General features: G+C 42.4%; 5 protein-coding genes across 8 annotated transcripts; 2 read left to right on the forward strand and 3 right to left on the reverse strand.

The window, feature by feature from the left end:
* The first annotated feature begins 6,147 nt into the window (after positions 1–6,147).
* Positions 6,148–8,897, forward strand: marcksl1b (MARCKS-like 1b). Its single transcript, XM_069176283.1, has 2 exons — positions 6,148–6,459; positions 7,469–8,897. Exons 1-2 carry the CDS (start codon positions 6,373–6,375, stop codon positions 8,045–8,047), a joined length of 666 nt encoding a protein of 221 aa, XP_069032384.1. The 5' UTR covers positions 6,148–6,372; the 3' UTR covers positions 8,048–8,897.
* A 3,663-nt stretch (positions 8,898–12,560) lies between these two features.
* Positions 12,561–19,868, forward strand: LOC138214619 (probable histone deacetylase 1-B). The gene is made up of 12 exons (XM_069176372.1): positions 12,561–12,660; positions 13,567–13,679; positions 14,685–14,802; positions 14,888–14,962; positions 15,838–15,976; positions 16,358–16,499; positions 16,590–16,682; positions 16,803–16,911; positions 17,024–17,404; positions 17,512–17,667; positions 17,756–17,801; positions 18,936–19,868. The coding sequence occupies exons 1-12, from the start codon at positions 12,612–12,614 to the stop codon at positions 18,961–18,963; spliced, it is 1,449 nt and encodes a 482-aa protein (XP_069032473.1). The 5' UTR covers positions 12,561–12,611; the 3' UTR covers positions 18,964–19,868.
* A 655-nt stretch (positions 19,869–20,523) lies between these two features.
* Positions 20,524–25,424, reverse strand: eif3i (eukaryotic translation initiation factor 3, subunit I). Its single transcript, XM_069176658.1, has 11 exons — positions 25,310–25,424; positions 24,649–24,741; positions 24,458–24,545; positions 24,272–24,337; positions 23,727–23,876; positions 22,764–22,891; positions 22,562–22,672; positions 21,573–21,662; positions 21,396–21,469; positions 21,151–21,243; positions 20,524–21,043 (listed from the first exon to the last, which is right to left on the reverse strand). Exons 1-11 carry the CDS (start codon positions 25,310–25,312, stop codon positions 20,962–20,964), a joined length of 978 nt encoding a protein of 325 aa, XP_069032759.1. The 5' UTR covers positions 25,313–25,424; the 3' UTR covers positions 20,524–20,961.
* A 472-nt stretch (positions 25,425–25,896) lies between these two features.
* Positions 25,897–35,423, reverse strand: txlna (taxilin alpha). 4 transcript variants are annotated; one of them, XM_069176351.1, is made up of 11 exons: positions 35,314–35,423; positions 34,409–34,579; positions 33,634–33,882; positions 33,069–33,160; positions 30,798–30,968; positions 29,956–30,150; positions 29,735–29,854; positions 29,576–29,650; positions 29,390–29,482; positions 29,180–29,275; positions 25,897–28,389 (listed from the first exon to the last, which is right to left on the reverse strand). In XM_069176351.1, exons 2-11 carry the CDS (start codon positions 34,575–34,577, stop codon positions 28,072–28,074), a joined length of 1,578 nt encoding a protein of 525 aa, XP_069032452.1. In that variant the 5' UTR covers positions 34,578–34,579; positions 35,314–35,423; the 3' UTR covers positions 25,897–28,071. The 4 variants fall into 4 exon arrangements, with proteins under 4 accessions (XP_069032452.1, XP_069032453.1, XP_069032451.1 ...); XM_069176352.1 differs by having other exon boundaries at positions 34,409–34,628; XM_069176350.1 differs by lacking the exon at positions 35,314–35,423 and adding an exon at positions 34,754–35,294.
* A 572-nt stretch (positions 35,424–35,995) lies between these two features.
* On the reverse strand, positions 35,996–52,814 carry kpna6 (karyopherin alpha 6 (importin alpha 7)). The gene is made up of 14 exons (XM_069175986.1): positions 52,703–52,814; positions 50,335–50,468; positions 50,128–50,220; positions 49,869–49,968; positions 49,639–49,733; positions 48,800–48,931; positions 48,583–48,671; positions 48,363–48,462; positions 46,529–46,692; positions 46,369–46,447; positions 45,502–45,627; positions 43,649–43,776; positions 41,784–41,968; positions 35,996–41,015 (listed from the first exon to the last, which is right to left on the reverse strand). Exons 1-14 carry the CDS (start codon positions 52,704–52,706, stop codon positions 40,828–40,830), a joined length of 1,617 nt encoding a protein of 538 aa, XP_069032087.1. The 5' UTR covers positions 52,707–52,814; the 3' UTR covers positions 35,996–40,827.
* Between the last annotated feature and the right edge of the window lie 17,767 nt (positions 52,815–70,581).

The following is a 70,581-nucleotide window of genomic DNA, read 5'->3' on the forward strand; positions in this document are numbered from 1 at the left end:
GAGCCTTTTGGAGACAGAACTCACCCACAGCTCCACATCCAGGAATACATACACAAAGCTTCATTGACTGCAGCCCGACAAAAAGAGAGAGTGTGTGTGTGTGTGGGGGGGGGGGGGGGGGGGGGTGTTCAGGAGCATACATGACTTCAAAGACGTAGCTGAGGCGCAAATAAATTACCACTACCATGGGACAAAACAAACAAAAAAAAGAACTGTAAGTCGGCATCCTTACTCCAGATGTAAAGCTGCATGAAGAGCTTGAGGCGACGACCTCCAGTCATGCAATCAAAGGGGAGGGAGGAGGCCGGGTCAAAGGTCAGAAACAACTCGGACTATCCCCAGAGGCCTGAGCTGCTCAGCTCGGTGTGACGAGGTGACAGCAACAAAATAGAGAAAGTTAAAGGGTATGATTGGCTCGATTAGACTTTTAGTGAGGTTGCTAATATCACCTTCAGTTTGGGGTGGTGAGGTGACATCTGCCCTTTAAAGCTTTAATAGAGTTATTGACAAGTCTTTAATCCTGAAATACACACAGAGACTTAATCTATAAACTCAACCTGCATTTCGTTTGATTGCACAACACAATTACTTCATCATTGACTGTAACTCTGGACAATCAATTATAAAGTTCTATGTTATGACAAATAAATAGTAACAAACTGGATAAGCTGGTTTCATACTAGGAGGTGTTTATTTTGTGATTATGACTTCATACTTTCAGTTTCTCCTCCTTGTTGGTTACTACAGTGCTGCTACCTGGCTGGAAAGTACCTCACAATACACAATAAAAAAAAATTAAAAAAATACCAGCAAGAAAAAGTTAGGTGACTTCCTTTGTAAGAGGTTGAATGCCCCTGATTATTTTCCTGAATGTATCCATGATTTATGCAGCTATTCTCACTGTTGCATTAGTAAAAAAAAAAAAAAAAAAAAAAAAAAAAAAAACTGCACTCATTATAAAGTAAAATCAGGTTCATGTCAGTCTCATTTCTTATTTCAGCCACATCGGCAGTTGTGATTCTTCCTTTCCTTCATTTTAATGTGCTCATCTTTGGTTCCATTAACCTTTGAGCCAGGCAGGCCTGCTGATGTTACCTGCTGGATTGGTTACTCATCTCTTCTGACTCTTGTTTGTTAAAAGCTGGATCAAAGTTCAGGGACTGTGTCTGTTGCGCCTTAATGGAGCACAGCATTGTGACATGCATAGAGCAAGAGGGAGCTATAAACTTCTGAAAGAAAGTCTTCCATGTTTCGTCACATGATCAAAATCAGCACCTGAGTTGCACATGTTTTTGTGACCACTGACACAGGTGGACTCAAGCAGAGAGTGCCTTCAAATTTTGTGTCAAGCTCAAGATATCAGGAAATGGGAACCATGAAATGCTCCAGAAAGTCCACAACAATCAAGCAACGAGTGTGAAATATTTTGAGAGGCGTTTCATGTTTCATGAGAGAACATCACAGTCCAAGACCGAAGAAGTTGCGTCTGGTCCTGAGCGCAACCAGGTGGTGGGGCTGTGCCCCATGAATGACCTTAACTGTTACACAATCGTCCTTTGGTTGTCCAACATGACAACGCGCTCCATCACATTTTTCATCACCTGCAACACCACAATTATCACTTCACGTCACCCCTAACTCACTGGTTTAAGCTCCTTGTGACTTTTTTCTGTTCCCCAAAAATGTGTCAAAATTGTAAGTGCGCGCCCTACAATCCCAAATGCACTCGTACCTGTGATCATAGAAATGGCTGTAATTCTGGTACTGATTTTGATCAAGTAACGTACTCATGGACGTTCCAGCTTCTGCCTGCTTGGTGCACATCACGGTGCTGCACTCCGCTCATGTACAACAGGAGTAGTATCATACATAATTCGAAACACTACAGTGACTTCTTGCTCAAAAAGGTCCAATTCAGTTTAATAAATCACTATTTGGAGACCAGTCAGTATACCAAGAACTTTGGAAAGACTAAACTCCAAATTTAGTTATTTAGACTTTTCATTGAGGGAAAATCTACTGTATAAGCAACAATACTGAGACCAACATTATTGTATTTTTACACAAACTTGCAGTTCACATAGTATGACAGTATAAATACTGGCACAAAAAACTAATCTATACAAGTAGACTCAAAAATATCTTTCTTTAACCATGATTCTTTCATTCACAGCTTGCTCCACTGCCTCCTCCCTTTGTCATGACCAATTTGTTTCCCAATCTTCCCAGAATCCATCCCTCCTGGAGCTTTATAAATGTGGCGGTGGGTTGATGGGGCAGGTTAACGGGTGTCTGATGACCTCTTATCATTTCCCCATTATTACCCAGCTATCAGCCCGTCAAACAGGTGATGTGACTGCCTCTACCTCCGACTGTCCTCTTTCTTTCTTTCCCTCCTTCCCTTTTCTCTTTCCGTCGACGGCCTCGACGCTATCACACAGATCAGAAAACCTTCCTCCTCATTCCCCTCCTCTCTGCATTCCAACCCTCAGCACATCTATATGACCTCTGTCACAGCTGATGCCCTGATGCTTTGTGTGTGTGTGTGTGTGTGTGTGTGTGTGTGTGTGTGTGTGTGTGTGTGTGTGTGTGTGTGTGTGTGTGTGTGTGTGTGTGTGTGTGTGTGTGCGTGTGTGTACGGGTGAATAATGTGTGTCTATATGCGAAGGAGTGCTTCTTTGTGCCTTTCACCCCCTGATGCTCACTGGTCCCATGACAATGCTTCCCTTATATGCACATAACACACAGACGCACATGTGCAAACACACAGGCGCACATTGCACAGAGCGAAGTGTCAAGTGCGATGACGGGGAGATGAGGAGACGAGGAGACAAGGAGACGAGGAGACGAGGAGACAAGGAGACGAGGAGACGAGGAGACGAGGAGCCTGCGCCTCGTCAATGCCCTTAGCACCGTCGTCAGTACCGTCACACGGACCCTGGGATTTCATGGAAGAAGAAGAAGAAAGGAGCACTTGATGCTGCTCCATCTGCAAAAGTTAACCATGATGCCGTCTCACTCGCTGCCTCTCCTTCGCAGGCCCCGAGTTACCTCAGGCAGGGTGAAGAAGCCCATTCACCGGAGAAGATGGCTTGAGGAGATGGGAGGGCTCTGCGTGCCAGGCATTCCACAGCACACAGTGGACACATTATTATGACATTTACAAGGCCAGCTAGATAGATACAGCGTGATATGTGAGTGAGAAAAGGTTGTCCTCTCAGTGGTACTGCGGGACAGCGAGGGAAAACCACAAACTAACACAGAGTGAAGGGAACAAGAAAGGCCTGATTTAGTGACAACAGAGCTTAAAACACACCACATTGATGTTTTACCCTATTTGGATGCCTACAAAAGTCGAATCCTGCAAATAAAGCAATTGACAACTCCCCATTATCTTCCTGTTTACATGAGAGAATCCTCAGCAAATGAGCAAATGTAAGAGTGACATTGTTCAACATAGGTTTTCTGTCCTGCCGCTATATGATTCCTATCAGCTGTTCATCCGATATTGCTTTGCCCCAACATGTGTACACCCCATATTTTTAAGCACTTCTGGTTTGGGCTACAGGGAAGTCTTGTTCAGCTGTGGCTCAGAGTGGGTTTTCCACTGATCATAACGTTAGTGGTTCAATTCCCGGGTCCAACTATCAGCATGTTGAAGTGTCCTTGGGCAAGACACTGAACCCGATGGTAGCCGCCATTGTTGTGGGTGAATGGGACGTAAACTGCTTTGAGATTGCCATGGTGATAAAGCTATATATAAGTGAAGGCCATCTACCATTTGTTGCTTCAGTGTGTAATGGTATTTCAGACAGTAGTCTGCTTCCAGTTTTGTGACTACACTTTGGAGAAGACCCTTTCCATGACAATGCCTTCATGTCCCAAGAATACTCCTCAAATGATAACACAAGACATGTTTCATATATATCCTACAGACATGAGAGTGATATCAGTCCCTTCATCTAACTCTCAGCAAGAAAGCAAAAAAAAATACATCAAACTATTCCTTTCATGTCCATACTTCTGCTACGATATGTTCAATAATCATATATATGTTTGGGTGTAATATTGTGACATTCCCCATTTGTTGCTCATATGTGTACATACTGGTGGAAATATAAAGTATATCCATGTCTTCACTCACCTACCCAAAGAGAACTCTGCATGTTACAGAGAAACACTTCACCTTTTAACGTAATCCATTAAAGCAGTCACATTTATCACACAGCATTTGCAGTTTTATATAATTTGGTATTTACCATATTGATATCATGTTTGCATGGACTGTGACAGACTTACATCATACAGTCTTAACCGCATCATCAACGCATTTTTATAATTATATAACACAGAATACAAGAGTAACTTCTGTAATGAATAAGGGAGCTTTAACTTACAAGCAAACTGGAGAAGTGAAGGGTCTGGCATCAAGACGGGCTGCATGACACGCATTTCTGTGTTCCCAAGTCTTGCAAAATCAATTAGGCTGATTGGCTGCAGTAAAGATCAATTTGTAACATCGAACACTGAAGTCCTTTCCTCCCATAACTGAGATTTTTAGCTTTAACAGCTGTTGCAAGGAATGTGTGTGGAGTTAAATAATCAGGTGGAATGTGCATGATCATCACATTGACATATTTTGTTGCTGGTATGTTGTTGACAAGCGGAAGTGAACAACAGATGTAGTCATGGAGACATGAGGAGACAGCGTGACACGCCATCGGCCCCGACACAGATCCTGCTCTCCAGTCAGAACACCACGACCAAAAAAAAAAAAAAAAAAAAAGGTGTCCCCATAGTCACAATGAGCACTCACAACACTGAACTTTAGATTCAATTCTCATTCACCGTTGTATCGAACGACTAAAGTAGGTCCATGTTAGAGTGTGCCTGCAGAGAAAATACAATTTTTTTTTTAACTTTTCACCTAAACATTTTGTCAAAAATAAAGTCCTGTATCATGTCATCTATCACACTGATGTCTGACAAAGCATCACCTTGATCTCACGATTATCATAATTCACCTATTTTGAATGATTACCATACAAACTGGGTAGCTGCATTGTATGGCAGAAATAGATGTACTTGTAGAGCACAGAACACCAGCATGTTGAAATTGTCAAAGTTTCCTTTATGACACTGACAGTTACTGCATGCCCACATGATCAGCTACACTCTGGCCCTATTAGGACACAACATGACCCTGAATCACGGCTTTCTGGCAGACACAGCTTTTGGAAACATCTGTTGCGTTATATTTTACTGAATCTCTGACTAAGTGCTGAATCAGAATGTAATTTGATATGTGCATCTGCAGGCATCTTCGGTGATACTAAAACCAAAATAGAAACACTCGCAAACTTCCCCACTTGCTAAAGTAAGACTCAAAAGTGAAACTATTACAGCTGAGTGCAGTTACGTAACATCTCCAGTGAAATAAGGTTATTATTGTAAAATAGAACTGAAACAAAAATTTATCTTGATTAATGATTTATCTTGTCTGTCATTTTAAGTAAGTCAGAAGGTTGTATGGTAGTATATTCAATATTTTGGGGTTTGATTGTCTAAAACAAATAATGTAAATACATTATATTGAGTTCAGACAAGTTAGTTAACAGATCCAGTTTTTAAAAAGGTGTTTATTCATTCTGATGGCAGGTTTCTTGATTAACTTACCTTGAAGTTGTATTAATACTCAGTGTGAGTGAAGCAGGTCCACAATTATTAAGGCTGGCACTCACACTATTATCAATACCTCATTCTTATCTTACAGTCACTGTGTCACTTTCTTAGTAGCAAGATGTCCCAAGTTTGGTCAATATTCCTCATTATATTTTCTATACAGGTAAATGAACACACTCAAATAATATAAGACACGACAATACAAGGAGAGAACATTATTGTATTTATTTCTTTTATCCATTTCAGCCTTATTTTTTTTAAGTTTCATGCCTATAAAACACAGAATTTAATATAACTGAATTGATTTTGTTCTCCGGAGGGGCGTGAACAATTAGGGACTCCGCGGTGATTGGCCACAATTGGCTAGACATGCCCCTAGACTAGACGGTGATTGGTCCGGACCGAGCAGGCCCCGCCCACGGGTGACGCCTTGAACCTGCTGTATGTTGAAGCACCGCGTTCAGCGAGCGTAGTTTAGAGGGTCTCTCTCTGTAGGGGTGACAACAAGTCAGACTGCGGGGAACAAGCAAGGGGAAGTAGCGGCCGTTTGAAGAAAATTTTAAATCACACTTTTCATCGTTTCACCCGCTGGATACATAACTCGCCCTGGGGTTGGATTAACTTAAAGCCACTCTTTTTTAGTTTTTCTTTTTAATTTGCTTTAGAAGACACCGCGACTCGCCGAAGACAATGGGATCCCAGTCATCCAAGGGAGAGGTGGCCGCGGAGGCAAACGCTGCAGCCGCTGATGCAGCTGCTGTCAAAACCAACGGACAGGTAAGCACACTGCACTGTTTTGTTGGGGTTTTTTTAAAAGGGGGGAGACAAGTACAAATTATTTAAAGTTGAATTTCTCTCATGAAAACTGATGTTTTGCTCATTTTGTCGACGTTAAATCGATGAAACTTGACTGTGAGGACGTTTTGGGCAAGTCAGGTGGGGCTCGGAGCATCGCCTGTCTCCTGCTCATGGGTTGGTCACAGTGCACCCTCTCCAAAAAAAAAACAAAAAAAAAAAAACGTATCAATTAGCCTGCAGGGTGCTGATATTTATGTGTAAGTTTACAATGAGTATGTGTATATTTGTGACTGAGGTCGAACCCAAAGTCCGCACAACGTGTTGGATAGTGGCAGGCAGGAAGGGGGAGGGGGGCGGCTGGAGCGCACGTAGGCAGTCTACTACTCCTCCCTTGTTAAAAAACCGAGCCTGGCTGTCGTCTGGGCTTATTGTATGAAAACTGGGACTTTCCAATATTTAATATGAGTAAGGTGAGTCATATTTAGTCATCAATATGACACTTTAAACCAAGATTAAATCATTATGAAGGTTAATTACTCACACACACTTGACACGTAATTAAAAAAAATTAACTTGATTAGAAATTAATTATTGTGATTTTGATTTTTGTTATATTCAGGGTTTTTTTTAGGGACAAAATTAAACCATCAATTCTAGTTGTTTTTTTTCCAGTGATGAGCTCCAGTCTCCTCTTTGTTGAGCCGATGTCTGTCTGGTACCTTAGGCGGTCTGTGAGACGCTGCTGCCGCCTATCGCCTGGTTCCGGTACTGCAAGGCGTCGCCTCTGAGCCAGGCGACACGGTGGTTAATTGATGAGCACAACGATGCTCTGAAAAAAAGAAATGAGAGATGCACAACAGAGATCTTTGTGTTTTTGCAGAGATGTTTTGATTTTAAAAAAAAAAATAAAAAAAAAAAATAATAAAAAAAAAAGATTTACAAACAGATGATTTATTTTGTGACATTTCTTTCATTTTTTTTTTTCCAGGAGAATGGACATGTGAAAACCAACGGTGATGTCTCTGCAAAGCCTGACGGAGATGCTGCTGCTACCAATGGCTCCGCAGAGGCAGCCAAGGAGCCCGAAGCCGGCGCAGGAGGCGACGCCATCGAGCCGGCGCCCGCTGGAGACGGGGAGGCGGCCAAACCAGAGGGCGAGGCTGCAACCAAGGAAACCCCCAAGAAGAAGAAGAAGAAGTTCTCCCTGAAGAAGTCCTTCAACTTCAAACTGAACCTGAAGAAGAGCAAGAAGAGCGAGGCCGTGAAAGAGGAACCTGCGGCGGCGGCGGCGGCGGCTGCCGCCACCCCCTCTGAGGAGAAGCCCGCCGAGAACGGAGCTGCCGCTCCTGCGGAGGAGAAGAAGGAGGAGGTGAAGGAGGAGGCTGCTGCCCCTGCTGCCCCTGCTGCTGCTGCTGCTCCGGCCGAGGCTCCAAAAGCGGAGGAGGGGGCGGCTAAAGAGGAGGCCCCCAAGGAGGAGGCCAAGGAGGCAGCTGCCCCGGCCCCTGAGGCCACGAAACCAACAGAGGAGAGCAGCTCGACCCCCGCTCCCTCTGAAAAGAAAGAGTGATTGTACGTTTAGCTCACAATGAACTGGGTGAACTGTTTTTCAAGAGAGAGAGAGAAAATTTAAGAGTATATATATATATATATATTTATATATATATGTGTATATGTATACATATGTATATGGATATATGTATATGTAAATATATACACATGTATGTGAGAGACTCCTTCGACGTGCCACTTTTCGTCATGATAACAAGACGACAGACTAGATTCACTAGATCACTTCCCTGGTTACTGCTCGACATCTGGACCTGGACTGAGTTTGAGGTTGTGAGTTGGTTGCTGTGTGGAAAAATTGGATTTTAACGGCTCGGACGCCAGCTAACGACACCACGAAGTAATGAAGGATGGAGTTGAAGCATCTGACCCTGCTGATCAAGATGCCTCCTTGTTGAGAGAATGACCTGAGATGAGATACGAGGACACCACCACCACCTGAAATGACTTAAATAGAGAGAGAGAAAAAAAAAAAAAAAAAAATCAGAAAATTAAAGAGACTTGCCAACTTTTTACATTCCTATATTTTAACCCAAATTTGAAGTATTTTGTGGTGTATTATAGAGAACCATCTTAAAGATTCAGAGAAGCTATGTCTTGTTTGTTTAAAGAAAAAAAAAATAGACAATTTTGATTTTTACCTTACTATGAAAAAAACACTTAAGCTTGCTATGTTCACTGTTGCGGTTTGATATGAAGCAGAGTTGTTTATCTGTCGTGTGTGAGCCTGAATCTGCTTTGTCTCTGTAAATACATTGGATTGATTTCTGTTCTTTATTTTGCTAATGTTGACAGATGTTACTGGTTTTATTGTAAAGTTGATAATGGTAAATAAATGTTGGTTACCTGCCTGTTGATGTGTCTTTACGGTTATTTTCATCATGCATCACATTTGTTGTTACACACTATTACACTTAAATGAGTGGTGGTGGTGGTGGTGGGAGGGGGGAGGGGAGGGTATGTTTGTCATATTACAGTTTTATATCTTAGACAGCAGCAACAAACTAAAGAGATAAACAGTTCAAATGCACACATTGAAACTGAAGAGACACTATAAAGGCTGCTCTGCTGACCCTCACATTTACATTGGTTTTACATTTATATCTGCATATTAAACAAATGAGAGCACACAAAATAAGCAGTTGGAGCAGCTGTGCGGCCCATGACTACATTTGACCTCAAAATCCAACTTAAAGTGAAACTATGAAACTTATGAAAGATGAAATAAAACAATCTTCCTTTTATAAATTAGTTGAACTCATAATCAAAAAATACACTTACATTCCAGCTCATTTACTGCTCCAGTCTGATAGGAACAGTATTTTAGTAAACTAATAACAAACTTCATGTAGATTTTGCTCTGCATCTGGTGGTTTCTGCTTCTGCTACGTTTACTATGAACACACAACAGTCCCAGTGGCTACACGTGCTGTTAGTCAGCATAGTATGACAGACATTTTCACAAGGACGGAGATGAGGCAGCAGATGATTTAAACCCAGGTGGTTACAGTTTCATGGTAATAAACTTAAACATTTCATTGGGGGGGGGGGTCATAAGGTTTATTATAGTTATATTTATGTCAGCTGCAACCCAGTAAATCTGAATAGGCCTAACTTCAAAATCAATGAAGTTTTATTCTGCTCGTCCATGTAATTATTGCCCATTATGGGACTGGAACTGACATCCAGCTTTAACTCTCCACAGTTCACTACTGTCATAAATCTCTTCAATAAAAACTATAGATTCAATAATGTAATACAAGGTAGCTGATACTGTTTTTTTTTTTTAGCACAACCTGTGCCCCTGTAACACCACATGATATTATAACTACCCATCCATCCATTATCTATACCCATTTGATCCTGAACAGGGTCTCTTGGCTGCTGGAGCCTATCCCAGCTGACTTTGGGTGAAGGTAGGGTACACGTGGACAGGTCGCCGGTCTATCACAGGGCCAACACAGAAAGACAGACGTGCGTGCTCACATCCACACCTACGGGTAATTCAGAGTCATCAATTAACCTGACATGCATGTTTTTGGACGGTGGGAGAAAGCCGGAGTACCTGGATAGAAATTAAGAGTTACTTTTAGGTAAAATGCATTTTGAATTTACAACATTTTATTCATTTTTTAGTAGCCGGAAGAAACTGCCGGTGTGTTTGGTTTGTTCAAACTTGGTAAACTCGGCCTTAAGTATCAAACAACAGTAGCAACTGTATGCTCCTCCCGTCATAGTAAAATATTAGGGGGACCCAAGAGGTTGAAACAAACTAAAAAAAAAAAGACAATATATTCACCACAGTGTGTCACTATAAAATAAATGCAGAGTATTTCATTTGGTATTGAATTACATTATTACATATAACACTCACTGGACGTGTCATAATAAAACCCACAGGTTTTAGACTGATTGTTTTAGAGGATACTGGACACTTTAACACTGTATTGCTAGTTCCACTGACCCCTGACCCCTCCATCAGTCCCAGGGCCCTGAAATCAGCCATTACCTCGGCCCCCTCCACTTTCACATCTCCAGTATTCCTTCCATTTGAAGGAAAGCGGCCTGCTGAACATGGCTAACACACAGCCGCCGTGCTCAGGGTGAACTGACCTAGTTCACATGGTGAAATGATGAGTTGAGATCTGAGCTACATTTGGATCCAGCCTTCAAACAATTGTGAATTATTGAAACAAAGCTGGAGCTCCCACTTGATACAGTTCTTTGCTTCTTGTATCAGATGCATTTGTTAAACCTCCAACAGTATTTTTTTTTTTTTTTTTTTTTTGTGATCAGATTTTACATTTAGGGACAACTAATCGCAAACCTAAATTGTGTAAACCATCCACATCCCTGTTGAACTGCACACGAGCAGAAGATGGTGTACATTATTAAAGGCCGCTCCAATAGGAGTTCACATTTGCAGTGATTTGTTTATTGTGTTGGTTGTTGTTTTGTTTGCCCCGCATGATGTAGATGAGATTCTGTGACAGATCCCTCCAGAGGTGTTGCATTTCTCATTCAGCAGTGACAGCGTCTGCAGAGATTTGGAAGTTAGTCAGACATATATGAGCTCACACTGCCGCCTGGTGGTCATTATCTGGAACAACACCACACTGATCCCCTTTTGTCTCGTCTCTTAATCTGTTCCAGTGCTGATGAAGAGGCTGGAATTACTGCTAGGCCTGTGATCAGTATCATTGCAATGTAAAACAGGACAAAGATCAAAAATAGACTTTACTTTTCATACATTACTGATGGGAAAAAAGCATTTGTCTTTTCCTCTTGTTTGCATTGTGGCTCCGAAAAGTTTCCTTTGTTTTCTGTCTTATTTGCAAGTGATTCTTTCTTTTTAATTGACAAATCCCCTGTGTCTTTATCTTGTGACCTACAACCAACTCAGTATTATCATACGAAAGCAGATACAAAGGGAATAGGGGTGACTGTCAGCTGTTTGTCAACTGTATAAAAGCTGCCCTAAGGAAAGCCCTGCTGAAGAGGACTGCGGAGGAGAGGACTGCTGGGGGGAACCAGGCTGGGTAGAGCCCGGCTGGGGCGAGGACTGTTGGGGAGGACTGCTGGAGAGCCATGGTGGAGAACTGCTGGAGCCCTGCTAGAGGACTGCTGGGGGGAGCCCTGCTGGACACCTCTCTTTGAGGGTGCATGTAGTTGCTCCTTCTTGCAAGAATAAATGTCCGATGTGTTTGATTTTGAACTAAGCCTCTGAGTAAGTTATATTTATAGCTTTATTTTGAAAAGTACAGCAATACAAGAGGATATTTCCGCCACGCATGATTTCCAGCATTTTTATGGACAGAATACATGACCTACACTAGACACATGTACTTATAAAATGTTGTTTTATCTTATTTTTAAGGACAAGGACAGCTGCTGAAAATTGGCCTGCCTTATTCACTTTTTAAAAAAAAATTTTTTATATTGATCAATGAGGGCTGTCCTTGTCAAATAAACACATTCAGTAAAATATATGTAGAAACATGATGGGCATCATAGCATTTAAAGTACAAATTCAATTTCAAAAGTTTGAGGTCTTAGGCGTGCATGGACAAGATCACCAAACCACCAGTAAAAGGAGAGGTAACCAGCACCGTGTAAACCTTTATGACATAAATATAAGGAATGGCAAATAACTTTAAACAAAGGAAGTTAAATACGATATAGATCCAGGTCCTCATAGATCACTGTTTCCACTGAAGTGTCCTGGTTGGGAACATTAATGTGGGCGTGATGACACTTCCCTGCTTAGAGGAAGAAGACTAAAGAGCTTGTGTCTGTCATCAACTGATTGATTGATTTGATTTAATTTAATTTAATTGCGGGACATTAAATAAGCTTTACTCATCTCTATGTAACTGAATTCATCTTTACACCACCGCATTGTGGCTGCAGCCTCGGCGGTCCTCGGTTTGTACACCGGCGCCTCCCACGTCGGGCGGCTGCGCCTCTCTGATTGGCTGACAGGATCTCCGCTCGAGCTCAACTCGAGCTCTCCGGTGCGCGAGAGAGCAAACGGCGAGCACGAGCAGCGGGCTAATTGGTGTAAAATGGCGCTGTCTCAAGGAACAAAGAAAAAAGTTTGCTACTACTATGACGGTAAATATCGATCCGTCGCGCCCCCGTCTCTCCGGTTATTGAACGCGTGTAAACGTTCAGGACGTTTTATTTGTGTTTATTTTTAAAAAAAAGAAAAAGAAAAGCGTGCAACACGACCGCAGCTAGCCAGCCGGTGCAGCGAGCTAACGTTAGCTCGCTCGTCGGGCTAACCCAGCACGGTGCAGCACGGCTCCGGTAAACGGAGAGCTTTCGTTGGTTCCGAGTTCATTTAACGCCCGGACCGATTATCTGCGTGTATTTAAGCATTTAATAGGACTACGGCTTGTGCGTGTGGGGGGTAAAATGTCCCATTTTGTGGGGGCGCAGAGGTGCCGTGGAGCTAGCCTGCGCTAATCCCGTCACCGGTCCTCTGAAAGTGGAGAAGAAGTTCCTCGAAGTGAAGCTCCGGTCTGATCGATTCATCCGAGGAGTCGTTTCACCAAACGGTGCAAATAAATGTCGTGAAGTTATGTTGCGTTTCCCCTTTTTTTTTTTTTTTTTTTTTTTTTTTTTTTCCTCTAACGCGCATGTGCAGTGAACAGAAGAGCTGAAACATCGGGCCACTACTTCCCCGTCCTCTGAATAACTGATCTTAAAGAGGACAGATGAGGATCAGATGATCATCTGAGGATCAAATGATCATCTGAGGATGTAACATCGGCTCGTGAAAGGGTCCACGTGGTTTTCTTGTATTTAAAGTTTTCCCCCCACTACACTACGTCTTGCAAGCTGCTGCAAAGCTGCTGTGGTTTGGATGAAGGACAAGTTCATGTTGACGTGATCCAACACTTTTAAAATATAAAGGGCACTTTTTATTTAAAAAAAACAAAACTCAAAAAGAGACAAAATGCATCATATTAATGTGCCTTTAAAATACTAAATAAAGATGATGGTGTTTTCTTCCAGGGGACGTGGGGAACTACTACTACGGCCAGGGCCATCCCATGAAACCACACAGGATCCGCATGACGCACAACCTCCTCCTCAACTACGGCCTGTACAGGAAGATGGAGATCTATGTGAGTCATGTCGCGTGAAGCCGCACAAACCTCGGACGGCTTCAGATGCACGTCAAACGTTATCTTTAATGTCAAGTCCACTTTACTTGAGCAGAGAGGAAACCTTTCTGTTATAAGATCACATGCTGCGTCAGATCACTGTATTTTTACTAGTTTGAAGGGTTAGATTTATAAAACAAAATCAGAATTGGTCAAATTTATAGGGGAAAAAAGCAACGCAACTAGTGTTGACATGTAAATAATCATACGTTGGGGTACTTTTAACTCTATTTGACGTCTATAAATTCCATATTTTTTTAATAATCCACCTATTTCATTGACATGAATGGGGTAGATGATTGACCTCCCACTGCTTTTGAACCTTTACTGAGTCACAAATGTGAAAATAGGAGTCGCCGTGAGACTTGCCACTTCAGATCAGGGTGTTATTTGTCCATATTTGTTATTTAGATTTTTAGTTTCCTTACTTTACATAACCATTGAAATTTAAAAATAAAAGACTCCTGTTTTCATTTTCTTTGTGACCAGAGCGTACGTGTCTCGTGACATTAGGTCACTCTGTGTTCGGTCAGCATTATTTTAGTCATGCTGGATTTAGCACAAGACGCCAGAATAAAACGGTGAAAACAAACATTTCAACACTGTTGAATTATAACAAGGTTTTTGTGAAGTTACGATCATTTGCTAATGATGAGTCCCATTGATAAAGGTTTGTGCATCATGAGTCATCTGGCAGTTTTTGAAAGATATAAATTCAAAGTTATGAGTTAGAAACCTTTTGACATTTAGTTTTAGATACAGTATTTGTATCAGCTGGAGCTGGTTTGTGGCTGCGCTCGTTTCATCTGAAAATCAATACAAACACTTAAACAACAGGGCGTGAGAAGGTTGGGTTAACCCTGCACCTTGGTTAATTAATAGAGACTTGCATCGCAACCAAAACTTTGATCACACCTGATCAAACAGACACGTCGGCTCTTCTTCATCACCTCTCCGTGTTTCCAGAGACCGCACAAAGCCAGCGGTGAAGAGATGACCAAATACCACAGTGACGACTACATTAAGTTCCTGAGGTCCATCCGGCCGGACAACATGTCCGAGTACAGCAAACAGATGCAGAGATGTGAGTGTCCGGCTTCATTCTCACCCGCAGTACGCTCGAGTGTTCTTCACGTCCAGTCAGATTAAACGCGTCTTTTGTCTCGCAGTCAACGTCGGGGAGGACTGTCCAGTGTTTGATGGGCTCTTTGAGTTTTGCCAGCTGTCAACAGGCGGCTCCGTGGGTACGTTCTTCCAACACACTTCACATCATCCTCCTGTCCTTGTACCGGAGGGACGCACATGACGCACTGTGCACAGCGTGTTTGTTTCTCAGAACATATCTTTTAAAACACGCAAGCATTTTGAGTATTGTATTGTATTGTTTGTATGAAGTGAAAAACAATATTGTCAACCACGCAGTGTGAGAGTCAGTGGACACGGCAGCAGCCACAGGATGCAATAAGTCCCTCATTTTAATAATACCGCAAGCTTCAAACCATCTGAAAGCAGAGAAAGGAAGAGTCCAATCTAACAATAACAAATAGTGTTCTCACACATTCGGTGTAGTGTTGTTTAAAACCACACGCTGTCGTTCTGCACTGACCGGAAATATCCGCAGCATGTGAACACATCACCTGCAAAATATCTGCAGCTTTCATTATTTTACCCAGAAATCAACGTGTTCTCTGTTTAACACGCTCAATAGACACACTGATTCTTCTGTCCAGCAGCAGCAGTGACAAACAATCACTTTCTGTTCACGAACAGCTGCAGCTTCTTCAGAGACCTCCGTTTGAAAATCCTTTCCATCAGTGGCTCCGCCCCTTTCCTCCACTTAGCCAAGATGGCGACCGTTAAGTGTCCAATGTTTCAAACTTCTTCTTTGGACCGTTTAGAGCGCATCTCGTCCTGGTACTCGTAGTTCACGGCATGTTTCTCTACTTGACAGTGTGAACGCACTTCTGCACTCAGAAGAGTGTTGGTGCTCAAGAAGGACATTTTGAACACGGCATACGATCCCTATTCTCCTTAAGCTTGCAGCTTCAGAAGGACGAACGGACCCAAAGTCCGTCAAATCTGTCCGGTATTTTGAAGCTTTGTCTCTACTTTCCCTCAGCTGGAGCCGTGAAGCTGAACAAGCAGCAGACAGACATCGCCATCAACTGGGCCGGCGGACTCCATCACGCCAAGAAGTCCGAGGCGTCCGGTTTCTGCTACGTCAACGACATCGTCCTTGCCATCCTCGAGCTGCTCAAGTACGCTTTGTCTTTTTACTCGCGTATCCGACAGCTTTTTAGTGGACGTGATGTAGCTGGGTCACATCCTAACCCTACCTCATAGAGCTCCGTGTCTCCTGCTCGGTTCTTTTCGTCCCAGTCCCCAGGCGGCCTTTGTATTTATTTGGTTTTAGACTCTCAGTATTTTCATTTTGCTGTTTGGTTGAGCAGATGATGAGTTGTTGGTTTTTTTTCGCTCTTTTTTTTTTTTTAACCTGAATGAAGTGTTTTTACACCCAACACGTTATTAACCCCTTTGTTCCCGGAGGCTTTGTCGCCAGCTACCGTCTTTGGATTCATCTTATTTTCTAACAATCGAACTTGGATCTGACCGCTGACTGACTTGTGTGTCCTGGTCAGATACCACCAGAGGGTGTTGTACATAGATATTGACATCCACCACGGTGACGGAGTGGAGGAGGCGTTTTACACCACAGACAGGGTCATGACGGTCTCTTTCCACAAGTATGGAGAGTACTTCCCCGGCACCGGAGACCTGAGGGTTCGTTTCACTCTTCAAATAGTTTCCCCTGCAAAACATCATCAGTGTGTCTTGTGAGCATTACTTGAATAAGATGTGTAATGTGTGCAGGACATTGGAGCAGGAAAGGGCAAGTACTACGCAGTAAACTACCCTCTCCGAGACGGCATCGATGACGAGTCCTACGAAGCCATCTTCAAGCCTGTAAGTCATCTTTTATCATGACACTATGATATTTTTTAACCGACAAAGAAGTATTCAAATCGGCGTATTGGTCTCCGACTCTGACCAGAGTTCCTCACGTGTTTGTTTGTCGTGTGTCAGATCATGGCTAAAGTCATGGAGATGTACCAGCCGAGTGCCGTGGTTCTCCAGTGTGGAGCCGATTCTCTGTCTGGAGACCGGCTGGGCTGCTTCAACCTCACCATCAAAGGTACAAACACACCTCGGAACCACTTCTGTAATACTGGGAACCACTTCTGTAATACTGGGAACCACTTCTGTAATCCCGAGAGTGTAACGTGAGTGCGTGCCTCCTCTTCCAGGCCACGCCAAGTGCGTGGAGTACATCAAAAGCTTCAACCTGCCTCTGCTGATGCTCGGCGGCGGAGGCTACACCATCCGCAACGTGGCCCGCTGCTGGACCTACGAGACCGCCGTGGCCTTGGACTGCTCCATCCCCAACGAGCTGCCCTACAACGACTACTTTGAGTACTTCGGGCCCGATTTCAAGCTGCACATCAGCCCCTCCAACATGACCAACCAGAACACCAACGAGTACCTGGAGAAGATCAAACAGCGGCTGTTTGAAAACCTGCGCATGCTGCCTCACGCCCCCGGAGTCCAGATGCAGGCCATCCCCGAGGACGCTCCTCACCCGGACAGCGCGGACGAGGACGAGGAAGACCCCGACAAACGCATCTCGAGTAAGACGCTTCTAAAGGCGGCGGTATCTTTGATCGCGTCCCTCCGACATTTCCTTTCAAAGTGTTTACTGATGAAGAGATATTTATGAACTGTGTGCGCGTTTCAGTCCGGGCCCACGACAAGAGGATAGCCTGCGAGGAAGAGTTCTCCGACTCCGAGGACGAGGCGGAGGGACACGGGGGCGGCCGCAGGAACGCAGCCAATCACAAGAAGGTGAAACGAGTGAAGAAGGAGGAAGAGAAGGAGGGAGAGGAGAAGAAAGGTGAGAGCAGTCACGGGACAGGGAAAGATTTGAAGACGAATAAAAAACCGTCACTGGATAATAATCACCGTGTTAATTTGCTTTGCAGAAGTGAAAGAGGAAGAGAAGGAAGAAGAGAAGATGGACACAACCGGGTAAGGAACGCTGACATTGTGATGGAGGTGGTCAGAGTACGTCCTTCTGGATGGAAACAGTTTAAGACCGAATACACACGACTTCTATCATTGGAAGCTGAACGTTTTCAAGTTAAACATCTCGTCCACTGACTAAACAGCTGGATTTCTACGACCTATAATGAAGTGAAAAGCAGTCCATCCTTTCTGCTGATTAGACAAAAACCAGCCAGAATATTTTATTCTCTGCAGCTTTGGAGATTTATTAACCAGTTCAGTTGTTTTCAGTACAAAACTTCAATGTTTTTTTGTTTTTTTTAAATGCTTAAAAAAAAAAAAAATAAACAGAGCGAAATATTTCCTCTTAAATGGGAACAAAATGAATGAATTTGTTGGACTCAAGGTTCTCCTCCACCGGGCTGCATCAGAGATCAGAGCTGCGACGGAGGCAGCATGCTTCTTACTGAAGAGGTCAACGGCTGTTTTACAAACTTTCTATCTGGCTTGTCTGCGTTTTATCAACCCAATCTTTGCCGTCATTGTTTTTGGAGCCAAAGCTGCTGAAATCTCCCATTTCCCCGTCGCGTTTGCCTTCGTCAGCAGCTGCAGGAAAAAGCACATCTCTCCCGAAGTGATTGTTGACGAGCGGGAAGGAAAACCAAAGTCAAATCGCACCATACAGAAATATTTGTCGTGGAAAAATACGACGCGTAGATAAATGGCAACTAAAATTTGAACACGCTACAACCAAGAATCCACGATATTGTAGGACTTTGGCCCACGAACGATCAGTGGGAACCCTGAAGTTCAGAGTCACGGCCGCTGAGCCGACTAGTTTGGGATCCAGTGATCTGCACTTCACCACTGGAAATATCAACTGTCCAGTTAGTGAACGATGTTTACTCACAGATTTGACTTGACTGGGATTTAAAATGGGGCGGTAATAGTCAGGATTCTATTACCGTCTTAAACAAACGTAAACCCTTCGGTGTTGAATTGTTCTTTATATCCCGGGATATTAAAATAGAGCAGCGCCGCCGGTTGACCTCCAGACACCTTCGTTCTGCTGCGAAACCGAAGATCAACCTGTCGTTTCCCGAGTGAACAGTTTCTGCTATTTTGCTGCTTTAACTCGTTGCCCGTTTTGTGTTTCAGACCAAAAGAGGAGGTGAAGACGACTTGAAGCGCGGCTCGGGGACAAGTGGATGGTTTTCCTGTCGTCCTGCAGCCCCACTGATTCCTCAATTCTACTGCAGAAATAGGGCCTTTTTTTTGTTTTTTTTTCTATTCCTCTTTTATGGTGTTCCTCAGAGCAAACCTGGTTCACACTGGATCACGTGTTCGTTTCACGGGCGGGTGGCCACAGCCGAGTACCGGACCATTCACTTCCCCCTTGTTAGTGTAAACCCCACCCCACCCGGCACTCCCTGTAGTGTAAAACAAATGCCACCAGTTCCCTCAGCTGTTGTGTGAACCAGGTCTGTTTTAATAAAGAAGCCTCACAGCTCCTCCTGGTGTTTCACATTTCCACCTCTTTTTTGTTGGGCTGCATCTGAAAATCCCCGCAGAGACATTGGATGATTAAAAAAAAAAAAAGTGAAGTTCTCACATGCAGAAAGGTGCTTCTGTTCGTTTTTAAACATCTATTTATGATGCTGATGGAACAACCGGCAGCAGGGCAGCGTGTGCTGCTCTGCCGTGTTAACCCATCAGTGAACGCATGTCGCCTTCAGCATGTACATGTTCTCTCTGCCGGACAGCCCCGCTCTCTGCTCACTAACTTATTTTAAACCATGAGTCCAGTCAGTCCTTCAGCCCGTCTTCCTCTCAGTATCAGATCACTGTTTTTTACTTTCATTTTGTTTTTCTCCCGCGTCTTTCATGTATGAATGAGTGTGAACCTCTTTAGAGGCCTGTGATGGAAGTGAATGACTTAATTTAGATATTTTGTACCATTATACATTTTAAAAGTGGAGGCAGCCGGTGCGTGGCCCTCCACAACGTGGTTGTTTGGAGTTCTATCGTTGTGAAATGTGCATTATCATAACTTTGTTATAAAAAAAATTAAATAAAGAAAATTGATCCACATTTTGCCCGAGCTCATAATTTATATAAAAAAAAAAAAAAAGTGTTTGTAAACTACTGTTTACCTCTGAAGTTCTAGGTTTCATACTACAGTATCTCGTCCAAAATGTCACAACAAATTGACATGACTTTTTGGACGACATACTAAAATGACATTTTTATGATCTTTGGACGACATACTGCAGTATAGTGTCGTCCAAAAAGTTATGTTCTTGTATAGCATGAGATCCAAAATGTAAAAAAGTCATATATGTTGGCAAAAATATATGTTCTATTGATAATACTCCACTTGGGAAACTTACAAACCCAAACGATCAGTGATAAATATCACTGATAGACAGCAGTATGTCTATTATGTCGGTTATTATTGCCTCTTATAGCGGTAAAGTTGTCAGGTATCACTTACTTACTTTTTATCTTTAATACTATCAGTATTGGGGGGGGGGGACACAACCCCCCCAAAAATGCTGTAATTATAGGGAGCTGCAGTCTGTCACTCAGAAAAATAGTCAGCCAATCAGAGGAGATGCTCATTAATATAAATGAGCTTTAGGAACACGGACTAAAACCAGCCTGATCTCAGCTGAGAGGCTTTAGAGAGGAGGAGGTGTAAGATGGAACTGAAAATGTCAGGACTATAAATAAAGCACCAGAAACATTACAATATGGGACCTTTAATATCAAGTTCTTGTTATTCAACTTAAATACACTTCAAGATTATTATTGGTTTAAATCCAGTCAGAAAAACTTCCGGGGTACAAAAAAAAAAAGGGGAATCCAGATGCTTCTGATATCAACCAGGAGTTTCCAGGTAATGTTAGAAAAATTACCTTTAAAAAAACTCACCACTCTGTCACAACGATGCCGTCAGACACGCTCACATTTTTATTTTGAAATGATCTGTTAGAAGAATACCAGCTGAGGTCCGTCAGAGGCAGCTAACCTGTACCAGATCAGGTCAGATGAAGGGGGGGGGAGGGGGGGGGGGGGGTGGTCCGTCCGCTGGGGATGCTCTCTGTCTGTTCTTCCTGACTGGACTCTGATGTTAGGCGGAGCCGTCGGGTGGAGGAGCTGTCGGGTGGAGGAGGCCGACTCCTTATGCCTCCAGCTCAAAGTCAAAGTACTGCGGGTCGAAGTAATGAATCCTTACGTATCCGTCTTCTCCGCCGCTGCTGTAACTGCAGACGTGGACACAGAGGGAGACAAAAAGGGCAGCGGTGAGTCGTTGAAACCAGACTGCTGGACATCTTCGGGCCAGGACGCACAAAGCTCAATCGTTCTGTACCTTTTGCCGTCAGGGTGGAACGCCACGCAGTTGATTGGGCCGAAATGACCTTTGACCCTGCCGAACTCCTCTTCGTAGGCAGCGTGGAAGAACCTGAGTAAAACAGAGAAGCCGGGTTACGACGCTTTACCGGGCGATTCCACATTCAGAGACCTCAGCGCGGTTTGGTTCCCGGATAAAAAAATGAACCAATGAGCTTTGAGCGTTGGATGAATCCAGCCGATCGCTGCGGCGTTGGACCTCACCTGGCCTCAAACTTGCCGATCCTGGTGGAGGTGGTGGTGACCTCCATGGCTTCCTGTCCGCCTCCCATCACCACCTGCAGCAAACAACAAAAGGTCAGTGGAGAGATCCCGCGTTGATGCGCGCTGGATCAAAGTGCGCGTTGCAACGGGACACGCGCGCAGCGAGTCATTGCTTACGTGGTCCATGATGGGGGAGATGGCAGCAGAGTTGACGGGACGCTCCGTCTTGAATGTCTTGATGTGGTCCAGGGAAGCGGAGTCAAACAGCTGCGAGGAAACGAGGAGGACGACCCGCACTCAGTAACACAGTATGGTGTGAGTGGAGATAACCGACAACGAGCTTAACTCGTGCCGACTGTCAAATGTACAACCCGGTCGGTCCCTTCGGGAAATTTCATTCTCGCGATCACAATAATTGACGCAAATTCAAGCAACGTCAGCTTTCAATATTTTGTCATTTCTGTGATTTTTCGGCAAAAAAAATGTCATCAGCAGAAGCAGCACAAAGTAAGTCTTTTAAAACAAAACTTGTTTTATTCCCAATTTACGATCAGAAAGGGTTTGCTCCTGGGTTTTTTTTTTCATCGCAGAATAAAACTGGAACTGGCAGAAAAAACGGAAGTGACGGGATTTGCGGGAAACGCAGCCTTCACATTAAAATCATCGAATTAAATGCTTATTATCAATGGAAGTGATTCCATATTACTGTATGCTAAAATCATTGTATAAACACTCCAAGTAGACTGGACTTGGTTTCTGTGCATACAGTCGGCCTGCGTGTTGAATAAACATGAATTAACCAACGTCTGAAGCTCTTATTTTGACAGCTGATTTAATCGTTGTATTTTATGTTAGTTCAGTAAAGTTACTCACTTGTGATTTTTTTTCTTTACTTTTAGACACATGGTTTTCAATGTTAAAAAAATAACAAAAGGTTTAGAACCAAAATATTTCTGTAATGTGCAGTATGTATGTTATCAAAGGAAGTGATTGCATATTTATTCCTTCACCAGGAAGTGCTTCAAAAAAATTGCACTTATCTTTTTTTGCACAAAAACCCAATTTAAAACTCCACAAATTACATTGAAACGTTTGAAAAATAAATGTGATGGCAGTAATGACTTAATGAGGTTGTGGTTTGTGTCCACGGGTGAGGACAGCGTTACCTTGGCACTGTTGTCCTTGGAGGCGCTGATGAACATGGTGAGGTCCACTGACGTCTGCATGTCGTTGATCTGCTTGGTGTGCTCCTTGGCCTTCTTCACGATCTCGCCAGACTGTCCGCAAACAAACGACGGAAACATTTGGTCACACGTTTTCCACGCTCTGGTTTGCTTCCCGTTTATTTGGCGTCGTGTTCACACACACCTTGGCGCTGAACTGGTTGATCTCTCCGTTCTCGTGGCCGGCGTTGACAAACTCTCCCAGCGGCCCCCACACGGCGCTGGTGATCTTGTGGTCGCTGCAGGGTATGGACAGGTACGGCTGGTTGTCCTCTGCGCGCACACACACACGGGACAGATTCCTGCTTTTCACCACTGAGGAGCCAAACTGCTGCTCACCGGCAGACCATCTGAGCCCGAGCGCACAGCAACCTATGATCTCGTCACTTTTATACGCTGTCATAAAGGGCTTTCAGCAGAATCATTTTCCATCACCTGAAAGTATCAAATTACATCTCCTAACATTTTAAAACAAGAGGCACGTACGAGGTACTTCAGGGGAAGGCTGGTCACGAGATGGTACATCTCAAGGGGTTTGTCCTAGTTAACACATTTGAAATACTCCTAACAACTAATAACAGGCAGTAGAATATGTTCCATTATGGCGTTACAGCAAAGGAGCCCAAATTCTTTCTTATGAATGGAAAACAAATTTATCTGGAGGACCAGGGGCCAAAAATAAATGTTTATGTGAAATTATATTTCATTAAACATCATATTTGACAGGAAATTAACATTCCAAATAAAACCATTTGAATTTCAGAACAACTAAAGCGCTCGTCTTTAATCTGTGGAATCAATTTTGCAGAAATGATTTGTCAAAAACAGTCCTCGTTTTTGTTGTCGTCAGTGTTTCACCGCCTCGATCTCTCATCTCGACCTGCAGCACAAAGCCTATATTGCCATAAAACTCATTTATTATTTAGCAGCACACAAATTCCAGTTTGTAGTCTTACAGTTAGGAATTAACTGCGCTTACAGATAAGGAGAATAAACACGAGCCTGTCAAACGAATCGGCCTTTCCTTGCACGTGATTTGCCAGCTTTAATCGGGGTGTTCGTGTGGTGCATATTAAACGAACGAATGCGGGGTCAAGGTGGTGCGTACCTATCTGCTGTGGGTCCCTCAGGTCAAAGAAGTTCAGGAAGCACTGGTAGCCCATCTGCTTGTCTGTGGAGAACATGATGATGTTGCCGCTGAAGTCAAAGCCGCACGTCCTGACAGCCGAGTTGGTGTTCAGCAGAGCCAGCTGTTTCCCTGAGGACGCAGAACAACACTGGGGGGTTAGAGAGGGTGCTGATAACGCTCGAAAGTTACATCACAATATTGCTGTGATAAATGTATTCTTGATGACATAACTAAATGCTGTTATTTATATATATATATATATATATATATATATATATATATATAAAGGTGTCATAACAGTTTCCCTTGAAATATTCAGTAAAAACTAAAAACACCTCTCTTTTTCAGAATGTAAACAACAACGACAACGTCATCAGTACCTTTGAGTGAGACTCAGATTCTGTCTGAAGAAGTGGTGTCACTCACCAGCTCAGTGTTGTCCTTTGTCCTTTGTCCTTTGACACACGGTGACAAAGATGCAACGAAATATGTGCAACCCTTTACCATAACTTATGTTCACCTACCGGTCTCGCAGTCCCACAGTCGACAGCTGTTGTCCGCTGATCCTGTCAAAACGTTCTTGGTGTCCCCTGAGAGGACACGTTAAGGAACCAAACAAGCTGCCAGAGTTTCAAAGACGTGACCACAGAATGAGAATGACCGCATTTGTTTGTTTGAGCTTAAGCTCAACGTGGACGTGTGGAGGATACAGTCGCAGTCAACGCACCACACGGCTCCCGTGTGACCGTTGTAGGTACCGAGCCTCTCGCCGTTCACCGAGTACCACACGTTGGTGACCTGCAGAGGAAACACCGCGTCAGTCAGCTGATCCCAAAAGAAGAAGAAGAAGAAGAAGAAGAAGAGGACGTTGAATGAAAGAAGTTGGACGGCGTGATCTCACCGTGTCTTTGGCTACGGAGAAGAGCAGGTCTCCTTCTCTGTTGTACTTGATTTGGGTGATGGACCTCTCGTGGCCCTGGAGCAAGATGGGTCTCTGTGGACAACAACGGTCATCAGAGGAGACTTTATTAGGACCCCGCGGTGGGGACATGTCGTCACAGCAGCAGAGACACACAGTTAGGGGGGAAAAGAAGAAGCTGCACAATACAAATAAGGTGGATAGAAAACTTTTTTTTTTTTTTAAAGTAAGACCAATGAACAAACACATAAACACACAAACAGTATAAATACAACACGTGTCAGGTGCCGGGACACACACTGCTACTTTATTATAGGAGTTCCTGCACTGAGCTGTCCCTTTGGACCAGCTCTGTCCCTCGTCTCCTGTCCCTCTCTGGGACTAAACGACGGCGTCGTAGTTTAAAAATATAAAATGAAGAATAAACGAGGGCCGCGGTGCGTGGTGACTCATCTGCTGCTGCCACAAAGTCCACATTTCCATTTCTCCGTGGAAACATCATCAGCTCCGCCATCCCGCAGCGACGGCTAATACGCGAGCTAAGCTAACGCGAGCCGAGGCGGCTCTGCTCGCTGTGAGAAGACGGACATTACTCGGACCGGAACAGAGCTGTTAGGAAACGTTTACCAAGAAATATACGAACCATTTTCGGTCAGCTACGGCTGGACAGCTGGTCCAGTATTTTCACCGCGTCGCCCGCAAAGAGAGAAAAGTGGAACACTCGTGTTTCAAGTGCCGGAGCTGCGGCGGAAGAGGACGATGACGTAGTTCCGATATCAAACAAAGCGAGATGTCGGTAGTGCGCCCTCTACCTGTATGACTGTACTATTGCATGCAGTACACTTGTTAAAACATGAAATACCATATCGTGAATATGGTAGTTAAAGTGTATAAATGGAATACTAAAAAAAAATAATAATCAATGTCTGTGATGTATTAGGGTAATCTAGGGTAATCTAATGGTCTCTAAAAAGTCTCACGAAGGCAAAAGACATTGTATAGCGCGAGAAGGATAAAAAGCACACATTTTGTTTAAGTCAATATAAAACAGAGCTGTTTTCTAACAAACAAAAAGAAAAGCCCTTAATAGAACAGCCCTCAAATAAGTGGTTGTGGTCTAAGGTACACCATAATAATTTGAGCATATTCAACAGGGATCATTTACTGCTTAAATCGTTCTCATATATTTAAATGAGTCCACAAGGTTAATCAGCCAACAACTCAAACATACACTGTTACATCTTTTATTTAACAAGAAACAAAATATACAGGGCCAGATAAAAGTACTGCAAAAGACAAAAAAAAAGGAAACATCTTTGGTTCCATCTCACGGACGATGAACCTCCCGACCCGCTGCGGGACTCGGGGCACGATGAATCTGTCCAGTGGGACATGACAATGGAAGAAATTAGGTTTTGTATTTCATACGACTGATTCTATCAGCTGTCAGCATGTTAGCAGTGCTACATATCAAGTAGTACAGAAAAATGTCTGAAGAGAGCCGGACATGTGTTTGGAAGTGAAACTACAATTCAGAAGTTCAATAACATTCGATCTGCTCGTTTCCTCCGCAGTCCCACTCGGTTCAGTCGATGCACCTTTTAAAAGCATCATAGAGATGCACAATATTATGTTCAATGTCAAACGATGAAGAAGAGGAGCTCAACAGACACGGTCCAAACAAGGAAAAAAAAAAAAGAAAAAAAGGTTCTGCTGAGATATGTTGTCTGTTTTTTACAGTCCATCCATGCAGGATAGTTGATATTAATGAATATACATTCTCAGCGAAGTGCTTGTCAGTTCAGACTGCCACAGAATAAAACCAAGACGCAAGCGTTGCATAGAGGTCCTTAAACATTCTCTAGTTTTAACCTGATTACAAGCTACTGCAGTTACCAGGACTGAGGAGACAATCGTAGACACATAAGTCACTCACACACACTCACTCACACAAAGATGGAGTTAGACGAGTTTAAAGTGAAAATTATGACGAGGTTTAAAGCAGATTGAAAAACAAAAATGAAATCAGAGTTGGTCCTTAAAGTAACGTTATAAATGCCCGACATGAATCTGAATATAAACCGATGTATTTTTTTACAGTGTGCTCTATCAGATTTCAATGTCAGAGGTTATGCTCCAAACAATAAATACAGACAACACTGCACAAGTGAAGCGGTGTGGCGAAAACAAGGAAAACAAAGAAGCATTTCAGCGAAGTCCTGACAATTATGGAAAATATTGTTAAAATTGTTCAGAACATTTTGAGAATGAGTGAGAATGAGAAACGTCCTTCAGTCACTGCGGTCCTGTTCACACCCGGCATTAATCGTGTCTCCAGTGACCAGCTGGGATTGGATATCACTTCAAATCAGCCCACATCGGATGTATTTCACGAGTTTGTAATGACCGATCGATCACGTGGTATCAGGCCCAGAACATGTAGTTATTCACGGTTCCGAATGGGCCCTTGGTGGAACCACACCTGCACTTATAGCTGACCACCTGTGACGGGATCAGCCAGGACAGATGTTGATGCCAGGTGTGAACAGGGCCTCAGTAGAACCCCCGAGTGGTTTCATGTTGTAAGAACACGACTAAAGAAACTGTTTGACAAGAAAAATCATCACGTTACTAAAAGTGGCTTTTAGAATACTGCGAAGAGTGAAACTCCCTCAAAGACACTGAGACTCGAGGTGCAAATGAGACAGAGACACACACACACACACACACACACACACACACACACACACACACACACAAATCATTCAACCTCCGATGAGTCCTCCTGGAATAAACAGGTTTGGCTCGTGTCCTCCTCGGCAGCTCTGCTCCTTCTATCACAGGCAGATCTGTGTTGTGTGGTGAAACGCAGTCAGTCAGAACAGCTACATGCACACTAGCAGAGACGCCTGTGATTGCAATCATCGTATGATTCTTAAGTTAAGTTGGTCATCGCACTGATATTCACATCAGTCCTGTAAATGTGACAGAACGAAGCCGAAACATATTCGGGTTGTCAGGAAAATGACTTCCATTTTACAACCGATGAAAGTGTAAATGCTTTAACGATACCACTTCCTCAGTCTGCGTATTCCCAGTGACTGAGTGTGCATGTAAATATACTGACAGAATGAAGCACAGTCTGTATAAAGCCTGCAGAGGATGCTGGGAGGACACAAGCTGTTACATATCGATCAGATATTCTGCCTAACATAGATACAGGTGTGACTATCTGATCTGTTTCTGTAGACCAGTGTTTAACATCAGCTTCATCCAGCAGAGGAGTAGTGGTTTGCAGGCTGGCTTATTTTTTAGGTGGCTTGTTGCTAAGAGTGGTGTGGTGTGCCTGTGTGTGTGAGGAGGGGGGAGGGGGGGGGGGGGGGGGTGTCTGTGAGCAGAGCTGCTTCATTCCTGTGCCGGGAGGGGCGGAGCCTCTTCTAGCAGGGCGTCTGTGTCCAGGTCTGTGTCGCAGTGGCAGGAGGGGGAGCAGGAGGAGCTGTCTGGGACGGGGCAGGTTTTGGGCTCCGACGCAGAGTCTGTAGGCAGCGGGGAGGGGGAGTCGACCCCCAGGTCGGGGGCCCCCGCGGTGCCGCCGGGCTGACCGCTGAGGTTCTGGACCTTCTTGTTCAGCTCGTTTCGTTCCACTTTGAGCGCCCGCCGCAGCTTCTCCAGCCGCTGCACTTTACCCTGCAGGGCCTCGAACTCACGATCCCGCACGGCTTTCTGCAGACGAAACACAGAAATATGAAGCAAACTGACCTCTAAAGCTTCCGGGTTTCAGCCGTCTGCATGCACATTAATAGATATAACTGGTATGAATTCATGGATGACAACTGTATGAAATGTGGTGCCAAGAAAACAAAGCACAATACTGATACACCTGTTTCAGTTACAGCAGTACGAAGTGAGAGATTTGAGAGTTTTGGAGCCTCGTGTGCCTCGTTCGACGCAGCTTGAAATCAGGGTTCCCGCTCTTAATTCAAATGTCAAATATCCTGACTTTTCCCTGACTGTCACTGCCTAAAAAGTTGAAATTCCATGAGATATAATAAACAAACAAAAAAACAGGCTCCCGTTGTGCCGAGCAGACAAGGCACCGTGACATTTCATAAAAACTCACCACGTCTCCTCGTTCAGGCGAATATTAAAAGAAACTAAATTCATGTCTAAATACTGGTTGCAGAGGAAAATAATTTATCTAACAATAACGGTAATTTTCTCGCAACCTAATAAGCTACATTTTCTATTTCTGTCAGTGACCACTAAACAAACATACACATTGACAAAAAACCAGCTAACCAATGTTATAACTACATTACAGCTGATAAATGTCAACTAAAATTTAAACGTTCAAACTAAATTCCCTGATATTCTACGACTTGGCACAAAAGAAAATGATCAAATTCCCCGTCTGGAAAAGAGTTTATAAAATTCCCTGACCGATGGAAACGCTGTGCATTTTACCAACAAGCATCAGAGCCGTGACGAGCTTAAACACGGGAAGCTGCTTTACCTCCTCGGCCATCTCCAGCAGAGCCTTGTTGCTGCTCTCCCACCTGGAGCGATACATGGCCGTCTCCTTCTCCAGCTTCTTGATCTTTTTAGTCATCTGTGTGCACAAAGAAAACAGGACCGCCGTTTGAGCAGGAAACCAAAACCTTCTTGCTGCTCGTCCTCCTCCTCCTCTTCCTCTTCCGGCCTCACATTAACAGACAGCCCTCACCTTCTCCATCTCCTGCTTGAACGTGGTGAAGACGTCGTTGCTCTTGGACAGAGTGGTCTGAAACTCCTCGAACTTCTCCGTGTACAGCGACAGCTGGAAAAGAAAATCAAAAACATTTGATTATTTCACTGTAGAGCCTTTCCTAAGTCGAGCTGCAGATCTGAAGAGTGAAGGCTCGTGGGAAACCTGCTGTTTGAGGTGGACTTCCTGCTGCTTCATCAGCTCACACATCCTTTGGGACTCGACCGCCTCTTTCAGCAGCTGTGGAGGGAAGAGGACGCGTAATGGTCACGTGTGTGAGAGAGAACAGGACTTTTGTGCGCGCGCCTGTAAACAGACACTTACGAAGTCTTTCTCCCGGTCGTGGCGCTCCTCTGACTCCTTCAGCAGCTCCTGTGCCTGGTGCAGTTTGGCATCCACCAGCTGTTGTTGCAGGTCTTTGTGCTTCACCACTTTGTCGATGTGCTGTCGGGGGTCAGAGGCCAAAACGTGGTAACATGACACGCCTGTGAGTAAGTTTGCAATGAAACAGGACTCGCGTGCAGTGTGTAAAACTCCCCACTCACATCCTCCCGCAGTTTGTACTGCTCATACAGCTTTTTGAGTTTCTCCGTCAGCTCCGTGTTCTCCTGTCGGAGGCTGGCGTTTCTCTCGTTGTGCTGCTCCATCTGAGTCTGGATGTCGTTCAGCGTCACCTGGAAGTGAGACGTCACCTCCTTCCTTTTCTCCTCCTCCAGGCGGGTTCTTTGCGTTCCTTCCTCCTGCGGAGACAATGTGATACAATATCCGAGTGTCCTTGAAGAAGCTTCACGTCGTGCTGCCGGCCGGTTGGCTCAGCTTTAAACAAGCTGTGTTCACCTCACCGTGTTTCCCACAAATAGACTTACTTGGGCGGGCCGTCCAGGTACATTAATGACAACCCAAGTATATTTGGCGACCCATTTAGGCATTTTTAATTAATACATTTTTTTTTTAATCGGTATGAGAGAATGAGAATATCAACACGATTGATTAACGAGTGGACAATCTCCCCCCTGCTCTTCACCCTGTCAGTGTAATGGAGGTGAAGCTTCGCCCCTTTCAAAACACACAAATCAGAAGACAGAAACCAGCGCCACCGTCAAAACATGTACAACACAGCAGAGACTCTCACACTGAGCTGGAAAGAAACGGGTGCTCATAAATCAGGTAAACAACATGAAAAAAAAATAATTCTGGGCTGGACCGCAACATTGAAGAAAGAGTTATAAAGCGAGTTTCAGTCCCTGAGTGAGTGACAGATCAAAGTTACATGACTTTTCAAAATAAAAGCCCTCTAGTTTCACTCAGGGTCAGGTCATATACTAGGTTTTAACAAAGACGTGTTTCCTTCAGGAGGGGCAGTGGGTCCCAGGCGTCGGTTTCGTACCTTGAGTGTGCGGTTGTGTCTCTGCAGCTCCCTGCAGAGGCTCTCCAGCTTGCTGCGGGCCAGGATGGCCTTGCTGTGCTCGTTCCTCAGGTTGTCTTTCTCCTGGACCAACTGGTTCTGCTTCTTCTGCAGCACCCTCATCTGCTTCTGGGTGTTACGGTGCTCCTCCAACTGGAAAACACACACACTCATTCAGGCTTTGTGGGGCATCTCTAAACTTGTATTTAAAAAAGGGTATCTTCCAAACCCTTTGTTGTGATGCTGTCATTGATTACATGTTCCATAACTTCTCATTGATCCAGGCTCATTTTTAAATATTAAATCATACTAACGTAATATAACGTAAACTGCTTCTTTTTCCGATAAGCTGTTCTAAACTGCAGAGCAATGAGTCCTGAGACAAACACAGGACCAACGCTGTGACTATAACATGTTTACACCACGATGCTCAAACAACACATTCAGCTGCAGTCCAAACGCTATCAGCAGGCTTTCCCACCATCTTCTGCCTTCAGCCATTTACAACACTGCAGTCAAGTCCTCACATCATCAGCTCTGACATATTTTATCACACAGACACAAACGGTCTTTCTTTAAAACCCAAAAAGCACAAACACAGTCAGTGTAAAAACCTGTTGCAGGTTGTGTAACCCCAGCAGATGATCTGAGCTTGTCTGCGCTGTGAAATAATCCACAGCTCGTATTTGGGTCACGGGACGCTGCAGCACGCTGCGTCTGTTTGACAAAGATCTCTGCATCATCTTCACGGATCGGACCGAGAGATCAGCGGCTTCTGACGGCATTTAAACATGTTAAAGTCAACACGCACAAACGTGTATCGGCACAGCTATGAGTGAAGATGTACAAGTGGAGAATGTACATTTCATAAACAAGCAGGATCTCTCGACACAAGATATTTAATCAGACATATTAAATACCTGAACTATTGGTTATTAATAGATATCAATTTTCTATAAACGTGGCCGTCTTCAGAACTGAATGATAACTCCTCAGGCTCATCAGTGAATCTGGGAAAATACATTTTTCACAAAGCATCCAAACTAAAGCTGTAAATAAACCACATGTAACCCTGAGAGCCCGACAGACGCACAAAGTCACATCCCTTCTTGTCCGTTGACTCGCTCAGAAAGTAGTCATCGCGGCGAGGGGCAGAGAACATCAGATGAAACAGCACGACTTGACCTTTCTCACGCTGCTAGTTGCTTGTGTGAGGAAGAGTCGGCGAGGACACGCTGCTGAGGTGAGTGGCCAAAGATTAGTTTGAAAAGAGTGACATGAACAAGATTTATCTCAGTAAATCAGTAAAAAAAAACTAATGATTTTACCTCCATGGGCGGACTGCTGAAGTAGAGGCTGCATTTATTCCAATGTAAACGTAGGCCAGGTTATATGTTTTAAAACAAAAACGTGTTAGTGAGGATGAAGGCTAGAAATCAAAATTCGGTGCCAGACGACAATTCATTTTTTAATAGTGGATAATATTGACGCAATTCGTTCGGTGACAAAAAGTATGACAGTTTTGAACCGAGCCATAAACAAGATGAGCGCTTCACAGTAAAGGTTGTGATATTACCCTCAAAAACAACCTGGAGTTAACATGGTTAATTAAACCACATTAAGTTGTGGATTATTCCATCAAAGCACTGGACAAATTCACATATAAAACCACTAGCTGTGTTACTGTAGCAATCACAAGCCTGTTGGCTTTACGAGAATATTTTTCCATTTGTGGAAAACAGGTGGTGAGAATCCGATTTCTGATGAGAAAGACGGAGCGATGATATTGAGCGAGTTCAGGCTGTCGACTCGCGCTGCTCCGCTCCACTCATGTGAAACGCATCGTTCTCCTTCATCATCCAACAAACCCAGCGGACTAATTTAATGGTCTATTTAAGCTGTAAAAGTGTCACATCTGTTCCCTTCGCCCGTCAGCGACTCTGCTGCCCTGCGTCAGTGCTGCTGCCGTCCTTTCGGCCTCGGCACGACGCCAACATCCACCTGCCGGCCGCAGGGCTTCAAGGTGTTTGCTTATAACTCCTCAATATCACATCTGACTGAGTGAGGAGGCCGGAGCCTAAGATGCCGAACTGTAACAATGTTCTGCTGCGGTAATAAACATTTCAAACAGCTGTCTGACTGCAACTCTTTATAATTTATGTCCTCACGGGAAATCTTTTAAAAGCCGTTAACAGAACGATCAAGAACGAGTACACAGCCAGTGAAAGGATTTACTTCGGAGGAACTACTCACCAGCTCAGCGTACTTCTTGCAGATGCCTGCGAGCTTTTCCTCCGGGGTGCTCAGTGTGTTTAGAGTCTGCATGAGAACGGTGATCTCTTTTCCTACGTAAAACAGGAAGAAGTAAAAACATAACGGACACCGTTAGAGGACAGAGCTCTTTTATTCCCTCGGCGATCATCACTCTGAACAGATCACAAAGAGCCGCTGTACTCTGAATTGTTCAACACCGTCCTTGCCGGTTATAGTTTTTACAGTCTTCAGTCCTATTCTCCTGGACTGTATGTGGTGTTTTAAGTGTGCATTATTTATTGACTGTTGAGCCATGTCAAAGGAAAAGATCTGTTACTTCATGGCACACTTTTATTTGTATTTTCAGACTGAGACTAACTCCCCAAAGAAACTTAGCACTCTACTTTTTTTTTTTTTCCCATCTTCCAATTCTGTATTTCAAAAGAAGGCTCTTTCCACACAACAAAGATTTGTCATCTGCTTAAAACGATGAGTAACAGCAGATTATACAGGGAGCAGTGAGATGCTGAGTTTAACCTTTGGATAAGACTGAACTCCTCCTCACCCAGACCCTTCACTTTCTTCTTCTCTTGTGTCCTCTTCTGATCTTTCTCGCGGCCGTTGACTTTGCCTTCCCCCGACTTGTTGTCTTCCCTCTCGTTGGTCAGGCCGTTGAGCTCCAGGCTGTGCGACTGGCCGTTGGGCAAGGCACTGGCGTCGTCTGAAAGGGATTCCCGACAGTAGGTGCTGAGGATGTCCTCCAGCTGCCGGCTCAGCTCCTCAGCCATGTCACGAGACAGGGCAGCCTCTGCAACTAAACACAGAGGACAGAAAAGATGACTCTTAGGATTTGAGACTGGCTACTGGAGAAACATCCTGCGCTTCTCGGTCCTAGTCAGACTTTCGGGGTGTTTCTCCAGCAAAACAGGGCAGCAGCAGCAGTAGAGCAAACACAACTTACCAGGGGCTTTGTTGAGCAGTATGAATCACGTGAGAGCGTTATTAACATTTCAATATTACTATATTTCCGGTAACTATATGTGCCATCTTTAATGCTTGAAGGATCTTAAAGCTTATCAGAAGTGAACGTGGTCGCTAACACTCAGCACATCAAAACAGCTGATTATTAAGTGGCATTTTCTTCAACCTGTAATAATGCAAAAAAAAAAAAACAAGGAGACACTGAAACCGATCACTATTACATCGTGTCGATTACAAAACATCCTCCACGTTATAATATCTTATTTTAGGATTTGACAACCACAGCGACAGACTGCTGCTCCGGTCAGAGCAGGTCATACACGATCCTTTAGTGGACCAGAGTCACGGAGACGGTTTACCTTCACTCGCTCCCTCCTGGTCCTGCGGTGGTGTGTCCGTCTGTGGCGTCTGTGGTTCAGACTCTTTGGGGCTGTTGCTCTCCACGCTGTCTTTGGCAGCTGCAGGTGAATCCATCCCTCCGTCCTGGCTGCCCCGGCTGGTCGACTCGTCCGTGTCTGGGTTTTTCATCTCTTGAGTTGTGAAGACAGAAGTTTGATACTGAGGTCACTGACCAGGAAACTGAGTGGAGAGGGATGGTTTTTATTTATTTTTATTATAGATACAGTTGACTCATAAAATGTAACATCATAAACTTTATTTTTTTAGGCCAAATAAAGCAACCGAGTCACACAACTAACATTTACCTGATGCTTACGACTGAAAATAATGCTGCTGATCGCTGTCCTGCGTGTTTTAAAGCTGCAGTCAGCAACATGACGAGACAGTTATCACACTGAAGTGTTATTAAAATAACTTCTACCTGATGAAACCTCAACGTTCACCAGAAAACTCGTGTTTATTTATCGTGAAAACAAAAGATCCGCGTTCACGTGTTGAACTGCGTCATCCGGAGAGTTTGCTGGGTCACAAAACAAACACGTTCATACTCCTGTTATACTTGTTAGCTCTCCGTTGGGGGGGGGGGGAGTTCAACTCAACGATGTAATCGCACGTTTCCCCCCCGTGTAGGTTTCCTCGCCGTGTCCCAGTCGGCTTCAGCTTCACTTCCCACCGAGATCTTACGTTAGCTGCGACCAGCTAACCCTCGTTAGCCGCCAGATGGATTAGCTCGCACGACTCTCCCAGTTAGCCCGCGTTAGCTCGCGTCTACCGCCCACGAGCAGCGACAGATAAACACGCACCGAAACATGTTGTCGTTTGTAAATTATAACCCGCTTTCGTAAGATATTATAGCATTGTTTACCTTTAGACTCAAGGAGGAAATAAGCTAATGTGTACTGCAGGTTTCCTGAACAGCGTGAGGCAGATAAAAACTAACTTCCGGTCATAACTTTGGGTTTTTCTTCTTCTTGTGTAGATTTAAAGCAAAAGCAGCTCGGTGGTTTGTCGCCACCTGGAGGATTCATAGGTTACTATGCCTGATTATTGGTGCAATTTGGTATACAGTATACCAACAAAGGTCTACAAAAAAAATATATATATATATATATAGCTTGAAAAACCACCTCTCACATGGGCAGGTTGATTTTTAATTTGTAACCCCTTGCTACCAAAATGGAAAACAAAATTAAATTCCCACTGTTGCAGAATACTTTCGTGAATTGATAAACAATGTTAGGTCATGAATCAACGACCAAATGTACAATTTTATGTAAAGTGGAAACTGTTCCCCCACAAAATGATGGCAACACAATCAACAACAATACTCAAATAGTACATATATTTTCTCTATATTGTGTCTGTTTGGGACTTAAATTAAGAAACACATTACCCTAAAATAACTTTGTACATATATATATATATATATATATTTTTTAATTTACATGTAGGTGCAGAAGTATTTTCACCTCCACTAGGTAAAGATGCATACTTCCTGCACAGCTGACAAACACAGCATGCCTGCCATCAAAGAAGAAACACATCCATTAAAGGGTTGCAACATAACTTTATTTGTTTTGTACAGTATTTCCACTGAACAATTTTAAATTCAATATATTTTCTTTATATTTTTAATATTGTTGCTATTTCCTGTATGCATTTTTTTTTTTTTTCCTATTTTCATGTTCATGTTTGTGTGTCATGTTCAGTTGAAGTGTATTAGTTTCTCGTCACTCATTCATACCGTCGGTAAAGTCAAGTCAAGTCACAGTTTAAGATGGGTAACTCTTGAGCAAATGAAAAATCCTAAACAAGAATAGAGAAAATAAATACATGTAAAAGAAATGAGAGGACCAGAGCAGAGAGTATACCGGAGCTGGTCAGTGATGGCATATGAAAAGTATTTTTACAAACATGTAGCATTGTAAACATTTGTAGCGTAGACATTACTCAACTAAGCCAAGCGTGGCTTTAGATTTTGATAAAGACACGAACAGCTTCTAGGACGGAAGACAAGTCAGATTTTGAGATATTTAGTGATGTCTGTTCGATCCCCTATAGATAATAAGGTTCCTGATCACGCAGCCTGACGAGGACAAACTTTTACTCTAAACACAATTATCCAAAAATATAGCCCAGAATATCCTGATCAGGAAAAAGATCAAGAAAAGCAGAAAAAGGCTTGTATCCTCACCTCCTAGTTTATTTTTATTTTCCTGTGACGTGTTCTAATGAGGCTTTTTTTCTCCACTTCTCAGAAGTGATTAGAATTGCATCTGAATCCCTGTCAATGTATCAGAACATACATATAGTTTAAATTATAATACTTTTTAATGTAAATCACTGCAGTTTCTAAATCCCAGATTTTTTTTATCTTAGAAAAACGTCAAGTAGTTGGCTCTGCTGGCTGCACCCAGTGGAAGGAGCATCACCTGTGAGAGCACTTTCTGTCGGTGGATCTTTGCCTCTGGGGTGCCGGATTTTTTTGGACAATATTTATTGAAGTCTTCTGGGTTATTTTTTGCAGATTTTCCGACTCCTTTAAAACAGTACTTGAATTTGAGAGAGAAGAAGAAAAAAAAAAAAACGTAGAAGAGAGGGACTGGTCTATTGCAGCTTCTAATGAAAAGAAGCAAGATTAAATGGCCTGAAGCAATCTTAAAGCTGTGGCGACTGGGTCGACACAAGCCGATTACATCAACTAACCCTAAACAAAGACATCAAGTAAATCGTTTCCACCAGCCTTCGGGATGACAAAACTTTGGTAAACTACCTTTGACAACAAGGTTAGTACCTGCAATTGTCTGCTGTGATAGTCGCTTCCACACTTTGCATCATGTGCCACATCTAACGAGGTTTCTATCAGCGCAGACTTTGTTTTTGCACAAAAAGGGACCTCCAGAAAAATGCTGAATATTTATCTCTGTACTACTGTATCCAACGCATGAAATCAGATCTTTGATTCAGACTATTTGCAGCTTAGCTAAGCACAGTGAAACCCATGCGAGGGCTGTAATAGAGGGGACCATCACACTAACGTTGCTGGAAAGACCAGTTTTCATGCAGTTACTCGAGTCCTTTCCCGTCCACACAATCAGACTTCTTTAAATTCAATTCCTTATTTAGGTGCCCACAGTAAAGGATGCCACTTTTCTAAAGAAACAATGGCAAATAATGTAACTTTAAAGATAAGGAAAAGAGAGCAGCAATGTTCTGCACAAAATGTGTGCACATTCAAGTAAATAAAAGATGTAAAGAAAAGATCTCTAAGTCAAAGACATAAGAACCTCCAGTCTTTGTTGGTCGGATTGGCACTTTTGTGAACAGGAGTGCATTTTCACTTCTCAGAAATATAAATAGTTTTTTTTTTTTCCTGGTTGATGCACTGATTTTTTTTTTTTTTTCCTAAACAATGCAATTCTGGCATTATTTGTCGGCCAAGCACAGAATTTGGCCACGAAATCGAAGACTTCAGTCATAAATGCTGCTCTCCACATCTGTCATGTAGAGATAAGTTCTTGATGCTCAATTATTCATGATTTGACCTCTTATGTCTGCAGGGAGCGCACATGTTCTGTGGATAACATCTCAAACTCGTCAACAGTCTAACATCTGGTATTCTTCTGTCAATTAATGCTTAAAGTTCTGCGTGTACTATCAGCATCTTACGTCATGATGTTGTGTGCTGACAGGAAGTCAAAGGCTCGAGTAAAAATAGAAACAAATGGAGAAAAAAAAAAAGCAGAAGAAGGTCTGTGCATCCAACAGAGGCTCTGCTGAAAAAGACTGATTTTTTTTTGGTCAAAAAAAGGTAAAACCAATATTCAGCTCACTGATCCAAGCATATTTAACTTGAGAGAATTTCACTCTGTTGATAGTTTCTTAAATTAAGGGAGAAGTGTGTCGAAATTAGTGGCATCTAGTGGTGAAGTTGCAGATTGCAACCAGCTGAACACTCCTCCCCTTCCAAGAGTGGAGGAGAATCTACAGCAGCTGTGCAACTCCGTCATCCACAGAACAGGGGCTCCCAGACTCTGATTGGGACATAGTCATAGAGTCAATCAACCTCTCCCTCACACAGTGCTTGTCAGTCAAACATCACACAGTTCTGCTCCATCCAAAGCCTGCGCGCTGACCTCAGACCAGCCTCACTCAGTGGTAGAGCTGATCTCAGGTCAGGGTCTACAGGGCTGATTTAAACCATCAGAAGTCACGTGGCTAGAAACAACTAAAAAGTTTCCATAAGATGCTTCAAGAAACTCATTGTCTCCGTTAAACAGAAAAGTTAATTAAAACGGAACAGTTAACATTTTCATAAATTAACAATAAATTAACTGTTTTGAAACAATAAACAGCCAAAAGGCCTTTTTTATATATATGTATATATACTTTGGAGAAACTAAACTTCAAAATAAAATCAAAGAAGGACTTTTTTTAGTTGTTTTTTTTAAATCAAAAGATTATGGAAACTATTTTACTTGCTACTAGCCACTCATCTGTGTGAGGTGTGTGTACAGTGTCTGCTGGTGTTGTATGCAAGTGTGCATGAAGTGTGCGCAAATATATTTATATATATATATATAGATATATATAATGCAAATACATCAAAACTTCAAATATAGATTTGAATTTTTGTTGCAGTTAGCCTTGTCACTTATCGGAGACGTATCCCGAGCTAAACTCTGGTTGTTATTCGACGGAGCGGCGGAGACTTTCCTCACTAGGCGGAGAGAAGGCTATTTACATCGATACCTAAACATATCACAACGGAGCCATGCAAAGTCTTTAACGGTTGTCCAACCCATTCCTCAAACATATAGTGATAGAGAATGCCAAAGGTTATATATCGACTGTACCACTATACAAAACAGGACCACCGTCACTACACTACCACTGTTAACACCATCGAATCAATTCATCGCGACCCACTTCCTGCTTTCAACCCCAAAAAAGCCGTTTTCCAACGTCTCCGTGTTTCCTCCTCTGTGTGTTTGGCCAGGGATACTCAGTGACTGTAGGCAGGGTAATAGAACACCATGCAAAAAACCCTACCACATACAACCGGGGCGACGAGGAGGGGGGGTTGGGGGGGAGCACGGGGGCTCGGCTACCCAGCAGCAACCTGTTTACACTGGAGTTCAGTGGCATCACAAAATCAGAGACGAAATTTCCAATTTCTCTCCCGATCCAAAGAGTTCTTTTAAAACTAAATCTGGTGTGCCGCCAGCTCTTCTCTCCCCTCAATCCCCCAACTAGGCCTTGTTTAATAGTTAGATCACTTCATAATTCAAATGTTTTGTTATTAATAACACAGCACACGACGAACATTGGATCTCTAACTATTCCTCCAAACCTGGATAATTTTTTTTGTTTTTTTTTCGATCTTTGAACGTAGCCTCTAAGAAAACCCCTAATCCCTTCACCGATATCTCATTCAGAGTCCTGAACCCTGAATCCAATATATTCTGTTTGCTAAAGTTTCCCACCCATTCCTCCCCCAGAGAGTTTCCCACTTAATAAAAGAAACCAAAAAAAGTCATTAGAGGAAAAAAACTTCTGCGCTTGGGCGTCAATAGAAAGCCTCTGACTTTGGGTGGGAACACCCCTTACAGAGAATATATTCTTTTTTTTTTTTTTAGCCCATCAGCAGATAAGCTGAGACGTGACTTAAACCTAATGATCGCCTCTCGTACGCAAATCAGCTGCTTATCAATGAAGAAAAAGAAAAAACTAATCACAAGCACTAAAAAAGAATCAGATAAATAAGGGTTGGGGCAAATAATAAGTCAATATTCAACTAAAAAGGGATAAAGTTACAAGTAATTTTTTTTTTTTTTGAATTGCACTCGGTCAGACTGACATCAAGACCTGGGCACATTTCACCTCAGGCACCCCCCAAGTCTGTAGACTCTGCATGGGTAATCCTGAAAATAGGAATGTCCCATTGGAAAAGAAATGAAATTGTATATAGACGTATGAACCATATGAACCGAGGAAACCACCGTTACCGCCAACGAGCGAATCTGGGAGCAATCACATGGCAGGAAGATGTCTGTGTGTGCGTCTTAAGCCCGGGCAGACTCACAGTTTTGGGCTACGAGGTGATCACGTCCTCCTCTAAGTGTAATGGAGTTTATGTGGCGTCTTCCCATTGGCCAGGAAATACAGAGTCGGCCCTGCAGGAAGTCAGTCCGGAGTTGGGAGTTGGGGGTTGGAGGGGAGGGGAGGGGTTGTAGGCTGGAGAGCGGGACAGTTGTGCGTGTTGCGGGGGTAGTGGCGGACCAGGGAAGAGGGCATGGTGGTATAACTCGGGGATGGCGGGGCACCTCCATGAGATGGGGAGGTCTGGAAGAGTGTAAAGTGGTGTATTGTAGAGGACTTATAGCTGGAAGCCCTCCATGGGGGCCTCCTGCTGGGGGAACAGGAACTGCTGGTTGGCCTGGTCCACCTGAGGGGCCAGACTGTTGTCCTCGTCCTCAACCCCGAAGTAGTGCTCGATCAAGTCGAAGGCCTTCTGGTAGATCTCCTGGTTGTCGTGGCTCTGGAGGAACTCGATCTTGTCGAGACCTGAAAATACAATTGACGTCAGTTTGTCAAGTTTTACGCTTTTATTCTAACAAGAAAAAAAAACCATACTAACTTTTCGTAGGTACTATATAGGACTGAAGCACGTTTGTTTTTAATAGTTTTGATAGTTGTACTTCCAGATATCAGAATTTTTCAAATAATAATCAGCTCTGCCTGTTTGTGTCTAATATGCAACTTTTCTTAAACACATATGATATATGTTTGTCATCAGTCATCTAAAATCTTATGAGCTTCATGGTTTATAACAAATCACATAAAGAGCAATTATTCGTTGTGTTTTAATAAAAAAATTTAATCTCATATGATGCAGCTCTTTGAAAAGACAAACGGAAGCACGCAGCATTTATGCAGTTTCATTTTTAATAATCCTGTATGACGGGCCTCCAACCTTTTTTTCTGAGAGCTAATTTGACAAAATGAAATGAATGAATGTCTTTTAGTAATGTTTAGTAGCATTTATTCACATAGCTGAGCTCCACCCAAACACGCTGCATAAGCCTCTTTTATGTGGACAATAGAAAATGTATACTCAACAAACACATTTTGTATCACAACAACATGTGCATGTTTTTTCTGTTTGCATTTCTTTATGTATTCAATTGATGAGACTCTCTGACCTCCTAGACATGACGCTCTGTCATAGAAAATGTGGCAAGTAAGTCTAGGTGTGAGAAACACTGCATATTGCTCAAACATTCAGCGATTGTCATGCCTGTGTGTGTCTGTGTGTGTGTCCGTGTACTGCACCATAGGCTTCTTCGATGAGGCTGCAGTAGGGATTAACTCCGGTGCCGGTGTTCTCCTGCTTGGCCTCCTGCTCGCCGAGCCTCAGGATGTTTTCCAGCCCGTTGAGAGCGACCTGAACGATCTTGGAGTCCATCACGGTCAGCAGGTCACACAGCGGTTTGATACAGCCCAGGTTCACCAGATACCTGCAAGCAAACAGACACACGGACCAGACAGATGTTTGATCAGAAAAAAAATCTGATAGGGTGTTACGACTCTGCATTCGTCAAGGTAACAACCGCATCCGTGTTAAGTGCCATGAAATAACCTATGTTGTGATTTGGCGCTATATAAATAAATAAAGTTGAAAGTTGAATCTGAAATAAACCGTTCTTCACATAGATTTGACTTTACTTCACATCTTCACTTAGGTCAGGGGTGTCAAACATACGGCCCGCGGGCCGGATCCGGCCCGCCAGGGGGTCCAGCTCGGCCCGCCGGATGACTTTGCCAAGTGTGAAAATTACAGAAAGACATACATTGCATTTCTATGAGAATATGGAGGTTTATGAGTACAAACGTTTTGTAATTTTTTTTTTTTTTTTTAAATCGATCCAGTAATTGCTTCAGAAACAGCGTAAATGCGACGTCTGCTCCGGAGGCAGCAGCGCTCGCTGCTTGCTTTGTGACCCCTTAAATCTGCAGAGGAGAGCCCAGGTAGATAAACAGTGGGCTGATGTCTGAGTTTTTGCTCTTTATGTTTCTAGTTTATTGTAGAAAGACCTTTAAAATAGGGTTTATCATCCAAAAACCTTCAATGATTTAAACATAGAGAAATGTTGTCGTTATGTATGCGTTATTATGCTATGGTTTTACTGGTCTGGCCCACTTCAGATCAAAGTGGGCAGTATGTGGCCCCTTAACTAAAGTGAGTTTGACACCCCTGACTTAGGTGATCATTTGTATCAAAACAGAATTAAATCTTTTAACTTTTTAAAATTCATAATCCTTCACTGTTCTTTCCTGTTATCACCTCAGTTTTCAACTTTAAAGTTTCAACGTTGTGCAAAACACTGCATATTATTATTTTTCACTTTTGTAGTCATCCAGTTTATCCACGGGGATCTTCATTTCCAGCGGGTGGATCTTAACACACCTTCACTCTTTTGACAAACTCTGCATTGAGGAGGAGAGGTGGAAACACCATCGTAATGTTGCATGACCCGCGACCTTATTTCCTTTTCTGGGGCAGCGAACACGGTGCACAACATTTGGACAGCTGTTATACTAAAACTTGGGCTTATCTGGACACTTTATGTCCGATTACAGAAAGTTAATCAGTGCTGTCGGTATGAACTTCACAGCGGCTACGTGCCCCAATGTTACAGTCACAACCGAGAGAGGCGCTCATTTTCCACGAGATGCTTCCATTGGACATACGTCATCCCCAGGTTACCCACAAGCTCCCGTTGCTAAAGTTGAAGGTTAGGCCCGTAACAAATATTTCTGGAAGTTATTTATAACGTCCTGACAAGGTGCAGCAGCCGAGTTTGAGGCTTTTTTCTGTGATTAAATGACTTGATGGAAACTTGGTCGACTTCTCGTTGACTAACGTTCAGCTGAATATAAGTTTATTGATTTTCTCACAATTAAAACACTTTTGGTCTGTTACCGTGAGCCAAAGATTTGTGCTGATTCATGCACAAATGCTGCAAAAATACAGGTCAGGAAAATGATAATTTAAAGTAATTTTTATAGTCTCAAGCTATTCAACAATACACTAGTGAAATTAAAGAAATATTAACTAAAGGAAATCTCATCTGAATCAGTGTTGTTATCCGCTGCATGGGTGACAAACACTGCAGTTTATGTACTTTAAATCTGACCTGATCTGCTCCGGTGTTCCTCCCGAGGTGGCGTTGGTGATGGCCCAGGCCGCCTCTTTCCTGGTCCTGAATTCAGCTTTCTGTAGAATGTCGATCAGCACTGGGAAGATGTTGGCATCGATTACCGTCTGTGGAGAAGAGATGAGTTCAAGGACAAATGTCATAAAGCAGCTTCAACATAGTGATGGCATCATTAACTTCACAACATCTAACTCGAAAAAAAAGAAAAAAGAATGAGTGAAACTCTTCGTATCTTCAGCGACTGCATCGCAGACACTTGGAGGCGGTGATGTATGAACAAAGGGACGTATAAACCTCTCTGTGTGTATTTCAGAATTCAGTCTCAAATCAAACATGAGCTATGTGGTCTTTATTATAAATATAAGAATAAAACAGAATAACAAAAATGTACTGATGTAGAATCACATTGTTTGATAGAATCCAATCATTTCAAGAGACAGAAAACATTAGAGTTGTAAATACAGCACATGTGCTTGTCCCTGTATTAAAAACCTTATTATATTGTGAGTTATAGCAGGTTGTGACGGTGCTGCATTGTTGTTCTGTTAAAATACGTTTAGTCCGTCCAGGAAATCCCCATTACAAGTATTAACGCAAATCAAGAAATCTTCTCAATATTTGCGGGATCTTGCAAATGTGCAAAATTCTTGTGATATTTTTGGCAAAAAAGGTCCTCAATTGAAGCTCTGCACCGAGTCAGCCTTTCTAAACAAAACTCCCCTTTTTAAGAGAAAGAAGTCCTCACTTACAGTCAGCACGGTGCTTCAACCACCATCATCAACACAAACGACACGCTGACTGACCAGAAAACACAAAAATTGGAAGTGACGGGGTTTTTCTGTTGAATGAATATTATTTATTGAGCTTTGCCCTTGTTTTTACAGAAGATGTAGCCTTTTTATCTATTCTACATTACAGTCACAGAACGTCTGTTTTATAAAGCCACTTTTTTAAAAGAATTGGAGCAAAGTTAAAAAAAAAAATAATAAGAGAAGATTATAACTAAAATATCTGCAGTATGCTCATTATCAATGGAAGTGATTACATGTTACTCTTTATAAGCTTTAAAACTCTGCAAATTAGAGACTGAATTTTCAGTGATAATTTAAAAGTTAAAAAAAACTGCACACTGCTGTCATTTCAACTCTGATCTTTAGTAAAGTGGATATTATAGAAACAATGAGTAATATTGTTTTTCTTCTCAGAAATCTAATTATTTTAATGCTACTGATTTTGACATTTACATCATTATTTCAAAACAATAGAGCAGCAAAGTTCCTGTTGCCCCAGCTGGGTAGGCGGAAATGTCACAGTGGGGAACCACATGTATAAATAATGAGCTTATTACAGGCAGTGACTACAATGTGCTCTTTCTATCAAGACGATGGTATAATCAATACCAGAAAAGGCAAAAGGCCTGAAAATTTAATGAAAAGTATCATTAATTAAATCAATGTCAGTAAAATTCATTTTTTTACCATCTGTTTGAAACAAGTAGCAAGAAAAAGACACACCTGAAGTGCCAGTGATAATCCCACAGTGGACAAGGAACGAGATTTAACCAGAAAGAAAAAGTTGTTTTGTACATAAATTGGAATAAATAAATATATTGTTTTTAACACGTCAAAGTGGACTGCATGAGAGCAAAACCATAATGAGGACATTCTTCCAAAGCCAGGGTCCAGACTTTTTATGGGTACACAGGGTTTTCTGCAGGTGGTCCCCATTTTAGTTATAAGCTGTGTGTGTGTGTGTGTGTGTGTGTGTGTGTGTGTGTGTGTGTGTGTGTGTGTGTGTGTGTGTGTGCGTGTGCGTGTGCGTGTGTATCTGACCTGTATTTGTGCTCGGTTTCCTGCTGTGATGTTTGAGATGGTCCAGCATGCCTCTTTGCGAATGGACTCTTTAGCACTGCTGAGCAGGTGCAGCAGACAGGGCAGAGCAGAGCAGTTCAACACCACCTGAACACAGCAGAGCAGAGTAAGAACCATTTAAACCGTTTATGAACAGGTTCACCACAACACAAACAATGAATTTATACCATTGACAAATATAATTTGTGCAGCCAAAAGCCTTCTGTGCTATATTACTCCTGTCGTCATGCTGGGTGAAATATCCTCCTCAACATAAAGCTGCTCTTAAGGACTGTAAATGAAGTTGCAGTTTCTTAAAGATGAACTATACTTATACTCTCCATGTGGCAGGAAGTCATTTCATGCAACTTAAAGCTTTTTTGTTTTGCAGCAATTAAATTAAAATATAAATATGAACATAAATATGTAATACATAAATATAATATGTAAACTGAGAAGGTATAGGAAATTTAACAGATAGAACAAGTAACATACTCAGACTCTAAAAAGACATATTTATCAAAAGATGGAGCCCTGTCACTGCCATATTAATCCCCGATATCCCTGATCCTCACCTTCCCTTCCTTTTGGATTTCTATTTATTATCTTTTTCTAAATTGCACTTTTTTTTTTTCCAAGCATAAATATTTTAAGCTGTAGAGAATTTTTTTTTTTTTTATATGAATTATATCTTGTTGAATTGTCTATAAAACACAGATCTAACAATAAAAAAAAAATTTGGTAAAAATGGGAATATGATTATACAAGTTGTTGACAAAAATAAAACTTTTTACTTTTCTTCTTGCCAAGTTATGTTCAACATCAAACAAACTTTAGTTAAACACTCACCTGTGTTTGGATGTCGTCTCCGGTGACGATGTTTCCTACAGCTCTCAAGGCAGGGGAGGCCACCTTATAGTCAGTGTGCCTGCAGAGAGGACGGTTTATTCGGATTTTATAGGTCAACTCGATGGTGACAGAAAGAACGCAGAGCAAAGCGTGAACTTACATGAGGAGTTCTACGAGGCGCCTGCAGACACCAGAGTCTATGACAGCCTGGATCTTGTCGTTGGGGCCGTCGGAGAGGTAGGACAGAGCCCAGCAGGCGTCTGCCAGCAGGTCTGGGTCACTGCTAAATAAAAGCCTGGACAGTACCGGCAGACAGGGTGACACCTAGACAGCACAGACATAATGCAGAGTCAAAGGAATGTACCATGTGATTGCTATAAAGGCAAACAGAGGGATCAACACAGAATCCACTGTTTCAGATTTTCACTCCAGTATTGTCGACAAAGAAAGATTCAACACAAATTCCATGTAGTTCTAAAATGTAAAACTCAGAAGAAAATTCAAGCAAAATGTCATACATGCATAATGTTTAAGAAAATAAAAGGGTTACTTTAAGAAATTATATTGCAGCGGTTTTAAATTATACAAAATCTGTATATTAATTTTGTAAAATCACTCGCGTACTGCAGCTGTGACCTGGAACAAACAAGTATCTAGTGTTGGCATGAACTGGTTAATTCAAGCAGCCTGACTGGTTGGATGACACGGCCGGTGACCTGGGCTCGTATTCACAAACATTCTTAGATTTCTCTCAGAGAGCTCCTGACTTACAGTAAACAATTATAGAAAGGCATCTTGGCTTAGATGTGATTTTAAAAAAAAATGTCAGTGCAACTGTGAGCAAGGGAATGCTTATCTCAGTGAAGAGGTGTAGTTGACCCCGTTGCTACGTGACACATTATTTTAAAAGATGTGATTGGCTGATAAAAAAAAACAACATGCACGCTTTGTGATAATGTTAAAGAAATGAAAGTGACCTACAGTGGAAATGCATTTCACTGCATCCCAAAATGTGGATGTTTTTGTGTGTGTGATCACTCTGCTGATGAAGGCGGCGATAGACCCGAGTCAGCACTGCTCCACTGTTGCATTTTCACTGCTGCCAGGTTACTACATGCTGCGATTACTTTCATTTCTGGCATTATTTTGTGATTAGGTTGAGGGGGTGATATAAGCGTGTCTCTAAAGAGCTTGACCACAAACATTAACCCTTAACGATACAGTTTGTAACGCTTCATTAACTTGCGGTCATTCAGCGTTTGAAGAACATTTCTCTTCTCTCCTTGTACTTCTGCAGTTTTCTCCTATATTCAAGAAATTCTTAAGCCTCTTAAAAGTCCTCCTCCCTGATCCTAACAGTTTTTCAGCTAAGGAGCTCTCTTAAAGGTGAAGATATGTTATCTTTATAAGGATCTACTCTTAACTTTAAGGGGAAGTTTCTTTAGAAAACTTCACAATTAACTCTTAGTTCTAGAAATCCTTATGAATATGGCCCCAGGATTTCATGATCCTCACACTGATTGGCTATTCATGAAAGAATTTCTATTAAGCTACTATAGAATGGATTACATTTGCTGCCGTGGCAACCAGGAAGTTTGCTCTTCTAAACCTCTTTAATCTGTCTGTAGATTAATGTTACTGTGAATGTTATTGACTGACTTCTACAGGAAGTGACCGAGTTAAGATAAAAAATGTTTCAATACTCTTCCTGCACTACAACATTTGATGCAGTGCAAAGGTTGTTCTGACAATAATCACGTTTATATTTTCGATGGTTTAGCAATGACAACTATCAAACATAAAGTGGAGACTCAGGTTCTGTATAAATATAAACAAACAAATGCTTTATCCTGAACCCGATTGTGAATCCGTGCAGTCTTAACCATTACAAGAGCTTTGACAGCCAAACTTATCTGTAGCAAAACATCAAAGTACTTGGGCCTGGTCTCAAATAATGGGTGTTGTTGCGTTGACTCGAGGAAGCCCAGTGGTACCTTTTCAAAAGCAGGCGGAGGGTTTTTTCCTCTACAGAGATTAGACAGAGCCCACACTGCATTCCTAGTCATGGTCAGTCGAGTGGATTTGGTCAGAAGCCTGAAAGAAAGCCAAAGAAAATGAAAACCCTGGACATGAGATCATATCAGAAAAATGTTACAGGAAGAACAGCTGGAGGCTCTGGATAAGGAGTCCCCCAAAGGAACTGAATGAACTTACATTAATAGTGGTGGAAGGATGTTGCAGTTCAGCACGAAGTCCCTGCACACGGCACTGTCCCCCGCAATGTTACCCAAGGCCCATACAGCCTGAAGAAAGATTAACATACAAAACATTTTGAAGTGGGCGTTTGATGAGAGAATGGGATGACGCAAGACAATTAAATCAACACGAACACACTTTATTACACCAATGAGACCGAGAAAGTGTGCGTTACTTGTTCTTGGACATCCTCAAAGTCCGAGTTCAGTAGTTCGATGAAGATGGGCACCGCTCCAGCTTCAATCACCGTCTTCGTCTGCATGGATGTTCCTGATGCGATGTTAGTCAGAGCCCAAGCGGCTTCAAACTGCAGCGGCACAAAATGTAACAGAAACAAGTCGCATTTAAAGACCTTTTCACCGTGGAGCTTTTAGACATTTAGAATAAATGAGAGGAAAGTTAAGAAACCTTTCTGACACGTGAGGTAATTAGGACCATTTGAGTTGCAATCCATTTTACATTAGTAAGGCATTCAGGCATTTTACATGTATCTGTAATTGCATTTCTTTGTAGTGTTTCCCCTTTCAGTGTATTGGGAGGGAGGGCCGCCCCGCTAACGGGACCACCTCCCCCCTCTGGAAGAAACAAAACAAAACATCTCATAGGACTGGAGTTACGTCCAGTAACTACTATTCTGTGCACCCGTTTCATTTTAGCTCGATGTAAGAGTCGCTCAACCGTTTTTCTGTCACCTAAATTCGTGCTAATGTCTTTGTTTGTTTGCTCTGCTGTGTGTCTGTGTGTCATGACGGTCGGCGCTGTGCTTCGTCACAAAGACACACAGCGCTGCAGAGCAGGGAGGGGGGGCATCCAGCCGGGCTGTTTGCCTCGGGGAAACACTGCTTTGACTCGTTTGCTATCAAAAAGCATATGCCGGCTTGCATCAACAGAATCTAACACAGTGTGTTGTGAATGACTGAATGCGTCTGATTTTGCCTGAAAAGGTTTGTTTAGCTGCACTTTTAGTAGCTCCTGGTGGAGACGTCCTAATGATCCGTGTTTTCATGGACTGACCTGTAGTGTGCAGTTGATGCTCTTCTTCAAGAACTCCACAAATCTCTCCACGACTCCAGGCGTGTCGATAACTTCATCGATTGGGGGGTTGGGCTCTAAATAAAAAAATGTTTTTTAAAAAAGGTAAAACTTCATGAAGGCTTTTTTTTTTTCTTGGGTCTGTGGGGACCACCGTGTCATTACCACTGTTAATAAAGAGTCCCTCTGAGCACACAATACCCCATATGTACCTTTGGAAAGTAGTTTTCTGAACTTCTGTGTTGTGGCGAGCTGAAGCTCTGGATCTTCTGAGAAAAGCATCTCAACCATGTCTCTGGTGATAACTCCTTCCTGCAGGAGCACATGTACAAGTTTACATTTGATTCTCGACCCATAAATCAGGAAAACAATGCTGGAAATCACAGAACAAATATGTAATATGAGATTAACTTCCTGTGTGATCCTCATTGTCTATGTTGACAGACAATCATTTTGAAAACAGTCACTCACTGTTACTGGAGAGCTGAGATACGAGTCCACCAGTGGACTCTCAAACATGGCCTCCTCTTCATTGAGAATATCCACATTCCTCCTCTTGAAAAGCTGCGATTACAAAGCAGTGAGAGCCCTCAGTCACAGATAATATTTCTATTATACACAGACGACATAGTGATATAATCTGAAACAGGGTGACCAAGAAAAGGTTTGCTACAATACCTGCTGTTCTCGTTTTTGTTTCCTGAGTTGGATGCCCTCCTCTTCTCTCCGGCGCCTCATCTCTTCTGGATTCAGTGCTTTGTTCTTGTAGCGGTTCATCCGGTAGTTATCCTTGGCCGGACTGGCTGACGGCTCTGATGGGGGTCAACAGACATATATACACATTATGATTAAGACACGAACAGGAAACAAATGCCTGCATTTGGCTCATCTGAAGTCGACTCAACGAGTAAGATATGTGTTGGGAAGTATAAGTGAGCATTCGATTCCCCTGGCAACACTAATAATAGGTCATGATGATGAAACAGCACACACAGGCCTGTATATAAAAAGGCCCTGAATAAACAAGCTAATAAAAACTGGACAACACACCCTAAAAATACACACACATGGAAACACACACACACACACACACACACACACACACACACACACACAAAGCTAAGCTATTCATCAACCAGTCAGCTGGCAGCCTGAACAAACGTATTTATTCAGTAGAGTTGAATCGCAGAGTTAGCATAAATTGGTGCCCACACAGGACAAACTACCCGTTCTCAGCATTTGTGCAGTCATGCCACCAGAACGGGGCACCGGGCAGATCCCTGAGTCACCCGGGGGGCTACGGGGCAGCAAAAGAGAGGTGGGGGACAACGCTGAAACCTGCCACCATCGCAAAATGGTGCCAACTGTCTGTGCCAAAAACCCTCCAACTTCACAGCATGGGGGGAAGGGGGGAGGGGGGGGCACCGAGGTTAAATATCAGAACTAGTGTCCTAAATTGAGGTCATGTTATGGTTTGAGGGCATTAGCACAAGCAGCTCTTCGGAAAAGCTTATGCACACATGTCGTGTGTGCAGATGGTAAAGCTTCAGGGATGGACAGCACCAAGAGCACAGGTTGCAGCTGGATGCTCTCGGTTCTCCACTTTGTTAGTTAGATCAGCTGCTGTTCCTGAACTGCACTGCCGGTCGGCTGTTTGGGCAGGATAGCACAGAAATAGCTCTGCTGAGAGTAACGTCTGCGGTGGCATTTCAGAGGAGATCTTATCGACAGCAACGCAGCTCTGGAGAAGACAAAACCAGAGCGGTGGGAGCTGTTTGAGTTTGTTGACTCAATTAAGGGGGGGGGGGAATGGTCCCACTTACATCTAGTATCATTAAGCCAATCTTGAGGAGTCTGTTTTATTTGCTGATGTTTTGAGGTTAGCTGCTGCAGCGACTTCTAAAACAACTGTAACAATAGGTGTGGAGTGGAAACTCTTTGCTGAGATGTGGTAGCAGAGATCTCAACAGCAGAGACATCAACATCTCTGCCAATCCATCTAAAACTATATACATGCTTGTAAAGTGACTTTCCTTGCGGGATGAATTTAGGTGACCTGACACTTTTCACTGGTTGAGTCGAGTAAAAGTTGGGCTGCGAAATAGGGACACAAAATATTCCACAAAACATGTACAGTACGAGATATTTGATTAATAACCATCCGTCAGAGTGGATAAAATGTCAAATACTAGAACAGCTGGAAGAGTCAGGTGGGTTCAGAAGATGACGTCACTTTTCTGTACAGTACAAATGTACAGATGTTGTGAACAATAACGAGCTTCAATCCTGTGCGGGAAAGATCTGGAAAAAAAAACATGGGACCGGTGTCACGTGTACACACAGTCAGATGAGTGACAGTCTCACTCTGACGTCACAAGCCGGTCAATTAATGCTCCTTTATTTTTTTTTTTTACATCTTCACTAAAGCGACGTGTTAGATCACCGATTTCTACTTCGTTGCCAACCTGTTCATAATAACAATAATAATAATAATAATAATAAGTCATCGGTTCGTTGTATTTATATCACCGTCGTCGTGTAACGAAGCGGGTTTGACCACCGGGCTGAACCACAGCGGCTAACGAGAGATAATATCGACCTATATATCTGTATGAACACGACCGGTACCGGGTGGAGACTCGAGCTACACGTGTGTGTTTTCCTTCCTCAGGTAACAGCGGCGCTAACGCAGCTAGCTGTTAGCCGAGCTTCCTCGAATTGGCTCACAAAACGTCACCGGTTAAAAAAAATTCAGATCAACGCAGCGGATGTTAAAATCAAAGAACAGATGAAACACCGGCCCGAGATCACGTCACTCGGTGACGGTTTAATTCACTGCACATGAACAGGCGGAAAAAAAAAAAAAAAAAAAAAACACCCAACTCACGTCGCCCTCCTTTACAGCGACATCAACTAGCCTCTGAGCTAACCGAGCGAGCTAACGAGCTCCACACCAGTGAGGGCTTCGTCCTCCTCCCGACGACGCAGATTCACGTTACACCGCCTGAACACGTGGCTGCTCCCTCGGTGTGACAAACAAGCTTACCCATTGTGTCCTGTGCGGTGGTCTGGCTGTGTCAAGTCGTGAAGATGGAAATCAAATGGGAACTCCTTCGCCACTTCTGGCTTTCCACAATTTGCTCCTGTAAGCAATATGTCTGCCGGAGACGGAAGCGTCGAAATATACCGCCGACTTCCGGCCGCCAGGGGGCGCTGCAGGCCCACCGACCAGCCGGCTCACCTTCACCCTCCACCTCCCTTCAGGACAGGATACGATCCAGCTCCTACTGTAGATGAACAAACTAATACTAACACCAGACTGGATTTATTTGTTTTACTCTCGTATTGATATATTGGGTCAAAGTGGTGAAGATGAATCATTTGTTCTTTCACTCATTATGAAAGTACCACAGTGATTGTTATGCCAGAACAAGAGGACACGTGATTACATGTTGCGGTCTCCTTTTGCTGCCACTATATTATCCTTATTGTTATTATTATGGCATTATGACCTGCACGTATTTTCTTCTCAGAGAATTCCCTAAACTGAATCTTTATTTCCTCGTCGGACCAAACTACGTCATTTTCCTCCTTATTTTTTAATTGGTTTTGATAGACTGCCTACATTTCTTGTAATTGGTCCAAAAGTCTGAACCATCCAGGAAGTCTTTTTTTACAATGCAAACAAACCGAACAATGGTTTAGTTTGGTCCAGATTGAGACCACCTCTTTTGGTCCGACCAAATTTTAAACCTTTGGTCCGTACCGCGGTCGCCCTTCACATGTGCTGTTTTAGTACAGACCAAGCTGAAAAGTCTACCAGACAAAGTAGGTGTTAGACCACCTCATTTGCATACCCTCTGGCCCGGTTCAGACACCTCTATTTGTCTTGGATCTGCATTTCTCCCTCTGGTTGTAAAGGGTTGTGCGAACAGCCACAGTTCCCCAGTGTTTTCCACAAATTGAATGTGACAGAGTAATACAGGTGAGGTGCATCCATGGTCAATTTGCTGGGAGCAAGCGGTGGTAAATTACTTCACTATGTTGTGATGCAGCCTTGTCCTCTGACATGGGCCCCTGAGGGGAGACACACCAGGAAAAAACTTTAGGGGGCAATGTTGTACAAATAAAGCAGAAGTAACGAGGCATGCAATGCTGTCAGGTTGAATCTTTCCAATATTAAGAAAGGGCGTGGGAGGTCAAGTTAACTGTTGCACAACAAAAAGAGATACTTTCCCATGATTACAGTTTCTTAGCAGCCATGAACAAACAGTGTTTATAGATTCATGCTCTCTCAGTGTAGCCATGGGCTCTGGATGGAGCCTCACTCATGGATGAGAATTCACAGCCTTCAGCAGGTGTGGTAGCGCACAGATGAATCAAAAGACGCTGCTCGCTGGGTAGCAGCTCACCACTGCAATCAAACAACACATACACACAGGACCAATTTGTGCTATGGAGCCAGCATTCTCAGATCCAGTCGACAGGGCTGTAGCTGCGGCTCATCCAGTCTGGTCTTTACAGGCTCTCTTTTATGAGTTCTTTACCTCTCTCATTTCTAGGCCTGCTGAAGCACATCATACGGCAGCCTACACTTTACAGAGAAGCAAAGGCTATCCATTAGTCAATGCCAGGGAGTAAAGACTGCCTCTGTAATGGAATCATAAGAGCAAGGAAAGGCATATAACTGAAGGGTTTTAAATTGATGTGCAGAGGGAACGGTCATTTCTGCCATGGTCTCCCACTCATCATCACTTTCTAATGTAGACATAATAAACACTACAATCTCTGTGTTCCATCCAAAGTCAAAATGCTGTAAATGAAAGAAAAAAAAACATCTAAATTACCAAACAGGAAGACCTCTACTGTCAACCTCATTAGTGGCTATTATCCATCCAGGCTGAGTCAGCAATACTGAGAGACAGCACTGCATTTTCAACAGAAAAATTAAGAATGCTGCAACAGCGCAACAACAACATGCTAAAAAAAAGTGAAGTTTTATTCAAATTGTTTTTTAGTTGTGTCTGGGAAGAAGATAAATGTGGCTATTGTATTTGTTCTGCAGAGGCCGTTTTGATGACAGTTAAAAGACCTTTCTTTGGAGAGCTCTTTGTATGCTGAATGCTTTTTTTTTTTTTTTATTGTTGATGGGAATCCTTTTAATTTGCAGGAAGACTGTATTCTATCCAGCGGAGAGGTTTCACAGTCAAATGTCTGTCCTGTCCTGCATCACGCTCCTGGCAGTCTATCCATTATAAAACATCAAGCAGAGCTCAGATCTCTGTAGGTGGAAATGAGCCCAGTAACCAGACACACATTCACTGTGTGAATATATGGGTCTGGCCCCGCTCCATGTGGAAGCGTTTCCAGTCGTTGCATCCTGGTGGGCGTATACCTTGGGTTAATTATGAAACAATTGGAGCGGCCTTTAACTCATCAGCAATGACCATTACATTACATTTCATTTAGCTGACGCTTTTATCCAAAGCGACTTACAATATGTGCCATATGTGCCGAAATTCTACCACAGTTGCGACTACATTAAACATGTTTTATATAAATGACATCAACCAAGCAGAAATCAACCGTGATGTCACCCATTGGTTTGTGATCTGCTGCTCTGAAGCCTCACGTTCGGCATTTCATTCATCTCCATCTCATCAGAAGTGACATATTTGGACGATCTGGGGAGGAGCGAGCTGTGGATCTGACTCAATCTGATTGGGAAACCGTAGACAATAAGCCCTGCAACCTAACTGCACCACAGGCCTGTCATTCAAACAGACACACCCCCAGAAATACAATTTTTTGAGACTTAATATTTAATTAATGATGGAATTATTTTCAGATGGACCACCAGAAAACTAATAAGAAGGAGTGACTTTGACAATTGAAACCAAAATGAATCGTGGAAAAAAAAGTTGACTCAGAATTTAATGATAGAAGTTGAATGGGAGTCTATGGAGCTGGAGGCTTTTTAGAGCCAAACCCTAGAGGCCCTTGATGATACTGCAGTTTAAAGCACTTCTGCATTGGCCTCATATTTCAGACCCAGAAGCTTTTATACAGTCTATGACTTCAACGTCATCTCACTTAGCCACGCCCACTGCTTGCTGATTGGTCTGATGAGCAAACCTTAAAGCAAGCAGTGTTTCCAGTGGAGCCAAGTGGATATTACAACAAGAAGAAAAAAAAAGAAACACCTTTCCACATTCAGTCCTCTCAGACAAAAAATAAAACGAACCACACAAACAGAGTAATAACATCAAGCAGCATGTTTCCGGAGTAAAAACTCTATTATGAAACTTCAAAAGCAGTTTAGTTTTGATTTTGCATATTTGATTGCTCAAATATCGTTGATTTAACTGCTCAATAATTCAATTACACCAGATATGATAATAAGGCCAGTTTGTTAAAATGTGAGAACGTGGTCTGGACGCCTGTGGGAGAGAACATCTGCAAGGCTCTGTGCCGAACGCTTTGTGTGAGAGCAATAAAGGGTGAGAGATAACGCCGTGGGGAGGATAGTGAGCGGAGGGAGCAGTGTGTCAGTGCATGTGGGGCGTGAATGGAAAAGAGGCGATATGTCTTCATAATATAGTGTTGAAAATCCATTCAGCGCTGTCCATTCCGTACTTCTTTATCTGACGACTGGGGCCCTCTCTCTCTCTCTCTCACTCTCTCCGTCTTTCTGTCTCGTGCTCACGTTCTGACATCTACCAGGTGGCGGGGCGATAAGTAAGCTGCTGAGTAGGTGATTTTAAAATATTCTTGTGGATCATTCGATCAATCCTTGTGTGTACGAGGGAGATTTGTGGAAACCACTTGAATACCAATGTATCATTTTTACCATGCTGGATGAAAGACTCAGAGAGACAAATCTGTAGCTAACAATGACATTATCACTGAGCAAATATGGCAACCACTTTTCATTTGAGAAAGGGAGATTGTGCGGGATATCACTTACATCTAAGTCTCTAACTGGGGTGTCCTGGTGTGCTAATTAATTTGTTTTAAAATCCAATCCAATCACAGCTCATTTTCTTTTGAACCTTTAATCAGACACTTTGTATGAACTAATTTGTTTCAAGCTACTGAATACTGACCCTGAGTTAAGAGTTGAAATGAGACAAACATCTGGCGACTCCTTGGTTCTTTTCCTCTCTCTTATGATGCTGTAGTTACTATGTGTCTGTGTCTGTGCTTTGCATCTTAGGGTTTTAGGGTTGTCAATGTCTTTTTTGCTCTTTCCCTAAATTTTATTTATTTATTTTTTCTGTATACTTTACTTGTTGTTTTATACATGTTGATGATAAACACAGAGTTTGCCTGTGATGGAATATGCACTATAACATGATGTTGTTTTTGTGTGGAGAATGTAAACAGGTCCTGAAGTATTCTTTAATTTCAACCAAACTTGTTCATGTACCTCCACTGCAATCCTGAGAAAAATATTGTGTTTTTGGAAATTGAAAATAGACCAAAGGCAACATATCAAATGTTGAAACTGAGAAATTGTATTGGTTTTTTTTGAAAATATATGCTCTACTAAAATTTGGATCAAAGGCAGGTTTCTGGCACATGTTTATATATGGTTAAAGATAAATATGTGAACCAGCATTTGAGGATGCATCAACAAACTATGTTCACAGACAATGGTTTTGTAAAGGGTTCCTGAGCCCATGCTGTAATTTCCATTCTGAATTTGTATCTGTTTTCAATGCAGTGCAAGACAACAGCGATCCAATATTTGCTTTCAGCCCCGTCCCTTGTGTACAGAGATTTCTCCAGATTCTCTGAATCTTTTAATTGTGTTATGAACCGTAGATGATGAAATCCACAAATTCTTTGCCATTTAACATTTTCACTGCTGAGAGATTCTGCCTCTGGGATGGTCTTTTTATAAACAATAATGTTGGTGATAATGTGGATACTGAGCAGACCAGGGGCTTCATTTATAGAACATTGCGTGGGACTAAAAGTGTGTGCTCACAAAAGCAGAAAATGGCCCGCGCAAAAAAATATTCAGATTTATAAAACCATGCGCAGGCACACCTGCACGCAATGTTCCCTTTATAAATCACAATCTACGTTGAAATTGAATTCTTCCGAGACAGAACTCGAGCTGTTTGTGGACGAGGTGGAGAATATGAAGCACATATTTGTTCGGTGGGCACAGCTGTGGGATCAAAAACAAAAGAAAATGCATGAGTGGCAACATGTTGCCTGCAGTGACAGAAGTTTCACCCCGATGTCTCTATGACGCTGCGCTCTGTGTGCCTGAGAGCGCAGTGGAAGAACTTTTACACACAACAACTGCATTAAACTGAATGTGCACAATATGATCTTTTTTTTTTTTTAAACTGACCTTCTGTCCTGCAGTTCTTTAATCTGATGCTGTTTGATGATATGTTGGATTTTTACAAAGGATGATAACCAGTTTCCAATGTAAATGTGTATAATATAATGAGCAGAATTAAATGTGAGATTTAGATTTGGGTCACGAGCAAAAATGACCCTGCTAGAATGTTAATGATAAAATGGAGCCATATCCAACAAATAAGATGTGATATTAAGTGAAATTAAATGTGCGAGAGGCTTCGTAGTACGTATCAAGTTGTCTGTCACATTTAGTTTCTACAATCTGGCTTCAATTCTCCACCTCACCGTCATGGGCGCCAATTTTCTCCATCTCCAAAATGTGCGTACGAATGGGTCAGAGTTTGCTTACAGGTGCACGCTATTTATCGTCAAGTTTGTTTTTATAAATCCAGATTTTTGCATGGGGAGTGACGTACACCTTTTTCAGGCCCTGTTTTGTGCATACGCAACAGTTATAAATAAGGCCCCTGTTTTCTTTTTCTTAAATGTACGTTCTTTAATTGGGTACATAACCAGGGCTGGGTGATATATCTGTATCATATGGTGATATGAGACAACATACTGTCTTACATTTTGGAAAAGATAACATTGTGATGTTGCATAATTGTTGTCTTTTTCTGGTTTTAAAGGCTGGATTACAGTACAGTGATGTCATTTTCTTAATTTACCAGACTGTTTTAGCTGTCAAAAATATTTGTCTATGTCACCCAGCCTGTAGGGTCTCTTCACGAAAGCAGCATTATAATGTTTTTGAAAGAAACAGATTTAGACTTGAATTATTTTTCAAGCATAATCTGCTATTCCAAACTCTAATTCAGTTGGTGTCAGTAATGCACCTCTAAGACTACAAAATAGGACCGAATGTAGTAGGACATCCTGGTAATACTATGTATTGGGATATACTACATCTTTTTCTGGCATACTAAATACTGTAGCTTGGTAGTAGTAACAGATTGTTGTCAGGTATTTACTCTTTTTCCTCTTCAACAAAACAATGAAATGATGCACTGCTGCCACCTTCTGTTTTGTCAGTGATATGACAGCGTTTCCTTGCTTTGGTTTTCCCTACCACACTTAGTAATGCCAAGCCTGTGTTTTTAGATTTACACACTCCAAAGCCTGTTTCAGAAATCTCAATTCTGTGGGGAGGGCAGCGCCGTTTTCATGTGGTCACAGAGCAGAAACAGAAACCAAAATATGGTAGTATAATTTAACAGGCTTAGTGTGGACATGCTGTTCGCAAACCAGTGTTAATGAATGTAACTGATAGAAAACACAATTTCATGTTGACACTGACAAATACACGTCAGTAGGTCGTGTCATGGCCGATACCCAGTCCTCTTTACAAGGTCAGTAATGGCGCCGATGCTGATCCAGAGTATCAGATTGGTGCATCCCTAATACAAACTCCAACTAATGTTTTTCAGGGGGCCAAAGTTCCCACTGACACACTTCCTCATGTGCATCCCAGTCATTGTGTGAGCGCTTGGTTGCTGCATTGCTCATCAACCGACACGAATCATCCTGTGAAACGGCACAGCAAAGTCACAGCGTGGGCCGAGGTGGCAGCATGTACTACCGGTCTGATGCCAAAGACAGAGAGAGGTAGACACAGACAGAGGAGGGGAAAGAGAGAGAGAGAGATGGGGAGGCGTGCATCAGAAAACACTTAGGGATGCCAGCAGAGTAGATGAAGCTAAGGGATCAATATGGCACAATTATTGTACACACACTGTAATTGATGAACATGTGGCTTAGGAGGACTTCCTTTTCGACTCTCTAAACCTTACAAGCCAATTCCAGCCCAATCGAAGCGGCTCAATAAGGACTATTAAGTGCTTTTATTTACCTGTAATGCGGCTCGCCATTGGTATTGAAGGACATCTCTTTATTGTTAGGTCTTTCTGAGTAGCACACACGGCAGCAACGTGCAAGGAGGATTCCACCGTCTCTATTCACAATACAGCAATTTCAGTGCCTTCAGATTAACATTACTATCTGCTGCCACATATAACCCCTGAAATACCTGGTTTCTGAACTCAACTTCCTGTCATGGATCCTCTGCAGCGAGTGTAACAGATATAAAAATAGTGCTGAAATTATTCAGCTTTGACTCTGGCTGGGATACTTTAATTAGAGCTATTTGATGTTTGCTCTCGAGCATATTCAGTCGCACTACGGCTGCCCCTGTAAGAATAGGGAAGGAGTGACCATAGAGGGGGGATGTGGATGTGCTGGAGCACCTAACTACCTCACTACGGGGCTCTCATAGCATCCCTGCGGCGGCTATAAATCCACCCTGTGATTGGAGAGAGGAGGTAATGAGGGGCCTGGTGCACTCTGCAGCCACAATCACACTATCAGACATCCGAGTGCACACACACACACACACACACACACACACACACACACTCCTCCGTAAATAACACCACCACTGACCCTGACAGCGGTCTGATCATCTTGGTCTGCCACAATCACCTTCCTGCAGTAAATCTATCTAATTAACTCCGCAGCAGAAACCGAAGAGTCTCCTCCAGTCATTCAGAGGGTTTCTGCAGCGTAATAGTTTCTGACAGGACACAAAATTAACTGAATAAAATCTTTTTTTAAAGTCTTTTCGCTTGGTGTTCTTGCTTTTCTCCACAATATTAATTGCTGTTTTCAACCGCGCTGGACGTGCAGAATTGATGGCCACGGAATACAATTTGGTTCAAGGCGGACAAATGGCTTTTAAGTTAACTTCAGAAAACGAGGGCTCAATTTTTTTTGACAGCATGTCACTTAACTGGATGTATTCCTGTACTGTGCATAACGGTGTGCTGCCTCTGCTTGTTTTTTCGAGCACCCTGTTATTGATGTCGCAGGCAGATTGAGTAGAAAATAGGAAAAACAGCACGCAGTGATGATAAGTGGATAAGAAAATTGCTTCCGTGCCCTTTCACAGGCCTCAAATGCGCCTTTTCTTGTTCTTTACTTTTGACTGCGACTAAACCAAGCCAGACCCCTTCTGACCTTTTGCATGTAGCTTCTAAGCAATTGAATGAGAACCTGGATAAAGTTAATTGGCTGTTTCCATATACTCTGAAAGCGGCTGATAATTAATCAGAGGGAACAAAAGCCACTACATCACCACCTAATTATGGGTGAGCACTTGGCAGGCTCGACACACAGGATCCTCATTGACGTTTTGTTTTTTTCTTTTATCCATGTGTGAGTATCATTCGAACATTTGTTACCAGCAGTTCTGCCTCATTACGTTCTCAACAATAGGCTTTGATTACAGCAAGGAAAACATTTCTGGAACATGTTTCACACATTTGGAATCATTTCTTGAATTTCAAATTACCTAATAATTATGGAGTGTCAGCGAAATTTGCACGGGGTTTTTTAATAGATTAAAACCTCAAGGTCTGCCTTTTGTTTTGCAGTTATTGGAAATGCAGGTGAGTTGAAGGGTTAGTCTTATTTGTGTGAGGGTTTTTAAACATTACAAATAAGTCACCAAAATAATCCGTCTCCTCGTCCTCTGTGGACCATTAATGTGTACAGAAATTTCAGTCTCATAGTTGGTGAGACATTTTAGTCTGGACCACAGTGATGCCTGACAGACACGGCTATATCTAGCATGTTGAAACACAAACCAGTAGTAAGGGACGTTACACTGGATTCTCAGCTCGGGCTGCAGCTATTTTTTTTTTTTTTTTTGCTGCTTCATATGCAGGTTGTTGCATCTATTCCTGACTGAACTGCTCAAAAGGACAAATAAATGCCCAACGTATCATCAACATGATGAATCAAATTAATTGGAAGAAAATGTAACTGGAAACATAATATATGAGTGTTTATACGAATTTGCTTTGTTTGATGACTGATTGATATGTACATATTCCTGCTTTTGTACACCTTACAGAGGCAATTATAACCATGCGATGTAAGATGATCAAATGTGCATTGATCATTATATTGTGACTTTTTGCCAAAACACAACCTTCCCAAGGTTCTTCATGTCTGTACAGTAACTTCTTTTCAACTCTCCTGTAATTTTCCAGCAAAACTATGTCTCTGCAAAGGCTCTTTTTTGTTGTTGATAAAAGAGAAATACAGATGCAAGACATTTCATTTGAAAATAAACTATCCTGTAACCGCAGCTGCTTGCGCACTGAAGAGGTTTTATGTTAAATCTAATGACTCATCGGCAGATGAAAACACAGTAAACACAGTGTCTTTTACACAGTCCAAAGTTTGCAGAGAGTTCCAGCATTATTTAATTTGTGAGATTGTTGAATTCATTATATCAGTTTATCTGTCCCTGTTATGATTCTGAAGATGAACCTCATCTTTTATTTGCTCCTTGGTGTCATAAATAACAGCATTCCTTTTCATTAGAAACTCTCTGTCTTATCTTTGCACCGGTTTGTTCTGTAATCAATTAATTAATCATTTTACCATCAGAGACTTCAATTCAGTGTCTGATGTAGTCGCCAGATTCTATTTAATGATTTCATTAGACAGGTCTTTTCTATCTTCCAGATGATAGCAGACAAAGTCATCTTAAAAGTGAATAATATTTTTCTCCTGTTTCGTCTCTTTCTGTTTTTTTTTCTTCTGCCCAGTCTTTGTGTGCCTGTGGCATCAGCCTTTTATTAAGGGATGTAATATCCGCCATACCATAGGGCCAATACTCCTCAGGGCTTCTTTATTTCTCTCTCCTCCCTCTCTCCAGATTCACACTTTTTTTTTTTTTTTTTTTTGCTCACACACTCACAGACCCACACAACAACAGCATGGCAGGAGCTCCATCTTAAAGAAATGAGGGGAGCTGGGGAGCAATTAGATTCAGCTGGAGACATTTTAATGTGAATTCCTCGCAAATGCAGCGCTGCTTTCCTCTGGAGAAATCTCAAAGTCAAATATAGGATCTTTGATCATTTAAAGCCATATGGCATGGACTAACATGGTGTGTGCGTGTGTGCATGCGTGTGTGTGTGTATGTGTACATCCATGTGTTCCGACGATGTCTGCAAGGTCAAATAATGCAAAACTAATTTAAATGGCTTACATCCCTTGGTACAAGTTCAACCCAAAAAGTCAGGTAGGAGGTGTAACTCCAAGATTATTTCCTAAAATATTTACAAAATGAACTTAGTTGGGGATGAGTGGAATCATTAAGCTGAGAAAGTCAATGCTGATGCGACCTTGGAGATGAAAAAGTCTGTGATTTGTAAAGTTGGGTGTGACAACACAGATTACATCATCCTGTTATGCAGAGCCTCTGTAATTAAGGGCTGAAGAATCGGCAGAGGGAGGACATAGATATGGATGAGCACTGCAGAAGCTATTCACATAGGTGAGATATGTATCTGTGAGCTTTATTGGGAAGTGTATACACCTTTGAGAGTACAAATTAAGTTGAAAAAGAATAACAGATTTATTTAGGATTGATTATGTTTACTATTATAATTATTATTTTAATTTCTAATCTTTTTGTAATGTCAGATTGATGTTGCATACCTGTTTTTGTCTCAATAAATGACTGATCGACTATGAAAATGCTAGTTACAATAGCAGAAAAAAAAGGCCAAGATGATGCAACACGTTTTGAAATGGTATTGTTCTGTAAGTAATTAATGTCTCTAGGAAGTCACAAAAATTTTGAGACTGAGTATGAGTAAAATCTTATATTACGTACACGTATTTTGTTCTACATGGTATTAAGCCAAAGCGTGTAATACACCTGTCAGTCCACTACCGTCTCAGTGTCACATCTTTCCTCCCCTTGGCAAGAAAGGCCTATAAAGTGCAATACCACTGAAAGCCACTAGGGGTCAAAATATTAAGAGTCAAAATATAAAGTCAACATATTTTTCCTACAAGTCATTGTGGTGTCATTGTGGTGTTTTTTCTGGAAATAATTCCATCATTAATGTGATGGTGTGTTTGGGAACACGTTTGATTAACAGGTTTCTGGTATAGGTAGGTGGGGCTTTATGTCCTTAGGTTCTCACTCCACCCCTCACTCCTCACCAGCTCCAAAACAAAGACTGCGACGGTCAAAATGCCAGACTAGAGGCTAAAAAACGAAAGTTATTAAATTAATGGGTGACGTCACAGTGGGTTGACGCTTGTTAAAGACACAATCTTTAATCTGCAATCTAGCAGGCACAATGAAAAAACAGTTAAACTATCCAAAGAAACAATGAGTCAACAGTATTGCAGTGAGATTATAAAGAGCTGCTTTTGTTCATGAACACTAAGATACATTAGTTAAAATGATAATTCAAGATTCCCTGGTCATTACAACGAACATCAGTTTGGACAGTAGCAGTTGATTATTTAGCTTGTCTTTAAGACTGTGCATTAAACCACCATGTTATTTCTAACACATGTTGCACTTACATATCGCCACAGCTGACACAGTGAGAGGTAGCCTGACACCGAGCAGCAGGCACTGCTGCAGCATGTTGTCAGTATATTCAGTGAAAACCAGAGAAATGGCAAAATCAGCTGTTCAGAGAAATTAAAAGAGGTGTGTATCTGTCTCTCAGTTCACTGTTAACATGACCACTAAAACGAGCTCTGACTTGTTTACTTCCGGAAGTGTCGGTAACTTCAAACGTAAAATAAGGCAAAGAAAATGATTTCATGAAACTCTTCACATGCTTTGGAAATATACAGAATTATTTCTGCTGTTTCATACCATATTCATTCCCCCTTCAAAAAGACTGAACAGAAAAGCAAATGATTTGCCAGGACAAAATTGCAGCGTAAATAATTGATGTGAAAGTAATTTTTGACAGTCAAAATACAGACACATTTATAGCAGAAAAACAAACATCAATTTAAAATGTGCATTCTCTAGAAATCCCTTCCAAACATTTCGCCCTGAAGTATGTCAACAAATGTTGACTTTATGTTGTGTGGTTGAGATTAAATTAAAATAACAATATATTTCATTTCATCTTTTCTCGGGAGGGACAAGACATGTTTACGTGCTTCACTGTCGGCAAAGATGGAAGTAACAAATAGAAATTACTGTCATTCTCAGCTGCTGTTTTTTCCCTGCTAAGTGCATTTTCTTGTAAGTGCAAGTTCTTCTGAAACTATTTTGCTTTCACTTAACAGCATGGCAGGTTATCATAGCACTGAAGAACTACAGACTTTTACTCCCAAGTACCAACAAAGCTTCAATAAACAATGGCGCCTACATTTCCCTCAATTTGACCAGTAGCTTCTTATCATCACACCTTTCCTGCCTTGTAAATTCCCCCGTCTGCCAAACACAATGCTTGATAGCTTGTAACAGGATTTATGTGGTAACTTGTTTTTGTTGCCTAACCCCGATGACATCATAGTGACATCATCTGGGTCATTTGATCAGATTTATCAAAGATCCTCCAGAGCCAGAGACACATTATAAAGCTGAGTTGTACCTCTGTGTTTTGTCCTTCTTCCAGTAGCAATGCTGAGCAAAGCTAACCATCTTCTGCATCCAGCATCTAATTTAACTGGTGAATATGAGCGTGCCATCAATCTTCCTATCTATCGCTTGGCAAGAAGAAGTCAAAACATTTATTTTCCAAAATGGTGAAATATTCCTTTGACTGAACCTGATGCATAAAAATAGCGGCGTTCCCTTTTAAATCAAGTAAACCAACTGAAAGAAGGCTATTCATTTGTAAAACTTCAGACAGAAAATTATGTGCAAAAAACCCCCCCCCCCCAAAATCAATAAAAAGACAAGGTTAAAATATGGCTGGGCTGTGCAGGAAATACTCAAAGGCTTTTAATTTGAAATGGATGGAAGCGGCAGCTTTCACTTGACTAGTGGTGACGTCATTAGTCGAGAATTGTCTATCTCAAGTGGCAACCGACTGTGATGTAACCCATTGGTTTGTGAACTGCCGTTTTGAAGCGTAGGGTCTGGCATTTTGGTTGCCGCCATCTGGGTTTTTTTTAGCCAGGAGGGACCATATTGGGATGAGCAGGGGAGGAATAAGGGGTGGATCTGTCTGAGAACCTGAGGTTTTATGTCCCCACCCACCTGGACAGGAAACCTGACTGCACCTGAGGCATGTCAATCAAACCTGGTGAGCATCCACACATTCCTCTTTGAGGCCTTCATATTTATTTAATCATGGAATTATTTTTAGATGGACCACCAGAACACTGATCCAAAGGAGTACATTTAGCAAATGACACCACAATGAGTTGTAGAAAAAAAAAAATTGACTTTGTATTTCATGAGAAATTTATGCTTTTTAACTTGGAGTCTACTGGAGCCAGAGGTTTCTTAGAGCAAGCCCCGAGTGGCCCTCAGTGGTGTTTCACCTTAAGGCACTTCTATTATATACAATCTATGGTCTATCTGTAGTCTTGCAGACAACACAACCCCCCCACCAGAGATAATAATCACAACCCATAATTTAACCCTAATTGAAGTGAGTGTGCAACTTTGATCATTGAGTCAGTCGGTGACAGACATTCGTTTTCATTCTAATTTGTAATGATGATGAATGTAAAGCTGCTGAACATACTGTAATAATAGTTGCTTACATGGTTTGTCATCCCATCTGTTGTTGCTCTCGAAGCTCGCCAAACTCTATAAGGTATAAAAAGGTGTATCAGTGCAAATGAGAATGAAAAGTGACAACTGCTGGAATCAGTCTGAATTGAACTGGAAAGATCGTAACTTGAATTGTGTTCTCTTTTGAAGTTAAATGTTCTCAGTGCGCCCCTTCAATTTTTTTTCCTTCAGTAGATTTAAACACCTTTCTCCCACTCTGCACCACGATATTTTCTGTCTGCTTGTTCTTGTGCTCCATTGATGCTTTAATATGGACACAGCTTTTCTTTTGCTGCCACAATAGATTCAGATAGGACATGTGTTATTCTTATTCTGCAGTGAATTAATCCAGAACATTTCTGGGAACACTCTTATTTAATTCTAATTCAAAATACATTCACGTGGAATACCAGTGTATTTGTGATGCACTGCTCGCAGAAGGTTCTCTGGGATGCAGAGGTTTGGAATGTGGTTTCTGTTGCTCGAAGCAGATCTTTAATTTGACTACTTTGCAAAAGAAATCTCCATAAATATGTTGTAAATTGTATTCAAGTTTCACAAAAGCAACACTCTCTTCCAAGGCAACCTGTTCTTTTATTTCTGCGCGATTTCTGCCTCTTTAAAATTCAAGGTTTGTGTTTCTCCCTCAACACCAAATTGTTCTTATTCCGGGCGAGCACCGTCAAGGCCTGCCCCAGTGCATTTATAGAACTGCTGACTTGGTATGTTTTCGAGCACAGAGAAAGGTAGCAAGGTATTAGAAAAATACTCCGTCTCCTCACTCCACGGAGACTTAAACTAAATTTACTATGTGCGGTGACTGCCTCGGAGCGACGCTGCTCCCCCCTCCGAGAGTGGAGAGGAAGGGAGGGAAAGAGAAAAAAAGAAGGATAAGAGACAGAATCAGCCTAATCCTTAACAAGGGAAGTTGAGATAAAGTTTTTAGGTGTGCGTGTGTGTGCACTGTAGTTGTGTCTGTTCCTGTGCCTCCCTGACAGTATCATGGCAGTATTAGTGACAGTGTCAGAGCCACGACTGCATAGCTGTAGCCTGGATAAACCGGCGCACGAACAGGTCTCACCTCTAGTTAGTCTCAGCGGGACAGAGTCTCGCAGCGAACTGACAGAGGACAACTGCTGCTGCTGCTTCACGCTCAGTGCAAATATACCATCGCTCAGCGAGGCAGGGGTTCCCACTCACGCACCGGGCGCGAACACGCGTACACAGGTGTGATTAGTAAAATCTTTGGAAATAAATAAAAAAAAACATCTACAAATACACAGCATATGAATGTGTTGCATATGAATGACAGTGTTGTGCAGCGCTTTTGCGTTACTTAGCGAGTTAAGCTGGATTCATGTTGTCTAAACTGCATGTGGGGAACGAGCTTGGGAAACCTCCTTACTCTCGCTCCTTTCTCACGTCAAATAATGGGTGTTCTGTGAAGTCATTTATCCGGAACTAACCAACAATCCAACATTCACTCCCACTTTAAGCTCCGATTGGCATTTGTTAGTGTTTGTCGCACTTTTAATGTGTAACACTATCAATGTCTTCCTGGAGAAACTGTCTGAAAATGTGTCAGTAAAACTCCACGGTCAGCGGATCTCTGCTTCTCTGAAGGTACACGTTTGCAGACTGATGCAGAGAAGGGTGTTATGGGTAACTGTAGGTCGCTGAGAAACCAACCATAGCAAACAACCCTTAAGGCTGTCTGAAAGGTATTCCATCTGTTTCACCGGAAATAATAACTAGTTATGTTTCTCAAGCTGCGATTGGATCTCTCTTCTTTTTTTCTTTTTTTTAATTCATACATTCAGTACAAATCAGTATACAAAAAAACTTGAAAATCTTTTTCACTGGTAAACATTGAGCAAGCTGATTTGTAATTTCTGGTTGTCATCCTTCTTTAAGGTTAGAAATAACTTAAGCCTTTTTTTAATCATGTAACAAATTACAGATAATTTTTTTTAAACTTTATATGATAAATGACTGCCTCAAACACTGTTTTAAACATTACATTTTTTAATTGGATTCAATTTGCAGTTTTAATTGTATGCACTTTATAGGATCACATAGAACCTACATCAACGGCACCATTTTTTCTTTTGCCTGGGTTAAAGGGAGATTGCATTTGTGTGTTATTATTGCGTTAACTTCGACAGCCTGAGTTATTAGTGATGTAATGAGTAATATAACGAGCCAAGTGTGCCAGATTCAATCCAAAAGTAGGGAGGCCAAAAAGTGTGTGTGTGTGTGTGTGTGTCTACAGCAAAACGTAATTGAGTTTAGCACCTGTGCCAATATCTTTCTTGGGCCCCTTCCCTGGACAGGATGTCCGGAAGTAAGATCATTGGACAAACATGAGAATTTCGCAGCATGCCCTCTTCCCTCAACTTTTGAGAATAAAGCAACTATATTAAATAGGTCTAAGTGATTGGTCGAAATAATTATTTGTAATAAAACGGGCAGTTTTGGAACATTTCAAAAACACAAATAATGATGACCTACGTGACATGGACCATAACTCAAAACCAGAAAAGCCCAAGGTGGTACATGTTTATGTTAAACATATTACTCTTGCTAAAAGCTGATCAACGAATGTATTTAAAATGGAAATAAAATGTGCTCATAAAGATTGTTCTTGCAGCTCTTGGATCTTAACAGTACTAATATCAGGGAGCGTAGCACCAACCCTCTGGCAGGTTTGTCACTGGGTGGAGGCCGGAGAAGCTCTGCTTAACCATAGTGTGACTCGTGCTAAATCAGTATAATCCCAATGCGTTTGATTGGCAGGACGGTGTCCCTTTGAATTGATTAACCTGCTTAATTTGACCTATTGTGTGGGAGTAGACAGAAATGATTAAAAGGGGACACAATGATCCACAATATAACAGGAATGTGAGAAGAGGATGTAAAGTTGTACCCCTGCTTTCGGCACCCTTGCAATGAGCGATGTAATTACTTTTTCTGTTGAATAATTACTAATTAATTTTTCAATTAGTGAGATGTAGTGAGTGGTTGATTATACTCTCATGTCACAACCAGTACTCAGCACTGCCTGTGGATCCTTACACACACACTCTCTCTCTCTCTCTCACACACACACACACACACACACACACACACACACACACACACACACACACACACACACACACATATAGTAGCAGTATATCTGTGAACAGCAGGGCAAAACTAGACCACTGGGAGACTCAAGAAGAAGTCGAAGCACGGGGCTGCTAGCCTCCAGAAACCCTGCCTGCTGGAGAGCACTGAGACAAAAGCAAAAAAATAACCCAGAGCCATTTCACCAAGACCTCCACTGTTATTATCCCAGCGTCTTCACGGAAATAGACGGCCATTTCTGCAGGCGAGGACCTCGCAGCGCCCCACCACCCCTCACGAAATATAAAAAGCTCGCTACGGTAAATCAGACAACTGCAGAGGCCACTCTTTGCTGCCCAATGCCACACATACACACACAGAAATAGACTGCGGGCACACAGTTCTTTTCTTATTCTTTTATTTTTCTTTTCTAGTTTCCCAGAGGGGAAATCATCAGCTTTCTGGCTTTTATCACCCAAATAGAGCTCATCCTTTTTACGGATAGACCAGATACCCCCCGGTGTTTCTCACAGTGAGATTAAAACACATGTTTCGATTAGTCAATATAAATGTATTGACTTTTGGCCAATTACTGTGCATACGGATTAGACGGCGTTACCTTCCCTCACTGGCTTTCACCCTTTGCCATTTTCTTTCCATCTCTTGCCTCGCATCATTATAGCGACCTCCCAACCCCGCCTTCCCCTCTGGTCTCCCTCATACGGGGGATGCTGCAGCCCTCCTTCATGTCCCCTTTCCCTCGCTCTGTAATCCCCACTGTCTGACCCTCCACCTCTCCCCACGTCTCCTTCCATCTCCACCTACGTTGTGCTCGACCCTCGGCGGCTGCCCTCTGTAGCTTTTCCATCACC

Source organism: Embiotoca jacksoni, unplaced genomic scaffold (assembly GCF_022577435.1).
Source record: "Embiotoca jacksoni isolate LCO1_2020_lvr unplaced genomic scaffold, fEmbJac1.0.p SCAF_7, whole genome shotgun sequence".
Taxonomy (NCBI): domain Eukaryota; kingdom Metazoa; phylum Chordata; class Actinopteri; family Embiotocidae; genus Embiotoca; species Embiotoca jacksoni.

Bases quoted from the DNA above. Each gene is read 5' to 3' on its own strand.
- marcksl1b (XM_069176283.1), top strand. From the start codon at position 6,373: ATGGGATCCCAGTCATCCAAGGGAGAGGTGGCCGCGGAGGCAAACGCT. The intron at 6,460-7,468 runs GTAAGCACACTG...TTTTTTTTCCAG, and splicing joins CTGTCAAAACCAACGGACAG to GAGAATGGACATGTGAAAAC.
- eif3i (XM_069176658.1), bottom strand. The intron at 23,877-24,271 runs GTAGGTGAACAT...CTGCGTCCTCAG, and splicing joins ACTGTGGGACTGCGAGACCG to GGAAACAGCTGGCTCTGCTG. The intron at 21,044-21,150 runs GTACAGAACGAT...CCACGTCTGCAG, and splicing joins TTCCACCCTGACGGCAAAAG to TTACAGCAGCGGCGGAGAAG.
- kpna6 (XM_069175986.1), bottom strand. The intron at 48,463-48,582 runs GTAAGTTCATTC...GCTTTCTTTCAG, and splicing joins ATCCTTCCACCACTATTAAT to GCTTCTGACCAAATCCACTC. The intron at 46,693-48,362 runs GTACCACTGGGC...TGTGCTGTCTAG, and splicing joins CTCCGCCTGCTTTTGAAAAG to GTGTCACCCTGTCTGCCGGT.
- LOC138214619 (XM_069176372.1), top strand. From the start codon at position 12,612: ATGGCGCTGTCTCAAGGAACAAAGAAAAAAGTTTGCTACTACTATGAC. The intron at 15,977-16,357 runs GTACGCTTTGTC...TGTCCTGGTCAG, and splicing joins GCCATCCTCGAGCTGCTCAA to ATACCACCAGAGGGTGTTGT. The intron at 16,500-16,589 runs GTTCGTTTCACT...TAATGTGTGCAG, and splicing joins CCGGCACCGGAGACCTGAGG to GACATTGGAGCAGGAAAGGG.
- txlna (XM_069176351.1), bottom strand. From the start codon at position 34,577: ATGAAAAACCCAGACACGGACGAGTCGACCAGCCGGGGCAGCCAGGAC. The intron at 33,161-33,633 runs GTGAGGAGGAGT...TGTTTTACGTAG, and splicing joins GAAGAAAGTGAAGGGTCTGG to GAAAAGAGATCACCGTTCTC. The intron at 30,969-33,068 runs GTGAGTAGTTCC...TGTGTTTTCCAG, and splicing joins GCAAGAAGTACGCTGAGCTG to TTGGAGGAGCACCGTAACAC.